This window comes from Physcomitrium patens, chromosome 5 (assembly GCF_059467195.1).
Source record: "Physcomitrium patens ecotype Gransden chromosome 5, ASM5946719v1, whole genome shotgun sequence".
NCBI classification, from domain to species: Eukaryota; Viridiplantae; Streptophyta; class Bryopsida; order Funariales; family Funariaceae; genus Physcomitrium; species Physcomitrium patens.
In genome coordinates, this window is record NC_143414.1 from 2806126 (window position 1) to 2875576 (window position 69451).

At 39.1% G+C, this 69451-nt stretch overlaps 6 protein-coding genes across 12 annotated transcripts; 1 reads left to right on the plus strand and 5 right to left on the minus strand.

Moving 5' to 3' along the window:
* Positions 1-7022: 7022 nt before the first annotated feature.
* On the plus strand, positions 7023-16328 carry LOC112282078 (exocyst complex component SEC5A). Of its 3 annotated transcripts, none has more exons than XM_024519267.3 (22): positions 7023-7122; positions 7611-8135; positions 8673-8812; positions 9044-9243; positions 9544-9738; positions 10045-10172; positions 10424-10582; positions 10708-10848; positions 10978-11052; positions 11248-11385; positions 11587-11781; positions 12131-12292; positions 12451-12577; positions 12943-13153; positions 13283-13398; positions 13550-13787; positions 13904-14018; positions 14154-14231; positions 14420-14476; positions 14862-15011; positions 15253-15459; positions 15552-16328. In XM_024519267.3, the coding sequence occupies exons 2-22, from the start codon at positions 7614-7616 to the stop codon at positions 15960-15962; spliced, it is 3765 nt and encodes a 1254-aa protein (XP_024375035.1). In that variant the 5' UTR covers positions 7023-7122; positions 7611-7613; the 3' UTR covers positions 15963-16328. The 3 variants fall into 3 exon arrangements, with proteins under 3 accessions (XP_024375035.1, XP_073390534.1, XP_024375036.1); XM_073534433.2 differs by having other exon boundaries at positions 7030-7122; positions 7598-8135; XM_024519268.3 differs by lacking the exon at positions 7023-7122 and having other exon boundaries at positions 7467-8135; positions 10708-10812.
* Positions 16329-17465: 1137 nt separating this feature from the next.
* On the minus strand, positions 17466-20882 carry LOC112282391 (uncharacterized). Of its 2 annotated transcripts, none has more exons than XM_024519922.3 (6): positions 20491-20882; positions 19869-19918; positions 19631-19720; positions 19230-19468; positions 18111-18186; positions 17466-17867 (listed from the first exon to the last, which is right to left on the minus strand). In XM_024519922.3, the coding sequence occupies exons 1-6, from the start codon at positions 20564-20566 to the stop codon at positions 17679-17681; spliced, it is 720 nt and encodes a 239-aa protein (XP_024375690.1). In that variant the 5' UTR covers positions 20567-20882; the 3' UTR covers positions 17466-17678. The 2 variants fall into 2 exon arrangements, with proteins under 2 accessions (XP_024375690.1, XP_024375689.1); XM_024519921.3 differs by having other exon boundaries at positions 18096-18186.
* A 2644-nt stretch (positions 20883-23526) lies between these two features.
* LOC112282042 (uncharacterized) lies at positions 23527-38888 on the minus strand. Of its 2 annotated transcripts, none has more exons than XR_002969743.3 (36): positions 38085-38888; positions 37606-37761; positions 37368-37451; positions 37091-37210; positions 36807-36920; positions 36622-36714; positions 36343-36503; positions 36137-36211; positions 35928-36015; positions 35700-35758; positions 35508-35571; positions 35327-35392; positions 35079-35219; positions 34640-34980; positions 34393-34528; positions 34219-34281; positions 34024-34103; positions 33756-33909; positions 33557-33658; positions 33355-33435; positions 31055-33244; positions 27194-30967; positions 26846-26932; positions 26617-26750; positions 26406-26493; positions 26199-26267; positions 25927-26082; positions 25703-25801; positions 25533-25597; positions 25364-25434; positions 25098-25209; positions 24899-25009; positions 24619-24789; positions 24387-24452; positions 24157-24276; positions 23527-24030 (listed from the first exon to the last, which is right to left on the minus strand). XR_002969743.3 is itself a non-coding variant. In XM_024519169.3 (36 exons), the coding sequence occupies exons 1-36, from the start codon at positions 38886-38888 to the stop codon at positions 23911-23913; spliced, it is 10419 nt and encodes a 3472-aa protein (XP_024374937.1). In that variant the 3' UTR covers positions 23527-23910. The 2 variants fall into 2 exon arrangements, 1 of the variants encoding a protein (XP_024374937.1); XM_024519169.3 differs by having other exon boundaries at positions 25533-25601.
* A 4537-nt stretch (positions 38889-43425) lies between these two features.
* Positions 43426-44765, minus strand: LOC112282949 (oxygen-evolving enhancer protein 3-2, chloroplastic). The gene is made up of 3 exons (XM_024521176.2): positions 44408-44765; positions 43756-44051; positions 43426-43632 (listed from the first exon to the last, which is right to left on the minus strand). Exons 1-3 carry the CDS (start codon positions 44709-44711, stop codon positions 43534-43536), a joined length of 699 nt encoding a protein of 232 aa, XP_024376944.1. The 5' UTR covers positions 44712-44765; the 3' UTR covers positions 43426-43533.
* A 2450-nt stretch (positions 44766-47215) lies between these two features.
* LOC112282536 (chitin elicitor receptor kinase 1-like) lies at positions 47216-52813 on the minus strand. The gene is made up of 12 exons (XM_024520221.3): positions 51591-52813; positions 51016-51352; positions 50769-50799; positions 50211-50431; positions 49833-50023; positions 49562-49651; positions 49315-49411; positions 48988-49142; positions 48759-48862; positions 48303-48480; positions 48083-48181; positions 47216-47972 (listed from the first exon to the last, which is right to left on the minus strand). The coding sequence occupies exons 1-12, from the start codon at positions 51924-51926 to the stop codon at positions 47865-47867; spliced, it is 1947 nt and encodes a 648-aa protein (XP_024375989.1). The 5' UTR covers positions 51927-52813; the 3' UTR covers positions 47216-47864.
* A 3558-nt stretch (positions 52814-56371) lies between these two features.
* On the minus strand, positions 56372-60211 carry LOC112282537 (chitin elicitor receptor kinase 1-like). Of its 3 annotated transcripts, XM_090250242.1 has the most exons (7): positions 59891-60205; positions 58260-59536; positions 57756-58092; positions 57567-57597; positions 57371-57387; positions 56889-57127; positions 56372-56735 (listed from the first exon to the last, which is right to left on the minus strand). In XM_090250242.1, the coding sequence occupies exons 2-7, from the start codon at positions 58602-58604 to the stop codon at positions 56697-56699; spliced, it is 1008 nt and encodes a 335-aa protein (XP_090106368.1). In that variant the 5' UTR covers positions 58605-59536; positions 59891-60205; the 3' UTR covers positions 56372-56696. The 3 variants fall into 3 exon arrangements, with proteins under 3 accessions (XP_090106368.1, XP_024375992.1, XP_024375990.1); XM_024520224.3 differs by having other exon boundaries at positions 56936-57127; positions 58260-60211; XM_024520222.3 differs by lacking the exon at positions 59891-60205 and having other exon boundaries at positions 58260-59731.
* Positions 60212-69451: the final 9240 nt, after the last annotated feature.

Genomic DNA, 69451 nt, shown 5'->3' on the forward strand with positions numbered 1-69451 from the left:
CTTTACTAGATGTTGTGCAAGGTTCCAGCCACACGGTCCTTATTATGGTTGGATAAATTCGTTTTCTGACATATTTTCTTCTTTCACAGCCATACTCCTCATTTTGTGATTGCTTCGTTTCTTTGAAGAATGTTGAGCAGTGAGCTTTGATTCTCCATAATATAAATATAATCCTTCTTGACGACGACGAGTCTTTTCTTGCTCAGTAAGAGGTTTGAAACGTACTGTATCAATTTGCATATCCTCTACTTCCGAATGTATGTATTGAAGAGGTGTTGGTATTGGCATTGAATTATAGTAACGTTGAGGTCGGTTCTGAGATCAAAATTTCAAAAGGTGATTGTCGCACTTCACAGCAAAGTCAATTGCTTGACTCAATGTTTGAGGATGAGGTAAGTTGAGCATTAATATTTTTACCGCATATTATAATCCGTAGAGAAATTGGCTAATAAGTGCAGCATCATCCCACTTGATATCAGTTACAAGTTATCAAAATTGTGAAACGTACAACGTTACTGATCGATTACCTTGTTATAAAATACAGATCTTATTGGTTGCAATATGAATTGCATCATGTTCTCCATACATGGATCGAAACTCCGCTAGAAAAACCTCTAGATTATTTAATATTGGATCTCGTCATTCAAGAAAAGATGAAAACCATGATAGTGCTAAACCTAAAAGAAGCATACCAATGAATCTAACTTACAATCTTGGAGTTGGATAGCTTTGGAGTTGAAGTTCAATTACAAATTATACTTGATTGATAAATCCTCGAAACTTGGATCTAGTGCCATCAAACTTCTCGAGTAGGGCAATTCTTGGTTCTCTAATATTTGAAGGACGTTCCACCACAGGAGAAAGGACATGATTTGGTACAGATGTTGAAGCAGCTCCAACCATTTCTATATCTTCACTTCCTGCCAATCTTGTTGCTCCTTGTGGTGGTAAATTGAGTTGATGTATCACAAGCATTAACTCCTTCAATTGCTCTTGCATTTGTACCATTGCACTCTTCATTTCAACAAGTTCTGCCATAATAATACTTAGAAAAGAGAAGATGTCTAATATCGCTCAAGACAAATAGAAGAGAGGACTTGAGAACAAAGAAAATACTAAGAATAATATCAGTTTAAAAGAGGGTAATCCGCAACTTCTAATATGCTTATATCTTATCAAGAAAAAGGGGTAATCCACTCTTAATCAAGATTAGACAAAGCTCTGATATTGTAGGTGTACTCTTGTCAATCTGTCAAGGACAAGAACTCGATGAAAAATCAATTCAGATAAGTGAGCCTTCACTCAAAGAAAGGTAAAAAAATATAAATAAATAAGTATGTATATTGAAAGAGAAACTAGAATGGCTATTGCCAAAAGACAAGAAAACTAGAGACCCTTGAAACTAGACTGGAAGCAAGAAAGGAGTTGACAAGAGTGAAGAAGGCTTCACTCTTGTCTCTATATATACTTATCTAACTAGGGGCTACATGGCAACGTTCTATAGGACCTCCAATATGTGTTGACTTTGTAGGACACATGCCTTGATTTACAAGGCAAGTTTTTCTACGTGTAGGCCACTTAGTTAGGTTGATCTTCAAGCTAACAACATGTGTGGCACATGGCCAACTTGTTGACCACGTTTCTAATCCAAAAAGTCAATTAAAGATACCTATGAAGTCAAAGCAATGTCTATGAAGCTTCTAGGAAGCTTCCATATTAAATACTATAGAATTCACTTATTTTTATCTACTTTTACTTATTTCTACATATTTGTATATGTAATTACTAGCTTACATGAGTACGTCTGTGACACTAAGATGATCAAATCATCAACATAGAAGATTACAATCAGTTAGAACTCTTGAGATTGCATCACATATAATAAATGATTAGCTTCTTTTCATACAAATTTCTTATTGGTAAAAAAATGTATCAATACATTATCATGATGTAACACAACTAATAATTAAAAGACAAAGAAAAAAAATTATATATTAAAAGATCTTATTATAAAATATTATAGCAAATATCTTAAAAAATAGATAATAGTCAAAGTAATAATAAAACTAAAGGATATTATTATTAACTTTTTTTCAAAGTAGGCTTCTATTTATTTTGTAGAGCCATAAATAAGATAAATCAAAGTAGATTAAAAAATAAAGTGATATAGGCATGTGTGGGAGAAAATTGAGAGTAGATTTTAGAAAAAATTATTTCAAGAAGCGAAGAATTAATACCCGGAGAGGGCCGGTTATTAACCTTGGACAAAATCAGACCTTGAGGAACAAAACCATATACCTATGGTGATTTTGAGATTCTTTAGAAGTTCAAAGAACAAAGTTTGAGAGCAGACTTGATAAGGTTTCTATTTACATTGGTTTTGTATGATTTGGATTTGCAATGATTTTGTAAGAACTTTACAAATTCAAGGTTGTTTTAGATGACTTAGATTTTTACAAAATAAAATAGGATCGATATTTTGAGTAATTTTGGAAGTTTTATTATAGATCCATAAGTACAATTTTGTAGACTAGTGGATATAGTTGTGCTTAATGTGTATTTTAAATTTAAAGTCAATCAAATAGTTAAATCAAAGTATATAAAAGTATTTGTAGATTGAGATCTCAAAAATTGGAGTTTGAGTATCAATGAATATTTTTAAGATCTTTAGTGATTTATTAATTGGATTAAAGTAAAAGTTTTGTATTTAAAAACTAGACTTAATTTTTAATAATTTAAATAAATTTTGGGAGAAAATAAATGGTTAAAATAATAGATATTGGCACTAGAAGTTCAACATTTAGATTGGAATAGGAAGCCGGCCAATACCCGAGTAGTTTTTAGGATTTTTCTTCCATTTGGTAAATGTGATTATTTTTAAGTTTTTTGCATTTGTTTTTAATTAAGAAGTTGAAAGATATATAAATTTTTAAGTAAAATCAAGTCTTTAAATAATAGGTATTGGGATTCTAATTTACCTTAGGATTTGTATAGGATTTGATTTAGGATTTAGGATTTGTCTAGGAATTAATTTAAGGTTTAGAATTTGTCTAGTATTTGATTTAAAATTTAAGATTTATCTAAGGTTTAATTTAAATTTTAGGATTTATTTAGAGTTTTATTTGGGATTTAGGATTTATAGAGGGTTTGATTTAGAATTAGGATTTGATCTAGGATTTAGTTGAGGACCATTAGGATTTCAATTAGGATTAGAGTAGGATTTGGTTAAAATTTATTTAAGATTTATTTAAGATTTTTCTAATATTTCTTTAAGATTTTTTTTTGAATTTGATTAAATCTTCATTAGTATTATTAAGGTTTAATTAGAATTTATTTAGAATTCTATTGAATTTTTTAGGATCTTATTGTTACAATTTTTCTTCTACCTTCCACAGCCAAGTGCTTGGTGCATTTTCAAGCAAAACTTCATGTAATACAACAATATTGGTACCATACTCTTGGTGATTGTTTTAATCCATAAAAGGATTTTTTCAACTTGCATACAAGATATTTTTTGCTTTGTTGTACAAATCCTTGAGGTTGATCCATATAAATATCTTCTTACATATAAAGAGGTAAGAGTGAGGTCTCACTACTCTGCTTAATTGTTTTCTTGCTAATAGTCTAATTTCAAGACTTTTTAGTTTCTAGTCTTTGGCAATAATTATTCAAATTTCTTCTTAAATATACATATTTTTTATTTTTTATTTTTAAAAATGTCTCACTTATTTATTATACATTATACATACAACTTAAAGTAATAAATTCAAAGGATTATTTATCATTGGAGTTGCTAATAAATATTAGCAAAAACAATACAATACACTACATAAGAACATCTATCAAATCTTTAATATTATTAATACAATCATGACATCAATGTCAATTAAATTAATTATGATAGTAAATTCACATCGAATATGCTTTGATTATAATTAAAAATAAGATAGTACATAATTTTAAATTAAATAAGAATCTAATAATAATAAGATATATTGGTACTTATTAAAGAATTCTTTATTTAAACTACACAAGGATAAAAATTTAAATATTATAAAAACAAATAATCTTTTTATTTTTATTAAATTTTAAAATCTCACTTTAAAAACTTATTAATTCAAATATATATATATATATATATATATATATGAAAGACTAACGGTCTATTATATTCTTATAGTTATTTTTTTTTTTTTTTTTGTATCAATTTTTTTATATATTATATTTATAAACCACAAAAGTAATGAAATCACAATTTCTATCATTATCTTATAATAAAATTAACTTATTGATGATCTATAAAACTTTATTGATGAATTATTATGATTTTTAATATCAAGACTTACTTATCAAGAAAACACAACATTCTATTAATCTTTACAATTTACAAAGAAAATTTTAAATCTTATGATAAATAGATTCTTTACAAAAAGAAATTTATAATTGCAAGAAAGTCTTTTGTAATAATGGCATAGATACATGTATTTAAACTTGTAAGACAACAAAAATTATTAGCACCAAGATTTAAAAAATAAATAATGATGAGATATCAAAAGTAGTATCTAATGCATTCTATTTATCTATGATAAAAGAAGGTAGACTCTAAATACAATAATATTGATAAAGTAAATAAATATATGGAAAGCATCATATTATTGCTCACAATAAAATTATAATCTAATAATATCTATTTGACATGTATAATAGAAGTAATGAATATAGTACCAAAAACATTAGATGTGTATATAATTCTAATCAAAGTATTAATATAGATGAATTTCAATGTCTTTTTTTTCTATTGCGTGAATCACTATATATGTAAATTATATTAATTATTTTAAATAATAATTACAACCATTGAATAGTTTTTCCATGATCTTGAATGATTGTTAGAATTTTAGAAATTAATGATGAAAAAAGCATATGGCATTTTTTAAAAATGAACTCACATTAATATCTTAGATTGTAATCTTTTAATTTTTTTTCAATATCATGTCAAACATCATATTCTTTAATATTGAAAAATAAAATAATAACTTTAAAATATTCAAAATATATTATTATATTTATAGCATTTAGTTTAGATATGATTTTTATTATTAGAATAGTTTAAGCATTATAATAAAAAGATTATATTTAAAAAAAAATATTAAGCAAAGCCTATATTAATTTTATTTTGGTATGTTATCTAAACTATAATCAAAAAAATTAATGCTCTTATATTATGAAAAATATGTATATTTATTATTTCCTACATAAAACATCTTGTAAATAATGTAGAGACATTTATTAATAATTTTATACTTTAAATTATTGTTAGAAATATTTTACATATTCAATTATAAGTAATTTATATTTACATATCTATTAAATATTAAGAAAGACGCCAACTATAGAGGATTGGTCATGTGTTATCACAAAGTCCAATTTAGATTTTAGCTTATAACAACAAAAAAATATAAAGATTTGTTTAAAATCTAATGATAATTTGAAGATTTTTTTAATAGATAGCAAGAATTTGAGATTTTTATAAAATAAAAAAATACATGGGATTTTGTTCTAGCTATATTATATAATTAAATGTAAATTCTTGTATTTTATTTAGAAATAATATTCTTGGATTTTAAATTTGCAAAGGTATAATATTGTCAAACCAAATTCTATTTGACAATCAATTTTTAAATTTTTTTTAATAAAATAATTCAAGCAATGCTTAAATAATGAAACATTTAGAAATAAAAGAAAATAATAAAAATTATAATTTGTTGGAAGAAACATAGAGATAGGTGCACACAAGAATTATCTATAGCAATCAACAAAGACATCTTTGATTATATATTTAATCTCTCTAAAATAATCAAAATATTTTTATTAGCAAGCAAGCCAAAAATAAAAACATCTCATAATCTTTTTATTCTTTTTTGTACAAACAAAATAATAAAATGATCACAAGATAGTTTTGATTTAGATAAACATTGTAGCAAATATATATATATAATTTTACAAGATTAACCTACTATAACTATATTAGAATTGTCATTCATCTTTTTAAGGATATTTAATACATAGTCATTGAATAATAATTGTCAATGCAAATGAACTATTTTAAAAACTTGTATATTACAAATAATTAAATAAAAAAACTAATATGACATTAAAGTAAAAAAAATTATATTACCTAAACCAAAATGCAACACCATACAATACACATTTTAAAGATATATATATGTATATCTCAACACACTTAGAACCTTATACCCTAAAATTACAACTTAGTTATTCATAAAAAATATAGAAATGCATTATAAAATGTGTGTGTTGAAAAAAAATTATATTAATATTTACTTTAAATATGTAATATATTGCACATAAATACTTTTAAGTATTCTAAAACATATGACAAATACCAACAAAGTTTTAGTATATCAAGTAGTAATCATGAGCAATTTTTTATTTTTATAGCATTCATATCAAAATCGAAAAGAAAAAATTTATTATTTTTTATTAATTTTTTTAATAAATTAACAATATTTAAAGAAGATAATAATAAGAAATTAATGTAAAAAATATTCTAAAAAATGCAATATATTTCATTCATTAAAAATAAAAATTTCTTGAATGAAAATATCAATGCCAACAAGTACTGAAACCACGTCATAATAATAATGTCATGTTGAAATAGATTGTAGTAAATGAAAGTTATGTTTGAGTGTGACTGGTTCCATAAAACTTTAAAGAGAAGTCACAGAAGCGAAACAGAATCATCATCATCAGCAGCACCATCATGCATGCATGCATGCAGAGTCAACCATCATGTTGTAGCAGTTCCATTGGAGGAGGAGAGATTCGGTATATACCCTGTTAATATCTCCCGGGTATCAGAAGGCAGTTGATGTTGGGGAAGGTGTACGCTGGGACGGCAAGAGGCATCCAGAAGGTACCAAATGGCAAGGCGAGGCTGGAAGATCTGCGAGGCTGCTGCATCAGCAGGGAAAATGTTTTTTTTTTCCTGTCCATGAAAGATCCAGCGTCGGACCAATTTACAGTTCACTGCTCTGCTCTCTCTCTCTCTCTCCGGAGCTTCATCTCCTTCCGCTTTTCAAAGGCGCAGCCTCACAACAGGTTTGTTCACTATTCTTTGCATTGACTGCGAGGGGTGGCGCTCCTCATCGTGTCGCATTGCCTCACCTGGTGGCACAAGCCGAGTTCATAGATACCATGGACCCAGGCCAAAGCATTGCCATTGTGATCCCTCTACATTGCTTTTAATTCTTTTGACGTTTTCCTGCTCTTGAGTCGTTAACGATTTGACCGATTGATTGCTCTGCTTCTCGAGGTGTCGGCAACGGGGCCGCATTGTGGTTATTAGAAGTCTAGGAGGGCGGTTACTGTGAGATTAGGTTGGTAGTAAGGGGATCCAGGCAATAGGGTCACGGGTTACCTGCATTCCCATCCCCTCTTCCTGGATTAGTATTTCGATTCCTGTGCGTGAGTGCGTAGTTTTTCTGCGGCGTTGCATTGGAGCACAGCTTCAGGGGAGGCAGTAGTTTAGAAGGGATTACGACTGAGGAATCCCTGGGAGTGACGAGGGGCTTAGTGACGGGTGGTAGAGTATGAGGGACGACGACGAGGAAGAGGAGCTTTTGCAGCGGGCATTGGCGGAGCAAGCAGCCAGGGAAGTGAGCTACCAGAGGCCACCAAATCAGCCGCCTCCAAATGTGTCGGTAGCGGCATCAGGTCCGTCTCAACACAAGCCTCGACGCGGTATAAAACACATTTCTCTCTCGCCAACTGGCAGAGGACCGCCAAGAAGGGAGGCTCCGCAGACAGAAGTGAACGGTGGCCCACCGAGGAGGAGGTCCTCTAGTGCTAATGGAGTTCAGGTTGCTGCCCCCCCAAGGAGAGTAGCACCTGCTAAGACTTCAACGATTGAGCACGATGATGAGTCGGATGTGGAGCTTCTGAGTTTATCCTCGGATGATGATGATGATGATGATGAGTCGCAGGGACGTCGCGCGATCGTGTCAAGCAATAAGCCATTGAAGTCTCAGGGCGCAGCAGTGGACGAGGATGACGATCTGTGGAATGAGAACGATGAAGATCCTTCGACTTGGAGTGGAGTTGATCAAGCAGAGGTCAATGTCGTCTACCTTCATCTTAAGTCTAATAGACTTGTTATTACGTTCCTGTCTTGCACTAGGCGCTTGAAATGTATATCGAGATCTCCGAAAATTTTATGAGAGTTTTGCGAACGAGCTCCTTCTGATTGAAAGGGAAGAGATATATTTACTTCATTGTTCCCCACATCTCGCTATAATCGGCTTCAACCTGTAGGCATTTAGTTTATTGCGCATTGAATTGAAGGATAAAGATATTCATGTCTGAATTCTGTAACTTTTCAACTCTCGTTTCACAGAATTAGGAAAAATGCTCGCACTTGAAGTTCTTTTTTAGTGATTAATTTTATAACAAAAAAAATTGAAGATTTCTAGTTAATTTGCAAAATTTGACTTCATACATGATTAACGTAGAAGTCATTGCGTTTGTTTTAAGAATATATCAAAATTTTGTGATTACCTGACATCCAGATTTTCCATCCATTTAGGAATATCGAAAATGTCCCAGCAAGTTTTAAAGAAATTGATACCATTTCTTGACGTGTAAAATTGCAGCTGGCAAGAAGGGTGCGGGAAATGCGGGAAACCCGAACAGCACCAACCTCTCATGCGCCAGGAATCCGCTTGCGCAAGTCAACCAATATCGTGGATGTTATCCCGAGAGCAGAGGACTATGTTGATCCCTTGGGGCTTGGGTATGTGCATCACACACACTTAAGTATTGGTTTTTTATATACCGATGTGAATGACGCCCTTTATTTCGACGAGCTTTGTATGGTCAAGTGATCATAATTTTTAGAGTAGCTCTTCGAGCATTAAGTCATTCTGTCGCAAGTTAGGTTGTTGCTCCATTTTCAGCTTTAAGGTAGTATCCCTCATTGCGAATGGATCCTGAAAGTCCTGTATCTAACCCCCTATTTCTGCAGTCTTATAGATATCAGAAGTTTGACACTAATTCCTAAAGACAAGCTTGGCGATCACCCTTCTTCGACAGACAAAGGGAGCGATGGAGGACGAGGTTTCCTGAAAGGCAAGAAGGCTGATATGAAGGTACCTACACGAGACACAACTGAAGTAGATCCTGATCAGCCTGAACTTCCAGTTGTGAAAGATCATGCTACAAGAGGTGCGTTGTTATTCACCATCTTTTTTTCTGGACTGTTGACTCCTGAGTTTCATTCCAACTGTCTATGATTTACAAATCATTTAGACTTCTCTTTTGCATAGCCTTCTGTGATATTTGGTTCTTAATGCAAGAATGCATCTCACTAGTTTCCGCTGGTCTCATCACAATACATCTCTGCATCTGTGAACACACCAAGATTACACCATTGTATAGGTCTGGATGAGCTCTGGATTACAGGAGTATACGCCCTGATTAGACTCTTCTTATAAGACTTCATGGTTGAGTTTTTGCCCTGTGTAGAGAAAATAATTTATCATTCGGAGAAGTTTGATCCAAGGTTCTTCCTCGCTCGTATACATCAGAATACCAGTGCGCATGATCTCGAGGATGCTGGTGATGCTTTGCGGCGTGGTTTGCAAAGTCGCAAAGAGCAACTGAAGAAGTTGGTGAAAGAGAATTTTGACTGTTTCATCTCCTGCAAGAACACCATTGACGGTAATGACTCCATCTTCTGATTTAGGTGTGTATGCTGTTGCTTGATTACGAGCATCAGCAAACACGATACTTGCTGCGGCTCCCACCCAAATGAGCCCGTCGTCATGTTCTAGCTCCTAAAAATCCTTCGCTAATCTGAGTTTGCTTTTCCACCTTTAAGATCTAGCCAGTATTTTAAAATACTTGGTTGAGGTGATCATGGCACTGAGGTTCTGAAGTTGGCATGGGGTATACGTTTCTTGTCTATCTTTTATAAGACTTTAGTGTACGCCTGGCATCTCATGCTCGTTTCCTCAATTTTTGCAGATATACATTTAAAACTTCAACAAATAGAATCTCCCAAAGAGGGCACTGGAACTGTGCATCTTAACAATGCCATTGGGGAAGTCGATGTTTTTGCCAAGCGAGCATTCGCACCTCTCCTCGAACGACAGGTCCACACATGCTTCTCATTTTATATCGAATCATCTTATTTTCCAAATTACATTTTCTTCCCCAATTTCAATCTCGTGGAAGTCCAGGATCAGTTTGTGCTTGTTAGACTAGCCTGAACTCGCCCATGGCTATCCTCTCATCCTGTTCAGTCTATTGTCATAAGATTCTCAATTGAATACTGTGAACGGTGGCGTAGTTATGATGTTAATTCAAACTCTACAGTAATCGAATTTCCTGGACATTGTTGTAGGCTCAAGTGGAGCGTATAAGATCTGTTCAAGGAATGCTCCAGCGATTCAGAACCCTCTTCAACTTGCCTAGCATGATTCGCGCAAGTATTAGCAAGGGTGAATACGACCTTGCAGTTCGGGAGTACAAAAAAGCCAAAACACTTGTGTTGTACTCACATGTACGCTATTGCAGCTCTTATTTCTATTTTCCCAGAGCTTGCTCATGTCTACAAGCGTGGTCAAGGGCATTTTCTGCACAATTGATATCAGCCACAATTATACCATGTGTCTGAGGTTTCTGCAGGTTGCCATTTTGAGCAGGGTGCTGCAAGAGGTAGATAAGATTGTTCAGGAATTCAAAGAGATGCTTTACAAGAAGATGGAGGATCCTCATCTCGAGATGTCTCAGGTGAGAGCTTGCGTGATTGTGCTGCCACTATTCCTGGTGAGTCTATCATTTACTTCACGCAGGTATTGTTGCTATTGGAGTCGCTGCCTTGCTGGAGTGCAATTCTTGAGGCCTACACGTGAGCAAACGAAGGTTTATTTGAGTGCCTATTTGTTTTGTGTGTAGTTGGAGAACACGATTCGGCTCCTGCTGGAGCTTGAGCCAGATTCAGACCCTGTTTGGCATTACCTGACTATTCAGGTGTCTTCCCTTTCTACTGTCAGACTTTCTAAGGGTTTAATCACAAGTGTCATAATAGTAGCTTTTCAAGTTTCAGCAACCTCGCCTTTTTCTTTTGAACACCCTCATGGATAATGGAGTCTGGATCAGTCTTGTTCTTCCCCAACTGCATTTCACTTATGTTTAGGTTATTTGATTCGTGACTCAATTCGACAGGATCGGAGAATCCGGGGACTCCTGGAAGGATGTACCTTAGAGCATGATTCTCGAATGGATGCTCTTCTTGGGCGCGCTCGCGAGCGTGTTCAGTCGGATGCTCGTTGGAAGCAACTTCAGCGAGAATCTAATAAGGCTGTATGTGTTTCTCAGGCTATTCCTCACTGGGCCGCACCCTAAAACACTATTTTCAATGGTAGTGAAGGCAATTTGAGGGGTATTCTGGCGAATGCATGTCTTTATTAGGATGAATTGGTAAAGTAGTTCGTAATATTCTAATCTTTTTTACTGTGTTGTTTTGCAACATTTAGTCTCAAGTTTGCGTTGGTGCACTTGCAGTCAGATGTGGACTTTAACCTGCTTCTAGGCAGCAATGATAGAGAGCAAGATCGAAGTAGTATTATAGATACTTCTGGCAACGAATCGGACGCACTTTTGGGTCGTCTAATTCGGCGACTTACGGCTGTTATCGTAACGCACTTGCCAAGTTTCTGGCGTCTAGCTATCTCCATATTCAATGGGAAATTTACTAAGGTATTTATTTGATGTAACGCATTTGAACAGCAATATAGTCTGTAGGGATTAGTTATAGTTTGAACCGTCAGTCCAGACAGGAGCAGATTTTTAAGGTGTAGCGACTACCTGGTATGTTGTTCATACACCACCTTGAAGCAAGGTTATTGTGATATAATACTTCACAATACCCTTCACGAAATCTATCAGTTCGGCAATAGAATGGTACATTAAAGTCTCCTAGACCCTTGGGGCATGATGTTGATGATAGCGGATAATTTGAAGCCGATGCGTAGTACAGCCAAGATATGATTAGTAGTGCGGTTAGAGTAGAACGTGGGTGCCTGAAAAATGAGCTCACATTTTGCAGGTTACTGGTGGAAGCATGGGATTGCGAAAGGCAGGCTCTAAATCAGATAATGAGAGCGAAAGCTATCCCTTTGAAGAAGTTGCTGAATCGAAATTCACCTCTCATTCTCTGGATGAAGTCGTTACCATGGTCCACTGCATTATTTCTCTTTATGAATCAAAGGTACTTTTTTGAGGCTGGAAATTCTTGAAAGCATTCTTGACTAGTTTAGCAGTGGATGTTCATGTTAATTGGATGATTTTAACACTGCGCACCCCTTAGGTTGTGTCTGGGTGATATTAGTTATTGACAAAAGTTTATTGTTGGTTTTTGTCTACCAGGTCCAGACCGCATATCTTTCCCTCGCAGAAGCCAATGTCCTTCGCCCATACATGCGGCAAGGAGTAGCAGAGATATCAAAAGCATGTATTGCACTTGAAGGAAACGATTGTGCTCCTGCAAGTGCATGTAAACTTCTCTTCAGAATCTCTGACGCCAGATTGCGAATGGAAATGCATTCATTTGATTGAAATTATAGCGATTTCTGTAGTCTCTTGACGATTAGGAACCTAGAGTACATTACTCACTGGAGATCATAAATAATATGTTTGATATCCGTGGTTATTATGTCTTTTCATGACATCATGCTGAACTTAGTTGGTGTACTTGATGTCGCTTTTATAGGAATATGGGTTGCTTGCAGTTTGTGTACGTTCATGTGCGGTCATCACATGAGGAAATTTCATCACTTGCAGGGAGGGCGAGTATGAAATATTATTTTTGTGTAATCTACTGTATATGGCCTTCTGATTTATTATGCTATTTCTTCACAGTTCAAATGCTGTTGGTGCTGCGTACTGAAGTGACAAGAGTATTTGTTCTACGATTATGTGCTCTCGTGCACACTGCCACCACAGATCTGGTGAACGAAGAGGATTGGATTCCTGTAGCCACGGTAGAACGGGGTGGTTCACCTTTTGCAATTTCAAGTATACCTCTCCGTTTTCGGGACATGCTTGAATCTGCAATGGAGTATCTAACTGAGTAAAGTTCATTCTATAACCGTGAGCAAATCTCTGAATTTTATATCCTTAACAGAAAATGCAAACCAGTACACACCAGACAGTAGAGAATATAAACTAACTTATTCAAGCATCGTATTTCTTGTCGCAGGATGCTAGACAGGCTAAAAGTGGGATCTCCTGGGCACGAGGATATGGTCAACCAGCTCCATCAAATGCAGGACAACGTGCACAACACGTTCTTTGAGTGTTTTCTCACACTTGCCGGTCAGTTGTCAACGTTCCAGGAAACGTTATCTTGTGATTACCTCATCGATACCATTTTCATCCATGCCGTATGATTTCTGCAAGCAAATAGTAAGTTATTCAGAAAGTGTACCTTAGCGTTTGTTTAAGTTGGTCAGTTTTCACTTTGCAGAAAATCTGGAAAAGCTAGCCTTCGAGCTTTCAAGATCACCTCTACCACTTAAAAATGATGAAACCGATTTTGAACACGAACCATCAGGGTCAGAGAGGTTTGTGGGACTCGTAGCTGGAAATGAAGTGATCAGCCACCACCAGCGCCTCCTGATGGTGCTCAGTAATGCTGGATTCTGTAATTCACACGTACTGCCAGAGCTTTCAAGAAAGTATCAACATGTTTGGTCTTATGCTGGGTGAGCGGATGGCATTACAATTCTTTTGGGACTCGCTTTTTGTATTCATGACCTCGTTTTCAAGTTTATGAATGCTCCTACTTCTCGCTGAGAGGACTTTGGGTATGCATTGGCAGCAAGGAAGACAAGAGGGGAATAGGACCTGGGGCCAGTCATGTTACTGCTGAAGAAGCAGGAGCCAGCTTGTCATCTTCGGAAGACAAGATTCTCAATCAATACAACTATGAGAAGGTTCTATAATAAACTTCATTGAACTATTTTACCTGTTCCACGGAAGTCCCAGTTCGGTGTAATGACAGTGGAGCTGCTGGGCTCATTTGACTGCAATTGAACCTTCTACATATTTGCCGGGTTCTTTGCTTGCAGGCCATGTCTGTTGGAATAGCTGCTGCTGCGTACTTGCTAGATGATGGGACACAGTGGTCTGCTTCCCCACCGGTGAAGGTGGATTTTTATTACTTTTCTGGACTCCTGCAATGCCCTTCATGACAAGCGAAATTGTGAAAGCATTCTTTCGTATGTTTTTCACTAACTCGGTTTGCTAGCTGTATCACACTCCAGTTTATTCCCTGTCAAATGGATCCATTTGACATTTAGATCATTCAGCCTGAAACCGTGATAATTCTTTCTAGGGCATACGAGGAGCAGTGGTAGAATTACTTCATCCACTGGTATCCGTCCATGCAGAGGTAGGTGGTGACTTATTCCGTCATTTGTTTGTCTGCAAATCAATGTTTTTCGCTATTGTGGCTCAATTCTCCGAAATAATGTTGTGGCTAAAAGTGATTGGTTACTTCTGTTAGTTAATTTGTCCCCTTCTATATACTAGTATTCCATAATGAAAGATAAAATTTGCCTGGAAGTCGGGAGAATCATGATTGTAGGTTTTTAGGCCTTCTCTATTAGCGGTTTTTGAATCACAAAAGAAGTGTTCATGTATGTGGATTATATAGAGGTTTAGTGATGCTTTATTCTCTAGGCATCGCATCATATCTTTTTTAGAAGATGGATTTTGAATACTAGCGAAAGTTTCAGACTATGTTAAGCAGCGTGAACTGTGTATTCTATGGGCAGGTCTATGCAGGGGCCAAACCTTTTGTAGAGAAGGTGATAAACCATCTGGCGGAAGGACTTTTGGAAGCTTTGCTCAATGTCTTCACAGAGAACAAGACTAAGGTGTTAAAATCCCTTGATGTTCAAGGATACTGTCAGCTGATGCTCGAGGTAAATATGGATTTCTTATTTTGTTCGAGAATATTAATAGGTGTCTGAATTTTCTCAAGAACGCTTAAGAATATGCGTCAAGGGTTCAATTGGTTGTGCTTTGGTAGCAAGGTTCTCCAATGTCATTGGTGTAAATGGCATATCCACCCACGTAATAAATATGAACTCTTCTAATATTGCTGTCGTCTACCCATGATGTCAATGTCTTCTTTTCAAATCTTCTTGAAACTTGTTTTTTCAGGTTAAATATATTGAAGCTGTTCTCGGAGGCTACATGAACGCAACATCCCGTGATATAGTTCTTCACTTGCGGGACTTGCTTCTTGACAGGGTTCTTGAGACTGTCGGTGATGTATCTGAACTAGGTCTACGAAGGTCTACGAGAAGCAGTGATGATGGAACTGAGGACAGAGGTTCTATTGTGAACGTTTCACAGGAGGACATACAGGTATTGGTTACCAAACCTTACTACACATTATTTTTCCTAATAATTTTGGAAGGGTAGGAGCTGAACTTCCGTGATGTTTGTGATGTGTAAAGATACTCGTTCAACAAGTTATAGCCGAGTACCTTTCAAGCGAACTGGAGAGAACACGTGTCAATGTTTTTTGTTTCACGGATGCACTTACGAACTCGGACCTACAAGGGAGGCGGACCGTAGCCACTCAACAGCGAACTCGGTCAAACTTTCCGAGTACGTTAAAGACAAGACATCGTAGGAAAAATTCTGCATCGAGCTTGACTGACTCTGAGTCAGTGAAGCCTGTCGGTGTCCTTCCTCTCCTCTCACCATATGGCAGTTACGCAAGTTCAGAATTTGGCAGTGATGGAGGCATAGTTGACTTGCGTTCCAGAGGGACTCCTAATGCAACTGACCGATATTCAAGAGGTTCCGTGGAATTAAGACGTACTGTGCAGAGGCCTGTTCCAAGACTCTTCCATGATGGTTAGAATTCAATGCACGAAACCCGTATTTTTCGTGTCAAAGCCTGGTAGGCACTTCATATCCACCTTTGTGGTTCCAGTCCTGTACATTGAACTGATTGTTGCATAAACCAATCACCTTTGTGAATCAGTAGGTTAGGTAGTCACGTTAATTTACTCAATTCAAGTGGTGGTCAAACTCGATTTATTAGAGGTTAATCTGGCCTTTCTAAGATACTTATTACTCAGCGATGCAACACCCTCTGCTTGGCAAGTGAGTTGAAAATGTGTTGTAACTGCTCTGTACGGACATTCTTTTTGCAATTATTAGTAAAGCAAATTGCACCAGTTAATATCACGACTGTGATCGTGAAGCTGATTTTAGTAGACAAAGATTTACATTGTGAACTGATGAAGCGTGGTTGGACACCAGAATTTACTGCTAAAAAAGAGAATTTGATGAGATGGATACTAACGAAATATATTGATAACAAAAGAATACTACGCATATATTCACTTTTAACATATTGAAAAATAATTAAATGAACATTTATTGTTTATAGTTTATTAAGAATTATCGAGTAATTAGAACATATTTTAATTCTACGTATTCCTGTATTTACAAATTTCAGTACCAATAAATATCTGAATTTGAAGTAAGAAAATTCTAAACCTAATCTTACATAATTGAAAGATACCCTGTTTAGTTCAAAAACAACATTTAGGTTAGGAAAGTTTTTAACTTATTTTGTTGAACGTCAAATTTCTAAACAAAATAAAAAATTTAATGCCATAACCAATTAATTAATATTTTATTTTAAAATGTATGAAATCAAAATATTCCCAGCTAGCATTGAGAAAAGAAGAAACATCAAAAACAAAAACTAGATCCTAAATAAAATTTTGTGAATTTTCATTAGTTTATTTTCACTATTCATGCAGCAAGAATTTATCCATCCCTAATTATTAGTATTCGGCATTGAATTTGAGTTTGAAAACCATCACAAAGCTTACTGGTGTAGATGATTGTTTTATGTATTAATTTGATGTGTATAAATAGATATTATAGTGATGATGCATTGCAGTGATTCAACCAGTCTTCAACAAAATAACCAAGCTATATCATAAGAAAACAATAATAAAAAGAAGCCAAAATGCAAATCTTAAAAAGATAGTTCATGTCTAATTGTTTGAAAATATTAGGATTCGTAAGAGGGACCACATGGCTTCAATAAAACAATTTATGATATGTTTTGTTGTAACCATCTGGCGAGAGTGTCCTGAACCCGTGCCCAGAACATATTACAAGTCTCGTGACGTTGAACTGTTCTTGCCGTAGAAAACAAATCCTCACATGCTGAACACAGTTCGCGCAGTGCTTAGAAGTGTACATCTCTAGATCTAGAGATTGGCATGACACAACGATGCCACATGGAAAATTTAAAAACCGCATCCTGCTTCACATGGTGGACACCTAAAATAACCAGAAAATTACATGCTCCTAAGTAGCCATTAAGGAGGGAAGGACAATTCGGAATCAAGCGACTATACTATATTGATGATCAAGTTCAGAAAAATGATCCAAAGAAATACCTATCCAGTATAAACAATATGCTTAACTAATTCTCCTGGATGTGAGAAACAGCATCACCCTTCGCTACTCCAAACCGATATCAATTCTAATTACCATAGAAAACGTGAAAGCTTGTTAAAGATGAATTTAGGAGTACTCCAAAGGTCACTCTAAAATGGCTGTGTCCGGAAAACACTTTGTTGCCCACGTCCTCTGCCACCAATGCCGCCGCCACCTTTCCTGCGGCCACCTTGCTGGACGTTAAACTTCGGTGCCGCTTGTTGCGAAGTATTGCGAATACTTGCAAACAACGAGTCCAATGTCTTGGGCCTCTGAGGCTGCGCTTGGAAGTGATTTGCCTGAACATCACAAGACAGTCATCGTACCATCATCACCAAATACTAATTTGGCAAACTTAACATCATTGAACCGAAAGCAGAGGTTTTCCTGGTACAACTCAGCAATTTGATATCCAATACATTCAATGCTATGAGCACAGAAGGCGAAGGTCATTTCCCAACTTTCTCAAGCTAAACACGCTGAAAAACGTAGTGTACGAAGGCAATGCATATTATGGTTGAGTGTACATTATCAGTTGAGACCTGTCGAAACGAGACTGATGGTGCGGCTCCTACAGTGCGTCTTCGAGAGTGAGCAGCTCCCCTGCCGGTACCGACGCTGCAACACATATGCAAACAAGATTAGTACGTAGTTCATATTTCCCTTCTTGGCTACGAGCCAAGAAGCGCCTCCAACGAACCAACCCAGATGGACAGAGGTAGAGGGACATACCACAAAGGCCATCATGACCCTAATACCTCTGATGATCGAAGAGTAAGTGAGAGGAAAAGACGAAGGTAGAGGATCTGTCCAACTTGAATTAGGGCTCTGAAATCATTCGCGACACGTAGTAGCCGGAGAAGCACTTCCTTATGATAGTACCATAAAGCTAGAGTTTCCTTCGATATAGATTTCAAGTGCCACGCATCAAAAATAACCTCTGAGTATGATTGCACCCAGTTGCCAAACCAAATCATCTCCAGTTCTTTAAGTTTGTGGTTGAAAGCAATGTCTCCGAGCGATGCTCATCTATTCGATCAACGTTGTCAGAAAACCCCAGACTGCTCATTCAAGAGAATCAACTGCGACTGAAAGTCCAACCAAATCAAGTCCGGGACCCCCTACCCAAAACTACGCCATATTGGTTCCCAACTTCATTGGGAGCCAACACATTGCAACTTCCATCATTGAAGGGCTTCTCATAGGCTGCAGCACTTGTTGCTTCCCCCTATGGTGCTCTCTGCGAGTAGCCTTGGCATGTACCTCCACTAGTGAAGGAGGTCCAAGGGCGGCGAAATGACATGCAATAGAACTCCGTAAAAGGAGGCCGATTCTTCTCTTAAAGAACTCGTAAGGTCATGGACCCTGTCCGAGATCCTTGCCCGTCTCATTTGATATATCTATACTCTCCACTCCAGTTTAAGTGTGTTGACTAAGTTTTAAATATCTTCAATCCTTCATTTACAAGTCAATCCGTTCACTTGCGATCCTACGCGGAAGTTCAATTCTACAGCCATAAAATAAGGAGCACCTTGCAGGGGGTCTTCACTGAAGAACCTCTTGTCACAAAAACCAGTTCTGATATTGCAAAGGCCAGTACATACACCAAAACAATCCCCAAGATGTAGCAGCAATTGGAATCGGGCACACCAGCCACTCACTTGCTCGCATTATTGACGACCGACACTGTCATGTTCGGAGCAGCAACAGGGAAGGTATTGGGACCCCTCTGAAAATTACGCTTCCTTCCAAATGCAGTTCTTCCAGACATTTCAGTGCTGCTTTTCATGATTTGCCTGCTTCGAGTACTAATGGGGGCAGAGAAAGCTCTCTTACTAGAAGCTGCAGTAGCAGGAAAACTAGCAGCGCCATTACGGGCTCTAGCCTCCGCAAATTTCCCCTGTAAGACACAAGGATGACATATCAGGATAGACAATAGAGAACTACATCATCTGCACCACCAGCATTACAGTGTAACATTCCACCAAACTAAAATATAATTATCCTCGCAGAGCAAGAGATCTTCCATGCAGAACTCCTAAAGATGAACAGAATACAACACCTGTCGCATGCCTGATGATCGAGCAGCAACAGATTTTTGAAGTGCAGCCTTAGCAGCAAGAGCGTTTGGCGTCTTATTTCTTCCTTTGATCTGCAAGAGAAATCATGCAAAGTCATTAAAACAGCTTGAAGTACCTTAGGGAGCTGATTTAAGAAAAAACGAAAAGAGGTCAAAATAAATATAAAAAAAAAAAAAAAAAAAAAACATCGGGATTATATCTATCTGAGACAACACTTACCGGAATTCGAGTTTTGGCGTTAGCCTTCTTCGACTGCTTGATAATATCGTCTGCATAATAACAAAGATAAGTAAAACTCACGCAGACAACATACATGTGATATACGGCGAAGAAGTGAATCTCCAAGAATCTACGATAGAGTATGCCGACTATTAACATTGATAAATGAAGCACCAAGTTATCCCGGGGATCGGAACAACACAATCCGTACGGATTGATATCTGAATACATCAATACAACACAGGAAACAGCAACCGTACAACAAAGATAAGGACGTCAAGTGCCGGACTCTGAGTTTATCACATACGTTCCAATCCACTAAAACTCGCTGCCAGAAATCTAAAATGAAAACGGTATTTGAACACGAAACACAACCTTGCTCAAGCCAATAAAAAAAAAAACAAGAGCAAGATCAACAAATAAAACGGTGAAAAGAGTAGACGTCAGAGTTGGCAACTGCTGAAAACAGTTAATATCGTAAAAACCTTCATACGCAACTTTTCCTTATATCGCAAACAGAGCTCAGAGAAAGATAGCATTCAAAGTTAATCCTAACAGCTGCAGAACATTTAAAGAAACACGCACCACAAAAAAATTGCAGGGGCAAACGAGGCAGACGTACCAAGACTCATATCCATCTTCTGTTCTGTCGTGCCGACAGAAAAGTCCATCGCCGCAGGCACATCGAACTCCGCCATGATGAGCCCAGTCACACAAGGCACCGCACGCGACGAATCTGCGAGGATATACCAAGATAATGGGTCTAGCTCAGAAGAAAAAAACTCGAGACAGGCGGCAAGTTTGTTCCAACAAAACTATCACCGCTCGCACAACCCTCGCGCCCTCGCACGACCTTCAAATCTCTCCCGATCTAGATCTTCCTCGCTACTGAAGCAACGCACAATCCACCGTAAACTTTCCTCCGGAGTAAAGTGGACAGCGCTAACGCGATCACCACTAGAAAGGAACGATGGCGTGGCCGTGACGCGGAGGCAAAGGTAGAAGCGGCGACGAGGGGGAGCACTGGCATCTGGTCTAGGTCTGGCCTCCCCTTCCGTCTCCCCCACCTCCCACCACTCGATACCCGGACATCTTGCCGAGTTCCTGACATCATACATTGTTCCCACGTTCCCACTTCGACTTAAAGTAGTTCCCGCCTACCGATAAGTTCAGATTCGAGGTGCCGATATAGGTTTATTTTGATGTCCCAGGTCTCAGGTCCCATCTGAAGTGGTTCTTTCTCCACTACAGCCCACAATCCAACAGGGTTTACATAAAAAAGAGATGAATGTGAAGTAGTATTATTAGTGCTGGCTTTTATATCTTTGGATAGATATGAATTATATAGGTTGATGAGTCAAGGTAGACGACCCATTTTTGATAACTTAAGCATTTCAGCATATTTGCAATAAGTATAAAAATAGAAATAAAATAATCCCATTTTGGAAAATAGAAATCACAAGGATTCCAATTGTCTTCACACAATTTGGTTCAAAAACAGAATTTACATAAATTTTTAGCTGAAAATTCTCTTCAATCCATTTTTGACATTTAGGCCAACCTAATTCTGACCAATGATGGGTTACAAAATTGAGAAGTGTGGCACCTAATTATGTTTTTATTCCACCCCAACCAATCAACAACTGCCACTTATATCAATAGTTTATGCATCCCCATTCCAAATACAATGAATTTTATTTTGTACTCATAGCTTCATATCTTTTTAACCAACCCCTGATCTATTTCCAACCAAAGGATGTCAGACCTAGTCAACAATAGGTTACTGCACTCACAAAAATATCCCACCCAATATGTCAAAAATGAAGGGATGGTTGACAATGGATCAACTACCTTAGATAACAAAAGTTTAAACTCCTTACAATCTATGTATCTGCATGTAAATATTATATATATATGTATACTTGCAAATGAGTGTGAGTATGTGTGTGTGGTGGGATACAATCCATTATAGTTAGTCAATCTATAATCACAAAGATTCTTCTTATCATTGTTGTATAAGATTGTTCCACAACTATCTATATATATATATATATATATATTTTAATTTTATAGATTACATCATGATTTTAAAATAACCATGATTTGAGAAGCTATATTACCTTCATGAAATGTGTATGGATGTTTGGCCTACTATTATGTATAATAATTCTTCAAAGAAGTTCAAAACAAAATTACATAAAATTAGACTTAGCATGCAAAAAATAATAATTGTATGAATCATATGAATCATGAATTTGATGAATAAAGCTCTTACTTGAAATAGACTTTTAATAAATACAATTACTAGTGTAAAATAGAATGGTCATAATTTTTGTATGGACACACTTTATTTTGACTTTGGACAAGATGTACTAGTGAGAAAATTCTCACATATTTCAAGTAGTTCTGTGAAATGCATAAATGGTGTGAAACATTAAAATGTATGAGATATAAAATAAAGAATTGTATCATTTTGATCTACAACTTATTCTAATGTGTATTACTTGTATGTTTATATATTTTTAAAATCATTCTTTTATACCATATTATATAAAGAGAGTATTGCTAATCTCACCACAATTTTTGTTATTGCCACCTCAATCCATCATCCACCCACTCAACATCTTTCTCTAGTTTATATTCCAATCAAAACATTTGTTCAATCACCCAAACAAAAGTGGGAGTTGTGGTGGTAGTAGGATAAAATGTGAAGAAACTAGCAATGCTAACTATGTATATATATATATATATATATATATTTACTCAACTACCTATACATCTAAATATGAACCAACAACAATCTTTGATGTATGGACATGCATATGGATAACATTGAAAAGGTACAAATACTGTGAGATTGTGAGGTAGAATTAATAAACTTACCATCAATGAAAAACATAACATTTGAATCAACAGCATTCTTTAAATTCAGGTAAATACTGACTAAATGTAGTGCTTTACTATCAGCAAGATAGTGGGTCCAATGGTAAAACTTGTAGACCTTTGCCAGTTCTTTGAAGCACTTTTATTTTCTTTCTTTATTTATTTATTTATTTTTCATGAATCTGAAAGCCAATTTCACTTATGAAGTGATACGCAAGCGTTTAAAGAATGAAAGCTATATCTATTTTCCATGCTACCGTTCTACAAAACAGAACAATGCAAACGCATGTGAAATGCAAACTCCAGTGAAAACGAACCCCGGTATACATGATTTCGAAAATGCTGCGAAGGATCTGCAATTTGGAGGGAAGACCAACGAAAACTACGAGACTTTTGCAAGATGTGAATACAGTAGCATGGTATAAGGTCTTGGACCTGCATGTAATAATTTGTTGTCGTCATAAACAGTTTCAGTTTTGAAGCAATAGTCCATTTCGGATAAGGGAATGGAACAATTCCCTCTACTTCGAAAGTATCATATTGTTTGTCTCTTCAAAATTGGTATTTTTGCAGATATGATTCTATTTTCCAAACTTCGGAACAAGACGTACGTAAAAGATTAGAGAGACTGTTTGAGGTTTATGTACTTATCACGTGGTGCAATATTGTGATAGTACCATGCTTGAAGTTCAGGTACCCAATTCCCTAGTAAGCAACGTCCTAAGTTTATTGATGAATATCTAACAGGTATCTTCGAATGTGCAAACAAAACACATTGATTTATAAATGCCATATAGCAACCATTGGTTACATTCTGCTACAACATTTATTATCAAAGAATAAAGTACAAGTTATGATTGAAGGGGCCAGGCCTTAAGTCCATCGTGTGTGCACTATGAGCTCTTCCAACAGTAGTTAAGTAAATAAGTCCCTTCCGATAGCGGGGTTGAGACGTACTGGAGATATACTCAAGAAATAGCCACGGCTTACAAGAGCAGCAAGAAATTCACTGAGGGAATATCGATGTTCTATGCCTTCCAAGGTAGCGGGCACAGGAATGAATCAAAAAGAGTAATGTACAAACAAATAATGTGCGGAAACCCACTATCATCTAATAATGAGGGCAGACGTTCCTGTACTAAGTAAGATATTCACTGTGTCACCGACGTGTTAGAGGGCTATTGAAAAACTGCTGAGAGAATGAACCGGGGTTCGTTTTCACTGGAGTTTGCAAGGTCCGCAACTCACTAAGCCGTCGCTTCTCGCCAGATATTCTCGTCTGCGTTATCGATTTAACATTTCATCAGTGGATGAAATCAGAAGATGCTATAACAAGACTAAGTCTTGAAACTAAGTTCACAGGACTCAAATCAAAAGCGAAGAGCCAGGAAACTCTGGCACATACCTTGAATTTGAATTCGGATACTTCCTCTTCTGCAGTTCGTAGACGTGATTCCAATTCTCGGAGTGCTTCCATGGCGGCAGACTGATCGGCTTGACGCACAGAATTAGCATTACCTGCAGCCTGTTCGTGTCCGGCATACAAAAAACTCAAGAATTAGAACTTGCCAACTGCGACAGATTGCCAGATATTTAGAATAATGGTGGACAGGCAACAGAGAAATGATCTTGTACCTGCTGAATCGCATTGCATAGGGTGATGAATTGCTGGGCAAGCTGGATCTTGCTCTCCTCTGCTTCCTGTTGGGAGTATCGTCAAGGTTACCGTCAGTTGATTTACTAGAATCAGGAGGATCAGTTACAATCTTGAATATGGAAGAGCTTATATTTTGTTTGGACTTTGTAGCTTGCATGGAAACTAATTAACAGATACAACAGCGATGGTAACTTTTGGACGGCGCAATACCTGTAATTTGCTACGGAGACGCTGCTCTTCATCAATGTTTGGAAAGGGAGTTTTCCCTGCAGCTATCCTGTATCGCTCAAGCTCATCCTTAACTCTAGCAAACATCAGTTCGGAGCGTCTCATCTTGGTGCTTAGATCCTCAACTTGTAACCTGAGAGAGTTGTTCTCGTCCTGTAAAAACGGGCACTGTCAGTTTACATCAAGTTGATAAAACCCACTTATGGGATGGTAGCACCCTCAGCGCAGCATATAACCACTTCAAGTTCAGCACAAGCCGCACCTTGATCTTAGCATGGTGATGAATCCGTTGCTGGAGATTCTGTTGCCCTGACAGCTTTTTAACTTCCTGCTCCAATTCTCCTATCCTTTTCTGGAGTCCGGCAGTTTGTGTCTGCGTCGACGAGAGATTTAGCAAAACATTGGTCGGCACATACAAGAGAGTATTGACGAGTAGTAGAAACAACAAGATAAGTTGATACCTTGAGCTTATCGTTCTCTGCTGTGAGCGTCTCATCACGGAAACGCATTTTTTCGGCAGTGACGCGGGCAGCTACCATTTCAGCCTGCTTTCTTTGAATTTCCTCTAGCCAACTGTAAATGCAGCGAAATTGAAAATCAGTCTCATATGTATGAAGAACGAAGTTACGGGAGAATATACGTACTGAATTTGACAACAGACTAGCGCCAAGGTTATTGTCGGTGTACAAAAAGAGCAGAAAGAACATAAAAAGTTAATGGACGGCACCTGTCTCTCTCCTCAATGAGCTCATTCAGATTATTCCGCAATTTTTCCAGCTCGGCGTCTTGGACAATATTCTGTGCATGCGAGGTATGCGGAAGGTCAGAATTCGGTTACGGAACTGTACTACTAGACACATGAGATATTCAATTGCATGGACTGGAATGTAACGTACAGGTCCCTGGTTTTCGATGCTTTGCCGTCTCACAGTGGCTACGATCTCCTTAACTTGTGGATGATCTAACTGCCGACACAGTACAAAGAAAATTAGAAAATTAGAAAATTCACGATGCGTAATCGACATCAGCGCCAGCTACAGCGATGTACACGTTTCTGGGAGATTACCTTGATATTCTGGACATCCAAGTTGGTTCGGACCAATTCACGAACCACGTCGTGCATTTCGCTTTCCAACTCGGCAATTTTAGCATTCAGAGCGTACACCTGCATCAAGATATCCCAGGTTGAGGAAAGGAAAAAAAAAAAAAAAAAAAAAAAAAACTATTTTGTTGGTCTTCCAAGAAACTCCTAACTGATTCCGACAATAGATCGGAAATGATGTTACATACTTCCTTCAGACGCCCAGCAGCGAGAGATTCAAGCTCCTCAATTCGGCATCTGGCGGCATTGTCTGCATTCCTGTAGTCCATGGATGTGGCCATGCTGGGTGTTCTAGTAAGAGACTTGATTGCACCGTTTTCCATCGGTGCCTCGGGTCCTTTCGCCTGTTTGAGAAAAATAGAACTGTTGTTAGAGCTAGATCACATCACAAATTCTTGGCATGGTACTCGATACGAATGCAACAGAAGAAGATCTTCTAAAACAAAGTTAGATAAGACACCTTCAGCTGACTTCCAGTGGTCAGCTTAGCCAGTGTAAGTTGGTTAATGTGGACATTAAGTGCCTTGATCTGCGAACAGGTTGCCACCATTCTCGAGTGGTCAGGACACGTGAAGGGAACACAAATTGTTACCAACTGTAAATCCTGAGGACTGGGAAAGATCCTGTGGTGAGCATTAAAAGAAAATTGAAGACGTCAGAGACATACCTGCTTGTCCTTTTCGTTACACTGCGATTGCAAAACTTCTCGTCTTTGATGCGCCATCGCAAGCTCCGCTTCCATGAGTTTCAGTTTCCTTCACAATCGGGGGACACAAAATAATATTTTTCAGGATGGCGGAATAAAAGAACATGTGCAGTCACGTAGTTAAAACGAACGAGCAATGAGACAAACCCAAATGTCTGAAGCCAAGCCACACCTTTCCAGAGACTGCTTGGCATGTTCTGCTTGTGCAGGTAGCGAGGAACCTTGCAGCCTCGACGACCTGAGTTCTTTCTCGACCTTCTCTCGCAGTTGGCTCTGGTCCTCTACTCTTTTCTCAAGAACTTTGACCTGTAGAAAAATCAATGACAGCCACCAGTTAGCAAGCGTTATGAAGACTAGTAAATAAACAAAAAACCTTAAAAAAGAAGAGATCAGAATCTAACTTGTTGTTGGAGTGAAGAAATTCTGCTTTTCAACTGTTCCTCTGAGGCCATCGTCTCCTCAGACCTGGTCTTGTTCATCTGTGCGAACTGCACTCAGCGGCAGGAGGAAGTCATATGGTACATAAGTCACTAGTACATATGGTATATTTTCCGTGGATATCAAAGCAAACTCAGAGAATATTTGCTAAACACAGACTGATCACGGCATACTGTGACATGAATGATTATGTCTTAACACTTGTCTGAAACGACGTGAAGGCAAGTCGGGCAACTATACAATGAGAAAGAAAGAGAAAGAAAGGCAGCTATAAAGGAGGAGAGGGAAGAAGCAGAAGCAGCAGTAGTTACCTGGCGAGCATCAGAAAGGACTGCCTCCTTCTCAGCTATGATTGATTTGGCACTTTCCAGCTCGGACTTCAAAGACAATATTACGGATTCTTCTTCCTTTACTAGTGCATCACGTGCCGCGAGCTCAGATTCCAACTCTTGGAGTTTAATAATCATATTGGCGTTCTCTACAGCAGCCTCTGATGCAATTGCGTACGTAGCAATATTATCCTTCTCAATGCTTGCCACTGTTTGAAGCTTTGCAGCAAGTTGCGCCTCCAGTGAGGCAGTCTGAACTCTTAGCATTTCAAGTTCACCACTCTTCGAATCCAACTCCTTCTGCAGTTGAGATATAATCTTCGCCGCAGCCTCTGCCTCGGCAGTTCCTGACTCTTCCAAGAGGTTGATATCGAATTCAAGCCCTTTAATTAGTTCCTCTTTCTGTGTAACCTGCCTTTGAAGAATGTCCACATGTGATCGCAACTGATCTACATTGGAGAGGGCTAATTTCGCAGCCTGGGCTTCCCGTTGGTTAACGTCGAGCTCCATGTCGAGCTGTACCAGACGGTCTTGCGTTTCTTTGAGTTTTGACTCTAATGTGGACAAGGAAGCATCCCTCTCACTAACCGCTGCTAGAAGTTGGGACACAGCAGCCTCAGACATCTCAAGCTCAGTCCTAGTGTTCTCAAGATCTGTTTCATATGTATTTTGTGCTAGAAGACCTTCCAATTCTTCGACCTTCCGATTCAGACACGCTATTTCAGCTCTACAAGATTCGATGACAGACTTGACCTCTTCCTGAGTTTGAACGACTGGAAACTCAAAGAAGCTGTTGCTTATATCAGCTCTAAGTGATTCCATGTCCAAGGCCAGTGATCCCATCTCGTTTTCGCAGTGATTCTTAGTAAAATCAACTTCCTCTTTCACTAAGGCAAAGGCAGCGATACTTTCTATCGAGAGGTTCATGGACTGAACTTCTTCTTGAGGCTCGGGTTCAGAAGATTTGACCGGAGAGGAACAGTTGGTTTGATTGGATATCTTTCCGATGCAGGTATTCGCCTCGGACTCGGCTAGGGCGACATCACTGACACAATTGAGTTGGTCAGTGAACTCACCCTCTACCTCGTAGGCCACAGCCTGATCATGGTCCCTCTCGCGCTCTAGCTGATCTCTCTCTGCTCTCCATTGAGACTCAGAGTCGGTTACCCTCGCCACTAACGTCTCCAGCTCGAGCTCGAAAGCCTCTACTTGATTCCTGCGCATCACAACCTCCTCCTGAGCATCATGGATCTCCTCTTCCAACTCAGATATTCTTGTTATTGCGTCTTCTTTTTCTCTGATCGTCTTCTCCATTTCAATCTCGGTCTCCTTGTAATGGACCATAGCCTCCTCCAGTTGCAGTTTAACGGACAAAATCGTGTTGTCCCTGTCTCGGAGTTTAGACCGTAGTTTTTCACAGTCGGCGCTGGTTCTATTTAGCAACTGCTTGAGCTCGTCCACGTAGTGGTCTTTCCCAGCTTCTGGGTTCCCAATTATAGAGCTGTCCTGGTCCAAGGCGGTTTGAGCAGGGTTCTCCAGTCGGGAAATCTCTAATTGCAGCAATTCCTTGTCAGCATTCAACCTGGATCTTTCTCCTTCCCACTCATTAGTTATTGTTGCATTAGCGTCCACCAACAATTTGATCTTCTCCTCTGCGCCAGCCAATGCGGCCCGAGCTTTCGCTAATTCGACTTCGTCTGCGTCGGAAGAAACATCCTTCACTGCCCTAGTGATTGAGTCGACCTTCTCAGAGCGAGTTTTTGATGGGACGGTTAGAGCGTCATCTCTTTCACCTACAACAACTAGGAGGCTGGCATGAAGAGCTTCTTTCTCTTCTAGTACAGCCAAACACCGAGCTTGTTCCTGCTCCAAGTTCGCTTTAATTATCTCTAAGTCAGTTGCAAGCCTATCTCTCTCATTCCTCAAGCTCTGTTCTGAGACTGAGAATTCATGCATCACTACTGTCAGGGCATCCAACTTCTCTTGAACCTGCAAACGGTTAGCTCCTGCTTCCTCCAATCGAATCTGAAGGAGACGAAATTCTGCCTCCATATCAGCTTTGGACTTGTTCAAATGATCAATTGTCTCGGTCATTTTAGCAATGTTCTCCTCATCCGTCTGAATTCTAGAATTCGCAGCAGCCAGTTCTTCGCAAAAGGTTCGGGACTCTATCGTTAGTGCAGAGTTGACTTGAGATGCATTCATCAAGTCAAACTGCACTCGTTCGAGGTCCTTCCGAGCAATTTCCAGGTTCTCTTCCCTGTCGGTCAGTTGCAAGAGCAGATCTGCGACCTTAACTTCGATAGATTGAACTTCAGCCTCCAAATCCTGCTTGGCTGAACTCAAACCATCTATTTCCGCCTGCATGGAAGTGATTCTGTCGTCTGTCTCAATACACGTCGCCTGGACAAGCTGTAGTCTCTCGCTGATGGCTGATTGCATGTTTTTGGTGGAGACGTTCAAATTCAGACTATCTCGTTCTCTCTTGAGTTCCAGGACCTCAGATTGAAGCTGGAGCACGTCTTCATCACTCATACTCCTGGAGGTATACAACTCTTCAATTTCCATGATCAAAGATTGCTCTTTGACTTCGTATTCGACGATTCTCTCCTCGATAACCGCGATCTTCTCCTTCATGGCGGATTGTGCCTCCTCTGCTTCACACAACCTAGAGGCTGCCACATGTGCATCCTGCGTCATAGTATCAATACGGGATTGAAGAACATCCTTCTCTTCAGCAAGTTTCTGCAAGGCCGCATCTGCCAGCTCAACACGAGCCTGGGATTCTTGAAGAAGTGACTCCATTGTAACCAAATCAGTTTGAAGGGTTTGCTTCTCTGCTGAAAGTTGTTCTAGAGCCGCGTCTAACTGAATAATACGAGTATGGGCCTCCTGAAGAACTAATGCTTGAGATTCTAATTCGATTCGCATAGCCTCTTTCTCCTCTGCAAGTTTCTCTGATGCTTTGTCTGATTGCGTGACGCTAATGCGGGATTCTTCGAGAGAAGATTCTGTAGTCTTCAACTGTGTTTGAAGCGTGTCCAATTCTTGACGAAGGCGGGCCAGCTCTGCATTGTTTTCATCAGACGTAGTGGACAATTTATTCACTCTTTCGTTAAGCTCAACGATTTCCTTTTCTTTCTCCTCGCTGAGTGATTTGGATGTTTTAACTGACTCGGAGAGCTGTTTCTCGACTCCTGCCAGAGATCTCTCCTTAGCTTCGTTCTCGTCTTGCAAAGTTTTAAGCTTTCTTTCCAGCTCGACAACCTCATCATCCTTTTTCTGGATGCTCATGCAAGACATGCGCTCGGTCTCCTGTTTCAGCGAGGCAATATTCTCGTCCTTCTCCTTGATTAGAGTATCTGAGGCTTCAACTGTGTGTAGAAGCTTGGACTCAATTTCTTGCAGAAGCACTTGCTTCGTATGCAGTTCTGCTTGGAGATTCAGAATTTCCTTTTTGCTCTCACATAGCTCTTCCTCCTTCTTGACGCTCAAACTAGAGAGTGCTTCTCTTTGTTCAGCAAGGTCAGCGATTTGTAGAACTCTCTCCTGATTAGTTGCCTCTAAAGCCCTCAATGACTCGAGATGTTCACTTTCTGCCTGCTTCATCAAGGCCTCCTTCTGTTGTAATTCAGATTTTAGCTGCTCTAGCTCCACTTCGTGGGAGCCAAGCTTTTCTTCATTTGAAATACTCATGCACGATATCTTCTCGTAGTCCTCACGAAGAGCCGCTATTTCAGCGATCCTCTCGACAAGCTGCTAAGACGAACAACAGCACACAGATTAAACTCCTAACCGGCAGTTATGGAATTATCATACCCACTCCAGAGGAAGTTAACCTACCTCGCTGCTCAGCTTATCCGACCGGTCCTGCGACTCAACCAACTTCAATCTGATAGAACTAATATCAGCTTCAAGATTCAGTTTCTCTTTCTCCAAGCTGGTGAAGGCGCTTTGAAGGATCATCTTCTCTGTTTCCCACTCTTCTTTAATGACTGCAAGGCTCGCTTGCGCTGTAGTGGCTTCACCTAGTTTGTCCTCAGCCTCCTTTAACTTAGCCAATGTCACTTTTAGCTCTTCCTCAAGGATATTCATAGCTGAGGAGGAATCAGACGCTTCGTTCTCAGCCTTCGTTGCCAGTAGCATGAGCTGTTCCTTCTCACTAGCAACTGCTTCTAAAGCCGACTGAAGCCTGGACATCTCGCCTTCTAGAGATGATACAGTTTTGTCCCTCACATCAACAAGTTTCTCGGATTGCTCTAGAGTATTGGACAGTTGAGCGACTTTTCCTTCGGATTCTCTCAGTAAAGACTGATCCAGCTCCTGAGCTTGACGTAATTGCAAGAGCAACATCTCTTTATCTTTAATAACAAGTTCCATTTCCTTGAGTTCTGTTCGGGCAATTCTTCCTGACAAATCCTTGGCTTCCATTGATTTCACAAGCCAGAGAATAAGAACAGACATCACCATGGCGTTCTTCTCAAACTGGAGTAACTTTGACCTGGAAGAATCCAGCTCACCCTGCAGAACCTCCATAGCTTCAACAGCTTGCATACTAAGCCGATGAACCTTCTGAGGGGTTTCTTGAGCCTGAGCTGTAGCCATAGCAAAGGCCGTTTCACTCAGCACTCTTACTCTGCCCTCGGCGTCCTTGGCTAGTTCTTGAGCATGCTGCAACTGTAATTTAAGTTGATCAACAGCTTTCTTTTTTTCAATATTCCTGGAGTGCGTCATGCTATCCCGGCTGGACCTAGCTGAGGGAGGTAAGTAGTCGTTAAAAATCTGCTCCATTTCAAAGGAAGCTTCATTTAGAGCTTGATCTCCTTCAGCAAGATAATCTATGAGCTTCACAGTGGCACCCTGCCATTCCTTACGCAGGGCTTCAATCTCAATGTCTTTGACTTTCAGCATAGACTCGTAGTTCTCCATTACCAGTTGCTTCTCACCTTTGACGTCACTCAGCATCATCCTCATACTGTCGAGCTGAGCTGTGAGCCCTGTCACCGACTTTCTTGCAGAAGCGAGCTCCATATTTGTTTGCTCAGCTTCAGCTCTTAAGACCCAAAGTTCTTCTTGCATGGATGTGATGGTTTGGGCAGTCTCAGATTCTGCCTGACACCGGGTCAAGTCTCTGTCACACTCTTCTACCTTGAGCTTGAGATTTTCTGCATGGGCAATTCCTAGCTCTTTCTTCGCATTCTCGAGTTTCTGCTCTAGAATCAACCTCTTTTCTTCAGCAGCCTCGCTTCTCTCCTCCAGTTCAGCATACTCATGTTCAAGTTCACGAATCTCCTGGACTTTCGTCAATTCATTTTCTAAGCGATCTATTTTCTTCCTTAGAATACGTTCTCTCTCCTCCCTCCTCTTCAACCTCGACACAACTTTGGTGTATTCGGATTGCAGTACATCGAACTCCTGGATAGTGTAGATATGCTGGGTCTCCAGGGCTTCCACCAGGGACCTCTCCTGATCAGGGAGCTCCCTCGGACGAGAAACGGTGTCGAAGGAAGTTATCTCTCTCACCGCAGCTGCGGCCTTCAAACTGGAGACCATCTCTTCAGACTCTTGCAACTGCTGCGTGAGCTTGGCGATCTTCTCCTCCAGTTCCGGGCGATGGGAGCTCTCCTCGTCTAAGGTAGCAAGCCTCTCCTCCAGATCCTTTTTATGGGTCCGTTCTTCGTCAAGGACTGCCTCGAGGGACTCAAGCTCCAACTGTAATTGCATCACTTCTTCGGCATGTCGCATCTCGATTTCCTGGGCTTTCTGGAGTCGTTCTGCTGAGCCATCTTCAGTTCGAACACTGTTTAAAGCATTGCTAGAGTCATTCTGGACAGAGACCCCGCAAGATTTCCGCTGTTCTTCATTAACCGAAAGCTTCTGAATCATCATCATCGCGTCGTCGAGTTGAGATCTAAGTTCGATCTCCTTCATGCGAAACATGACAGCCATTTCTTGAATATTTGTCAATGATTGGCTTTGTTGCACTGCCATTTCCTCCGTCTCCAGCCTTATTTGCTTTACAGCTGCTGCATACTGGTGCACCAAACAACGTCATCAGTAAATATTTGAACCCATTTGACACGCTTCGCTGTCGGATGTGTTTACTTTCTCAAAGGATTTGGATCACGTTATCCTAGAAGTACCTGGGCACCCACAAGAGCCGCTTCTTTACTTTGAAGTTTCTTGGTAAGGACCCGGGCAGCTTCAAACGCCTCCTTCATAGCCTGTAAAACAAAATGGTATTTCAACCCGCAACTTGAGGCTCATCAAGAGATTAGAGAGTATAAGAAATACGTGAGACATATCAACCCAGGAATTATCAAGATTGGAAAGAAGGTTTAGCACCTCAAGCTCTGACTTTAGATTTCTGGACTCTTGCATCGAGTCCTGCAACTGATGCTCAAGCCGCTCAAGCGTACTCTCCTGCATTTTGGTCTTCTCTTCAGTCTGAATATGCATTAAAACATCGCAAAAGGTTAATATCGAAGGCTTAGACAGTTGATGCGAAATGAATAAATATGTAAGACGGTGAGTGAATGCGTACTTGTTCCAATTGAAGCTTCATGTCAGCAATCAACTCAAGGTGTTTAAGATTCTCCAACTCAAGAGCTTTCATGTTGGGCACTTCTGCACTATCAGTCTTGGAAGCAAGTTCTGACTTCAGCTTCTCAACAAGCTCTTGTAGTTCATCCACTTGCCTGGAACACATGAGGACACAGCGTGCATATCAGCATCAGGTACACCAAGTGACACACATACAATTCAAGTAGGCTAAAGGATTTGGACAACAAAGTCTCCGGAAGATGCTTTACCTTCCCATCTTGGAGTAACTCTCCAGAGAAGAACTTAAGTTGCTCCGGAGTTCCTCCACTTCAGATCGATAATTGTCAGCCTGCAGAAAGAACAAAGACGTGCGTAAGAACAAAAGAGCGTAGTGTACAAACCGATACCTGACAGCGAAGGCGAGGGAAATTCCCATGGATTCATGAAAGATGACAGATTTATACCTCAATTCGTAGAAGCTCGTTCTCACGAACGGTTGCAGCAAGCTCTGGTGCAAGAGCTTTTTTCTGGGAAGCGAAAGAGAGATATGAGTTAGTTCGCCGCTTGTTTAACAGGTCAAGATATCGCAAGGACTTGGACAAAATTGTTAGTTCAAAAAAGTTAGGGAAAAAACAGACCTGAGGAGTGGTGAGAGGGACCAGTCCTTGGTCCACAGCAATCTTCCCATCGAGCACCTCTAGAAGTTGGTCTCGGAGGTTAGAAATTTCCTCCAACATAATCTCTTTCTCTCCACCTTCGTGGAACTCCTGTAAGCTGCATACACAAGGGTAGAAGAATTATGAGTTTCGATGAATTCCAAGTCGGGCCACAGGCTCAAGCTGAGAATGGAACATTCTCTTGTATAGTCAAAAAACACAAGATTACCTGTGAAATTGGTCTAGAAGACGGATGTTCTCCATGGCGAATCTAGTCAGCTCAGGATTGCGATCCACCTTCTCCCGCATCAGTTGAAGCTCTTCCATCAACATTTTTCCCTCCTCCGCAAGGTATGAGTCCACGGAGAGTAACCCCTGTGACAGAGTCTCAAGTCTGCGAATTTTGTCCTCCCTAAATCGTAAAATCATTTTGCTACTCTGCGTATCGGCCTCTCTCTGATGCACCAGCCGGTTGAGTTGTTCAATTTCCGCTGCCAAGCGTTTCGTGGTAACATCAGCTGCTTGCTCACGCCGCAAGGCCCCGGCAACAACAGCTTCCATCTGTCTTAACTGGATGGAAGAATCCGAATGTATTTAGTATGTAAAACATACAGATTCGAAAGTGTTAAAACATCAATTAAGACCTTAAAAACTGTGATCCTTTGTACCTTTCTGCTGGATACTTGCGGGCTGCCAAAAAATCGGTGAGCATCTCCCCAGGAGTCAAATGAGCTTCGAACAGGGTTGAAGTCATCTTGTGAAAGAGGAACCCTTGAAATACTTTGACGACGGAGACGATCCAATTCTTCCTGAAGTACAAGTCGTCAAAGATCAGTCACAGATGACACAGTCAGAATTGGGCATATCTGGGCAACATATGGCACAGCACTGAGGGAGAAGACTATATCCAGAGCACCTTCATCTGTTGAATCTGAGCACGCAGTGCTTTCACATCCCCCGAGGCATCTTCATTGATCACAGCCTGTAGTCAAGGCAGGGGTCATTTCGGGCACAGAAAACGCATGTTTAAACGATCAACACATTTGCCAGAAACAGCGAGGAGTTCAACGGGAGGGAGTTTAAGTTGAGGTGAAAACCGTATTGCGGATGAGCTTGGCGCGCTGGGCGAATTTAAGAGTACTCAAGGTTTCAAGAGCGTTGCTGCAAGTCCAAACAGCATGTCAGATGGAAATCATGGATATTCACTGCGTAGGACATAGGAGGTGTATCTTACATCAAAGGAATACAGAATCATCGACACGTCGCAATCTGAAACTTGGGAGACTAACCAGCTGGAAGGACTGATGGTAGCAATGATGGTAGTTTTCGAGTTTCCTCCGAGAGAATCCTGCACAGTGATACACATCCAATTCCCTCAATAAAATGCTGGCAATTCGGCAGACAGCTCGCGAAGACCTATTCTCATTGACTCGACTCCACCGGGGCATGTTGAGGACAATTAAGGTGACCTTACATCTGACGATATACCAGCGTAAGATCATCTAGGAATATCTTACCTGGAGAAGGAAAGTGAGCTTCGAATCTCGATAAGGAACATGGCGTTGTTTGCCGTTGGCGACATCGACTAGAATCATGATGACCAATCTGCGTAGGAGATGTGGAGGTGAATATTAGCATCGAGTACCAAGAGATCAAACAAGGATGTCGAGCAGTTACAAACGTTCTCAAGTCAGTTCTCCCCTGGCGACACAATCATGAAACCTACCCAAGAGTAGAAAGAGATTTGTTGATGTTCGCAGCTTCTTTCAGACGTTCACCTTCGGCTCCGGAGGTTTTCTGCCTGGGAACATGCATTCCCTACGTGTGAGTGATTGACGGAACGACTTCAAGCGTGAAGGTAACGCGAATCAAACTAATTATACACCATCGCAACGTTGACGAGACTTGAATTGATTATAAAAACATGCTCACCTTTCAGATCCTGCAAGATCAACGAGATTCAGTCTCCCAAATCGGATGTTGGTCATTGAATCGCGTTCCCATCTGCTTTCGATGATGCATGTGAATACGCTGTGAGAGCGGCTGGACTCTCTGTTCATGTTCGTAGCTGCCACTTTCCTATTGGCCGATCCCTGTAAACCGCCAACGATGGTCATCATAGTCACCACTTGCATTGTGCCCAAGAAGGCATTCATCACACTGTCAACAGATCAAGACAGCAAGATTTCCGAGGGAGGTAGCAGGACTCACCTGACAAAGCAATTGAATGACGTCTTGAACACAGTGGACTTCGACTTCTGTCAAATTCTCCACATAGACTCCTTTCCGTACATCCTCTCGCATCTGCATGAGAGCACCGAAATGTTGTATTCAGAGCAATTCCACGCCACCAATTACAATGACATCACGGATCAGACAGGTTGCGGAATCTGTACCTGCAAGTTTGTGGACGTAGGTTCCAGCAAATCAGTAATTTGCTCATTGTATATTTCAAGGAAGGAGCATTTGGTCATAAATTTCAGGTTCTCGTCCTTGCGCTGTTCCTCTTCCTGCGGAGCCAATCGATTACAAATTCAAATCTAAGTACCTCACACGATCCACACGCGAATTGCAATTTTAACTTTTCCAGTTATTCCACACCCCACATTCAGGAGTTCGCCCATGGGAAAACAGAATTGACGGTGCAGTGAAAATTCAATGTATCCACAAGGATGTATACCAATTTAATCCTTGAGAAGAGGTACTCGAAAACACGCGGAGTCATGCCCCTATTATCACTTGGTCTATCGCTGATATGGTCAATGTCTCCAAGCATAGTATGCGTCTTACCACTTCCAGTCTGACAAAATCATAACAGCTACCAATCAGCTCATAGCCATACGACAAGACGTTATGATACCAGCGCACAACAGCAGGAAACGAGCAATCATTGCCATGTGAAGCGATACAAGTCCTTGAGAAATCTGTGCGAAGTTTCAGAAGGTTGCAGGGTCGACCTGGCCATATGCGAACATGCAGCTATTGTAACCTGCCATGCAATTCTCCACCATTGGTAATCCCGCAACATTGAACAGTTTCTCCTGTAAATATTTCAACATGTATGTCAGAGCAATCCGATGGCAAGTCTTTCCGTAGTTGACACCACTCACCAAAATGAAATCATTCAAATACAACAATGGGAATAGGTTGACGACGTTTGCTTGTTTAGCACAGAAGGGTTGTGAGCATGCGGACCTGAGTGATAATTTCACCAGCCACGTGGTCAAATGTGAAACGAGTTTCAGGTTGCCCCAACCAGGTGATTTGGTGAGGACCCTCTTGCCTTAGGCATTTACTGAAGCCTTGAGAGGCCATTTCAGAGGCACTGATGGGGCGAGTTCTGATTAAGACCTGTGGAAACCAACTTCAACGTGAGGATTGCGAGAAAGAAAGGTGTAAAGAAAGAGGATCTCCAGCGCAATTAAGGAGTTGCAATGATTCTCGAAAACAAAGGCTCCCCATGAAACTGAAAATACAGTGGCCAAGACTCGCAAGACCGCCTCTATAAGGCTTGGAGTAAAAGCAGAATCAAAGTGGGCAACAAAACTACCAGTGACCACCAAACATTTCAAATCATTCACGGCACGCGAATTGATAGAAGGGCTTCACACAGTACAATCATGTAACAGCTGGGAGGTTTCGTGAAAAAGTGTGAAAAGGAACTGCGTGATCACCTGCACATTGTGATCGTGCCAGAACGTAGGGTCCTCTTCAAGATCGAAATGTTGCTCAGCTGTTGTTTGACTGACACTTCTGCCGCCGGAAGGAAGAGGTACGAGCGCACGGGAGGTCGAAGTACCTGCCACTGCAGATCCTTGGGCACCTCCGTATTTCAAAGTCCGGGTCACACTCTTGGCAGGAGTGGCGGAAGTGTTCTGACTCGGCACCGGACGAGAGGATATTGGCTCACAATCAGAGCCATGTTTGTTTCCGCGGTCAGTCACATTCCTGTACGCACGAGGAGTGTGAGAATTACCGTTCTCCGCACAATGTTTAGTGACCCCGTGTAGCTCTGCTTGTCCCTTGCTACATAGAGGCACTGCAGCGTGAGATGTCTCACTCAAGGGCATCTCGATCCCTGGCTCGGTCGAGCTGCTATCTAAAGCCCTGGTGACAGATTGACTTTTTGCAGGAGATGGATGACGGATATGCGATTTCTTGAATTTTCCATGACCTTGCTTCTCCGGAGTCCCATTTCCCCCATCAACGTTCTCCATCAAGGGGAATAAGCACTGGCCACTTCTCTTCTTCGCTTTCGGCGTTGTAGCATCCATCTTCCCTGAGGGCGTCAGGACATCGACAATATTCTCATCAGACGACATGAGAGGGACACGACCACCCTCCGCTATGGAGCTCAAAGGTTTCCGCGTAGGCGTGAGATCCCCCGAACTAACAACATTGGCGTCAATATTCTCCTGGGAGGGCTTTCTCGGAGAACCACGCACCAAACTGCGCAAGGGGGACGTTCCCCTTCCCATCACCACCTTCCTACCGTCCTCCCACTACGCACTACGCAAGCAACACCCTCTCCTTCACGCACCCTCACCTCCAAACCATCTACAACAATCCCCGTCTTCATCTGCCAGTACACCAAGTTACGTCTCTCCAAAATCTGTCGGAAAACTCTTCCCGCTCTCGACCTCTCTCAACTTCTAAAACTCTACTCCAGCATGCGGACACTCCCCGTCGACCGTCGCCCGCAGCAGATCGACTTGGTTTCTGTTTCCGCCTCGTCCTCCACGGCAGCACACTCAGCCCTCACCCGCTACCTACTACGCTACGATCCCGCTACACAAAAACTCTCCGAGAAACAGAAGCAGCACCCGTTCTTGAACGAGCGGCAAGAACAAAGTCCGAAAGGTGAGCCCAGGCTGTGGCAAAGGCGGGCTGGCGTCATCTCCGACCGTTGCAAATTTGAACTATCATCTTTTTCGCGGCAGTCTCACGACTGGTCCTCCCCAAATTTCAAATTTCGACCGAAATGTTGTCAGAACATGCACATCTCATCTGGCATTCAAGACAAAGTCTTTACAGAAAAGCCCTTTACAGTATAATCTAGGCTCATCAGAGACTGAGATTATCCTCACTTTCTGATCATTTAACACCGCATATCTACGTATTTTCTTAACTGTGGTAACCAGTGATCGGATCTATATCAATCTTACTGAAAACGAAGATATCATTGTTATCTGAGGTAAATCGTAGTCCCTATTACTTACAGGTGCACGGTATTAGTACCTCGACGCGTGTAGTATATTGTTATTGTAGTTGTATTGCTGGTGGGTCCGGTTAGGTTCTCTGCTTTCTGGAGTCGCTCGACATTCATGGGCACGTATGGGCACGTTTGGGAACGATTGGGCACGTCATGGGATCCTTTTGGTTGAATGAAGTTTCGTGGAATCTGCGGCGGGGGCCTTCTTATCATCAGAGCAGCATATCGGAACCGTCAAAAAATTGGCATCGTTCGGTGCTTAAATCGACTGGAACATGTCCATTTCAAACTTCTTCGTATTAACCCCGTAAACTGATTAATATTGAGATAAGAACAAAATAAATAAGAAATAAAAATAAAAAATAAAAATCACGAATTATTATTCTTATTCTGTATTTGAATAAGTACATTGATTATATTGTGAGGTCGGAGACATCTTTGCACTTAATTGCCTCCTTAATGTATGTGTGTATGTATGTATGTATACTTGTATATGTGTATATGTATAAAAGCCTTTTCTATATGAAAATTAAAGCAAGGGACTTGGTATTGAAAGCTTGAGAAAAACTATAGATTTGTGATTCATTTTTAGTTAAAGAGACAGTTTAACATAATTCATTTTTTTTGTGCTGTCAAAAGCCATGAATTATCAGGACATGTTATATATTTGTTCTATTAAAATTGATAATCTAAAAATGAAGGAAAATAAATTGATAAAAATTGAAGGGCATAATATAAACATTCTTATGTAGTACTGAAGCAAAAGATGCCACTCAAATTACGATTTTTTTCAAAATACAAATTGAGCTTCCAATTAATCATTTCTACAAATGTATTATTGTCTTATATATCTATTAAAGTAAGAAAATTTGTAGTTTTGTAATTTAAAATAGGAATCCTTTCATTTGTTTTTTTAACATTGAACATCAATTAATAAACTGTTGGCGGCATTAAATGTTTGTTTCAAGTTGTTTTATGTTACAATAGATGAAATCTATGTGTACATTCATGTATGCACATATATATATATATATATATATATATGTTTGTTTGTTCATCATCGAATAGAATTTTTCAGTACATAAATTTTTTACATGCAACAAATCTCTTGAATGTAGTATTTTTTACTTTCAGTGGATTCAAATGTAAAATATGAACTAAAATTGCATACATTGAAGAAAAAAAAGAAAATGCAAGAGTCTTTGTTATTGGCTAAACTAGGTTTTGAATTATTTGGTACATCCCGAATCATGTAATTGCTGAAGATTTTGTAACCCATCTATCAACACAAAAACAATGTTACTGTAATTTGAATGGGTAGTTTTTCAACATAATTGAAAAGTAACAAATTTGATGTAGTTTTTTTTTAAAAAAAAAACTGTAACTAAATGTATAATATACATAGCATCACCTTTTTCCTTTTCATTTTTCAAAGATTATAAGATTTTTTAAAAAGGATATCGAGTAAGAAATTTTCTTCCAAACTATCATTTAATGCAACACTTTTGTACCGATATAACACCCCCATATCATACAAAGGCAAATAATATAATCCTTGCCAAATACTACGACAGGTAATGGAACCGAGAATTAACTTCTACATTCCATACAAAAGAAACAAGAAATAAGATAAAACCATGTTCTTCAAAAGAATTTATGGTGAGTGCTTGTGCAGGTTTCACTGCTCCATTCACCTCCTTTAATGTCTCGTAGTGGGAGTAAGTATCTTTCAAAACCATCCAGGTTGAGATTTTCGTTGACGCAATTAGAGTTTTTTTAACTAATCAAGGGAGTCATACAGTAGTAGGCTTGCTCTACTACTCTTCCTCTCCTTTGCATTGTCTTCGTATGGAATTTAGTCCATGGCGTTGTGGCAAGCATCGTCATCCTCTCGAATCCTCGACCAGTGTTGGATCTAGACCTACACGTTGTATCGTCCCTGTCTCGTGGGATTTGCTGTTCTGCACGTAGTGTGTCGGGGAGATTCTCCTTCGAAGTCTCACAATCATCCGCTGCCTGCAGGCTGTCTTGTACCTCCTCCCCGAAACCGTCGTCAACAACGTCCATGTCCATGAATCCTGGTTGATAACCCTTGTTGCTGTGTTGCTCATCGAAGCAATCTCCTGGTAGTTTTATAATATTTTCAGAAGTATAACCTGTTCGAACACTATGTGTGCTGCCTAATAGATGAATAGCGCAAAATCGAGGAACAGCTAGGTTTTGTAAGTCACTGGGCAGACGAGCTGCCAAGGGGATGGGGTTTAGGAAGAAGTCAATTACGATGATCGATCGTCATTGTTAGAAGGTGTGATTATCTTGACCGAGTGTATAAGTCAGGGTTCAGAGTCTTGAGTCAACAAGCATCCATCGTTTAATTACCTTCATCACAGCTGCGGATAGCCATTGTGAGGATTTGAGCTGCTAATGCCCAGAGGTGAGTTGTGCAGACTTAGACACTCAGAAACTCTACCTCCGCTAATACCTTCAAATTTCGAAACATTTGTCAATTTACGCTGCTAATCGGGTCTGGAGGGTAGTAGCCATGGCCAGCTCCTCGGCATGCATCCATGGAGTGACTTGTGGGAAAAGAATATCGAGATGCGTTGGAAATTGCTTCACATGGCGGGTTTCATGTGAGGTAGCCGCTGCTATGTCAGCTAGCACAATTACGAAAATACAATTCCCTCAAACCAATTCTGCTGTCAACTACAAATTCAAGTTAAGAAGCACTGTTTCTCAAAGTAGCGACACTGTTAAACAGTACATTAGGTTCCTTATAAAATTGTAGAGATCAAGAACAAATGTTGCAAGTGTAGCAGTGTTCAGGACACACCAAGTGCTACCGATGCAGCGACAAGATTCGTTCATGTCACGTGTAATTGGCTAGTAGGTTGCTAACCTAAAGTAGACATGCATGTGCGCTGGTTGTCTGAGCACATGGTTCTAAGGGAGCGTTTCGGTTGTAGAAGGTTTGGTTACATTGTAAGAACGCTTCTAGAGATGACAGAGTAGAGCATTTTTTTAGCGGGTGAGAATACACTTGAAAATGTAGGTCGTGGTTGCTGACAGGGAGATTGATGAATGTTTTAGGCTAAAAAGTTCGCAGGGGTTCCGGACTTAAGTACAGTTATTCACTCATCTTTGCCGGTTTACTGTTTCTAGTAAGCGCCGGTTTTTTGAGTGGTGAGGTGTGTTCTCTCTTCTAACGTAACGTTTACAAAAACGGATACGACTGAATTTTCTTCCGGTGAGGGAGTAGTTCTAAGGACGGTTGATGACACAGAATACTGACATCGGTTGAATGTGACACATGCAATTCGGGGACTGGCTAATTTCATCTGCTTGCTCCATTGGATGACACAGTCTACACGATCCTCACAGTCAGTATTAATGCTGCTTACGCAAGAGTAGTGTGCCTACGTCAGCGTCGAACCTGACAGCGCGCTTTTAAGATTTCCGTCCTGAGTTAATTCGCTTCCAGAAAAGAGAGAGCATTGGATATAGGCCCAATTCACATTTAGATTGTGATGAATGGAATTATTAGATATAGCTAGTTTAGCTAATTTTTATCCCCTCACGAAGGTATCGTTCAAATCCTCTTCGATGCAGACAAACCACATATGCAACGAATGTGAGGTCAAATCGTACATTTACATAACTCGATTCAATTACGACAAGATCGAAGTCTGGTAAATTTGTTCTTAAATCCACGCAATGGCAGCTATGGGAGAAGTGACACGAAATAATCGATAGACAATCATAAGGACATTGCCCTGAACAGATTTTGATCGAGAGAGACGCAATGAGTGCATAATTGGATCAAATGTTTAAGTGGAAGTTTCAGAGGATTACACGGTCAAGCTGTTGATCCGATGGGGCAGGGACTAGGTGTACACGTATATTATACAATCTTACGCAATCTTCGACAGAACGTCGTTCAACAAGGTGACTGTCTGCGAGTAGTACTTCTCTGCGTCCTTCGTACTCTTCGATCTTGCTGCGTAGTCAAGCTGTAAGACAACGTAGTGTGAGAAAAGATGCCTCCACAAAAAACTTAGTAAAATGATAGTTTAGACTCCTGCTTGAAATTGACAAAAAGTAGCCACGTATTCTGAGAGGATGGGGAAGCTTACAGCATTGAGGGACTCAAAGAGCTTGAGAGACAATGCCTTGAGAGATTTCCTATCTTCCTTTGACTTCGAGGTGATAACTGTGTTCAAGTCGTATCGTAGGTAACCAGCTGATGAGCGCAGACCGTTCTGGACGTATGGCCATGCCTTCTTGTCGATCAGCGACTTCACGTTGATGATGTCCTGGGCAGAGAATTTCGCTCTTTGAGCAGCATCTGCGGGGGACAAAGGCTGAATGAAGAACCTTTCCCTCAAAGGCAAGTCGGTGTCCCTCGCCTGATCAGCGTTCTCAGTACCGGCTGCAATAATAGAGGATATCCGAAGGTCAATGGTGGAGAACATACTGACAAATCATAGATTACATAATTGCTTCCCTGAGGATCATTGGTTAACCACCATCGGTGGTCGCGTCCGGTCGAGAGTGCGGACTAGGTGCAGTAAATGAAAGCGGGTGACTGATTACCACTAGAGAGTTGCATAAACGAAAGACTAATGGTAGGTTCCAGCATGTTACAGAGATATGTGACGCTCGCGGCCACTACTCGATGGCAGAGAGAAACGAACATTGCTCGACACTGACAGAATCCGCTACTGATCATTCGTAGTTACACAAATCCAAACACAGTAACACAATTTCTGACGTAATGGCACTTACGGAGTCCGCCCGATAGAGGGGGAGGAGGCTCGAGCTTGACAGAGCGAGCATCGGCGCGCGCTTCGTTCACGACGGCAGTTCCAACAATGGTGGCAGCCAAGAGGCTAAGGACGGACCTACGGCTCTGTACCGAGGCAGCAGCATCACTCTGCTCCGCCCGGGCGACCACCACAGCGGGCTTGGACACGCACACGGAGTTCACTCTGCTGCTCCCGTTTATCACATTGTTACAGCTCACGAGACCGCCTTGAGTTAGTGCCTGCGATGTACCGCAGAGTCCTGCCATTGCAACCGTGTTGGCCATGTCTGTAAGCGGAAAGGGTTCGACAAAACTCAGTCAGGGCAGCGATAAACTCACGACGTGGAATGCGATCTCAGAAGGGGGGGTGAGGGAGCAGATATGCAGAAGAGGAGGGGGTGGTGTTGTTCCGAGGTGGACAATCCAGGCGCTTCATTCCCTTCTCATTCACTGGCTATGGGGATTTTATGTTTTCAAGTGGACCTCCACGTGTGCAATCCTCTCCACTGAAATGAAGCCCGGCGTTATGCGCATAGCAAAATCTTGCAATATCCTAAAATCCACAAAAGTCCATTTTTCGAAGATGAATGGACCTCCGACGACCTCTCATCCTCACCCCCCCCCTTCCACTCACTGCCCCTTTCACACTCTCGCATTGCTAATGCTGCTCTCACACCATTGCATTGTATCTCACTTCTTAGTTCTCATAAGCAAGTCGGATGTTATTTTATGAATATTTTATATATATATATATATATAAGAATGTTAAATAGACCTAGGTTATTACTAAATTTACCCACCCATTCTAACCATTGTGAAAAGAAAAAAAATTACCTCTAGATTTATTTCTCCAATATTGGGTCCAAAACCAATGAAAACCAACGACATTCATCATGATTACCATATTCTTCATTATAGGTAAGTTGATTTAGTAAAAACTTGGGTCTATTTAACATTCCCTTATATATATATATATATATATATATATATATATAATTTAATATAAAATAGAAAATGCAACATTTTTTTTTAATATGCATATGATATAAAAGATGCAAATGTATATAAGATAAAGAATTCTTACGGGGATAAAAAGGAAAGCTTCTTGTTTAAAAGAAGACCAGAAGTCTAAAAATGTGCATGGATTGATTAGAGGCTTTATTACATGCAAAGCAACAGTAGTACTTACATCAAAAAATGGAAGGGCACATGTATTTTATTTTATTTGTTTTATTTTATTTTTTCCATCATTGTTGGAAGGAGTCAAAATTTGTAAGTTGGAATTGTTAAAACATCTTATTTTAAGAAAAAATGCAAAGTTAGTTCTAATATTGAAACAGACAGAAGTAAAGAATTTGTAGATTACATGTATTTAACTTTTTAAATACCACCTTATATAATTTTTAAGGCAGGCAAAATGTATTCTATAATTTTACAGGGGATTTATTTAGTGAAATGGAAATGTATATATCGAAAAATTGAAAGTATCTTCTTTTTACAAGAATTAAAAGCTATCTTAGAAAAAAAAACAAGTTAAAAGAAAGTAAAGTTTCTAAGATAACATACAAAATGTTGCATAGTAAAAGATCGTAACAGAGTTTTGGGAACAAAGTTATTAATATCCTATGCTTTTTTGACAAGTATATAACATTCCGTAACAATAGAATATACAAATTTTCAGAAAACCTGGAGTAAAAAACATGTATATGTATCAGAACTCAATTACACTTAGTGAGTAATTTATTCAATACATAATTTAAATTATGAATATATAAATGTACATACAAAAACTTGCATTCACCTGTGTTATATATTATGACTTTAAAAAATTTCAAATTTATAAGTACTTTTTATGTTGATTGTATTTCAGATTCATTTTTACATGTCTTTAAGTTAACTCATTATTTCACAATTCTCAAAAATATATAACAGGAGTATTATTTTTCTTTATTTGAAAAATAAAAGAATAGATTTAATTTTTTTTTTTTTGTTAATTTATGATCTGATTGGAATTGGATCAATTTTTTTATTACATTTTCCTTTATTTAACAAATAGGGTTCAAGTACAAAATATTTTTTACAATGTACATATATTATATTTATTTAGAGGTAACATAAATGCTCAAGTTTTATTTGAATGAATTATATGTTCAATGCAATAGTGAAGTCTAGAAGATGTATTTAATAAATTGAAATCTATACATTTAGGGTAATTTGCAGTAGTGAAACTCATCCTCAAGTAAATGTGCAACAATCATTTCAATCCATTTAGAGTTTATCACAATAATATTTTTTTATGCTTGTACTTATAAAACTAAATACATGTATTTGAAATATAGAATGGGTTTTACCACAATTGTCTTAATTGTCATATTTTTAACAGAGTAGCATTTGAAAATCACCATCAATTAATAATAATACAAAAAATTCCTCATAAGTTTGGAAAAGACAATATCTATAATAAAAACAGACCTTTCCCAAAATCCACACTTTGATGTGTATTAGAAATCAAACAATAAAAAAATATGATCAATCAATTAAGAATATATATGAAAATCATATCATTTGGGTTCATAAGAATAATTCTTTCAAAAACAAATTCTAATAATATTCCTCTCTTAACACTTTTTATCTTCTTACACAAGGATTGTGAACCGTATTTTGGGTTCCTTAAAATATCATGAGACATGTGATACATTCATACAACTTAATTTATGAAACACACAAGGTATTAAATGATGTTGACAAAATTTCCCTGGGACAGACAGTGACATACATAGATAATTAGATTGATTAATAGGTTTATTTATTTATTTATTTATTTATTTACGTCTATGCAAATTTGATTAATGAATACAGGTGCTTGAATTCGATGAAGCACTGAACATTTGACCAACATTTACATACACAGAAATAGCATTCTCCTGCTCCTCGAAGCTAACGGCAGCTTTGCCCTACGTGAGAATCCAAAATGTGGCTCGGTGCAGCTTATGCACACTGTGTCGATCGTCAGCAAATGATCTCTCATTTTAAACTTCAGGCAAATCCTTCTGTTCAAGACTGAGTGTAACTCGCAAGAGTTTCTTCATGAATAATGAGAAAATCATGGGTTTTGTTTACATATGACAAGCAAAACCACGCCGAACTCTAGGTGAACTATGCTTGAAATGGACGCCCTGGCTGAGAGTGTTGCTCTTGCGGTGCATCCCATTGCGACACCGACGTCGTAAATGTTTGCAAGGACTAGTGAAAGCTGCTTACAAGAGTTGAGAGATTACGTATCGAAACTTCTCGTCATGTTTGTCTTGACATTGATGATTTCACAAACAGATTTACTGCACATGAGTATCTTTGTAACTCAAAGTTTATCTGCTGTTATGTTCATCATGGTGGTTCCGGTATGTTGATGAGTGCCGCTGCCGAAGCTCCTCCGACTTCCTACTCCTGTGTTGCCGATGACAAAGTCATAAGGGCCACCACTGCAGTCCGCATGGTTGGCCGGTGCTCGGGGAGGTCTTGTGTGCACGATCCTGCAAGTTGCGCCATCTGGAAACAAACCCGCTTCAGTGACATGGGTTCAGCTCGGAAGAAGGAAACTGTTGTACCGAAAGACATGGACAGTAGCTTCAATAATTGGGCAGTCGGAAAAGAATTACCTTCCATGCCGCCTCTAAAGGATACTTATCTCGCAGATTAGGATCCATGAACTTCGGCAGCTTCTCTTTTCCGTTTGGGGATGTAAGTACAGGGTCGAACTGGCACGAACAGCACACTGGTCATAATGACGAGCAACCTATGCTTGTAAGAAGTGGTTATTTCAATGTATCGGCGGCGTAAATTGAAGGTCCAATCTCAGTGGGATATGATAGCACATACAAAATTGACCAGAGCTCCTGGCTCCTTTTCTCGCCATGTAACGCTAGAAGGCGTTGCTTCCCCAGTCATGGTCGACGCTCCTCTCATAATAGCTTCTCTGCCGGACAGAATCTCGAATAGAACGACTCCGAAAGCGTAGACGTCGACCAAGGGTGACACATCTCCAAATCGTGCATACCTGAACTCAGTATTAGGAGTAATTTTACTGTGGATCTTTGGTTTTCATGTATGGGCAATCTTATGCCTCTATGATCAATTGGCTCCCACATCCTACCTTCCACTGAACTAGAATGCGCCACAATAACAGGTCGATGGGAAAATAGTGGATATTGAACTGGAGCTATGGAACAAACAAGAGGGACGACAAAAACGGTGTGCTGCAGGCGGACACAATACAGCACGCTTCGGCGAAGACGCATTATGATTGGTAAATGGCAATCGATTATGTAAGCTTACTCCGGAGACATGTAACCCCAGGTTCCAATCACTCTTGTGGGTATTGTCGCTGAATTATCATCGACTTTTGAATGAGTGAGTTTCGTGAGACCAAAGTCGGCCACCTGCACACATCAGCGCCGCATTGAGTGTTTCGAATCCATCGACTCCTAGAATGTGTCAATTCAGACAATCACGGGAGATAAAGCAGCAGGGATGCAACGTTTTGAGGGAATCGAGAGCCCTAAACCTTCGCATGATAGTGCTTGTCAAGGAGTATGTTGGCGGATTTGATATCTCGGTGAATGTATTTCGGTTTCGTGTGCTCGTGAATGTACTCCAATCCTCGTGCCGCATCTAGTGCTATTTGCACCCTAGACAACCAAGATAATGGTGCAATGCCAGCTGGACACACATATTACACATTAAAATTACTAGCTATATGTAAACCATGTTTATTATGCAGACTGTAGGCAATCAAGTTGAAGTTACTAACGTACAGTTTGGCAACTGATTTTGATGTAAGGTTTAAATCTCTATAACTGTCATCGCTTGGCAATCTACAACGGAGTCTTACCTTTTGTCTTATGTAGATGCTGATCAAGAGTTCCATTCTCCACAAATTCGTATATTAAAAACAGGAATTCTTGGGTACAGTATCCAATCAGTTGGACCTGGCATAATCCGTCACTGAGAGAGTTATGAGATATCTTTAAAGCAAGAACTAGCGATGCTAGCATGACATGGAGCCATAGCACGTTGACGTCGCAACTAGCTGCAACATCAACATAAAATTTCAAGTATTAAAGGAAGAATTCTTTTACCAAATTCGTGTGGTGAACATGTGTGAGAACTTGGAGCTCAGCCATGAACTCCTTGGTTGCTTGTAGGTTCATCTTCTTAATAGCCAACCTCTGCGCGTTACATACACGGAAGTGAGAGCTCTGAGGGTTCTCTATGCTTAGTGAACACCGGAAAAATAATGAAATATTACAGAAATTTCTCTGGAGCTGAATGTGAGAGGGAGAGAATGGTTTCAGCTTGAAAATGAAGGGAAAGCCACACAATCAGTTCTGCACAGAGTGAGTGGAAGACCTGTCCTCGTATCTCCCCATAGTAGACTACTGCAAATCCACCTGCTCCGATCTCGTTTGCCACGCTGAAACCGTTAGTGGCGTTTCTTAGCTCCTCATGTGTGTATTCCACAGAATTATTTGTGCTGTAATCTTTAGGTGATGTGGCCGCGAAAGAATTACTTCCTGGGTTTGAGCTCGCCTTCGAGGATGCTGGTGAATTTCTCACAAAACGCTAAAATCAAAAACTCTAGTGATATGAAGTGAGCAAACTATGACAGTTGTAAGCCATAACATGTTGGGAATGAACTTGAATGGACGACGTAGAATGAGCACACATATCAGAAAAAAACGTAATGCATGTGGATTAGCTCATTCCTTCAAAATTGATGATACCTACATGGAGTTGTGTATCCGAAGTGGCTGTCACCACTATTGGTGAAAAGTGGACGTGAAAGCGTTCGCCTATTCTTATTTTGTTTCCTTCTTTTGTAGACGCAGAAATAGTAGAGAACAAGCGCGAGAACGATGAACAGCACAGCTGCTCCTCCGACTACAGCCCCTACTACAACACCTGTATTGCTAGATTTAGCTCCCCCAGCTCCTGAATTACTTATCCCACTGCAGCCCATCCAATACACACGGTAAGTTTGGATAAGCCGGTCACGAACTGGTAACAGGAACAAAAAATAGCTTGCCACTGGAAATGATCTCCATTCAGAAATCGCAAGCAGGGTTCACATATCTATAGAAAGTTGGGGTTTTGCTTCGCTTGCAACCCTATCTTAGGTTCCATTCCATTTCTTTTTATCAAAGTATTGGTATTGAAAAAACACTTTTTTGATTTAAGGTGCAGAGTGACGAGTTCGCAAGATTTTGGATGCATTTTGTGCTCGATGGCACTGGCAGTACTCGTAAATATTAGAAATAAAACCGTCGGAGAAGATCTTGAACTTACCTTCCATATGGGGTGTAATTCCCGTTCCTATCTGTGGTCACCAAACAACCACCCACGTGTTACAGAATCGTCACATTAGCCAGTGCGCAAAACTTTTGTCAAGTCGCATTGAAGCATGGCTACTTAACATTCTGCATAATCACGTAAAATAATGGATGAGAATCAGCTCAACACAAAGAGAATTGCATACCCAACTTTTCAACTATTAAGAATGAGGATTCATAGTCTGTCACTGAGAAACTGATACCTGGGATGGGGATGAAGGCATACTGCGTGGGCTGTGCATTGTCCCAGACGATGCCTGGATTGAATCGCTTCACAAGATCTACACTAGTATTGAAATCCGATGCAATGCCACTTAGGTTGCTACCCGTACCAGTCACTACCGGATACGTTAGGAAAAGGCCATAATCAGAACTCACGCTAGGGTTCCCACACGAGCAATTCACAGGGATATCCAAGTAAGTTCCTGCTTTCACAGTATTTTTATCTGCAAGAGTGTTCCAGCTTGCTACCCAATCAGGTTGCGTCAGGTTTTGGAAGGCGTTGCTGGTAATATTGACAACAGAACCGTCATCAGTGACCTGGATTCACGAAACCAATTGTGAGCAAACATCATGCAGCCCAATTGTCCCTGCCACCCCCAAAATCTCACCACGTCAACGAAACAGGCTCACAGCCATTTAGAAAAACCTGCACGTGAATTACACTAAGCTTGCGGAGATTCCGTGAAGCTTAACCTGGCCCACCCACATAAACATGCCAATGATATGGAACCACAAATTAACTGAGAATAATCGTATCGGAGTTGAACAACGATACCTGATACGGGAACTTGTGTAACATTTGGTCGTTAACACAGTCGCATCTGAAAGGAACGTATAAGGGATTACCAGTGACTATGTAATTTGTTTCAACAATACTGGGATTCACTGCTAGAATCTGCGTCTCGGATGTTCGAAACTTGTGGCCAATGGAGTCCATTGTCTCAGTATACTGAATGATATAGAATGCGCATGCTGTGTCGCACCCTGTTTCTGGAAGACAGACAGCTCCACATCTCCGGGGATCAAACAACGCACAGTGAAGCAGAAGAGCCCTCAGCAATATACCACTCCCAGCTGCCCGTGATTTCGCCAGCGAATCCTGCCGCCCCATTCCGGTAAACCCAACTCGGAGTGAAACAGTTACACCCACATGTGTGTATTCATGCACATGGATGGGCTACAACCGCTTTCTGATCCGTCGTAGTCACGGCGTATTGTTCCTTTTTTTTGTGGAGGGCGGCAGAAAACTCTTGCTGCTCTTCAACTGAAGAGGTATTACTGCTCTCGATCGTTCAGGGAAGTTTTATGGTCTAAATTGGAACAGTGAGCTTAGCGGAAGTGACCACCGCTACCCACAACCCAGAAAATGCTTCACCAATGGCAGTAATCCCAATAGAATGAATCGTAACGCGATCACTCTCAATCTAGAACTCCAGAATCCTCACCGCTGCAGACCAAAGACGTCAGAAATTATTCAATGGCTTTCTAATGGACATGAACAGCTTTCGCTACAACTTCAAGCCGACAAGATTCTGCTTTCACAGGAACGAGATGAATGAGATCTCTTGAACCTGAGTGGACCTTCAGTCTTCCAAACAAACCTCCACAGCGTATCAATCGCTCAAAACACTTCCAAACACTCTACAACTATCTACCTACCAGTGTCTCTCTCACACAGTGACCATAATCCGCGTGTACAGCACACCCACGTCCAATCGTCACACCTCTCTCAAACCGCGTTAGGCAATGATCCCAAGTCTAAGCAAAATTCCACCCGCAGAAGCACCGGTCACTGCGACGCTGCAGGCGAAGAGAAGGAGAAAAGGAGGAGCTGGGGGAGTGTGATGAAGCCGTGCAAGTTGCTGATTGCAAGGAGACAAAAGCAAAAACACGGCACCGTTACGCAACGCTGAACTCACGCTGCAGTATAAAAACGTTTATGCCGCGACCCAGTTCCGTTACGGTGTCGGCGGCTTAGCTTCGTGTTCCCCCTAATCTAGACACTAATCCCCGGCTGCTCACCCATTGTAGGTGGCGATGGCGATGGCGGCTCCAACATCTCGCATCAGCTGCTCGGCAAAACTATGGCTGCAAAACAATGTAAAAACACGAGGTTTAGCACAATTGCATCAAGAAAAGTTGTCACTTTTGATGAGTTAAAATATTTGAGCAAATTGAATCCAACTAGAGCTTAGAATTAGTTGACAATAGAATAGATCGGAACTGTTGCATATTGCTTGTATTATGATTCTACATGATGCAATCAGTTTACAGTTGAACAGAATAGAATTCATTTGTAAATCGCGTCATTCTCTGAATGCAGGGATGTCGTTTTGTGATACTGTAATTATTCGAAATAGAAGGCTAAACTTTTCTTTTAGTTTCAAACTTTTCTTTTAGTACTGCAATACAGGATATGTGGGACTTTAGACATGTAGCTTATTTTTATTTATTATTTTATTTACTTATATATTGACAACATAAGAAAAGATTCTAATGCATGTGTATATGTATGTGTATATATGCATCTGTATGTTGCAGATAAATAAAAGTGTAATGCGTAATTTCAAAACCACCAGAGTGATGTAACCTTACTGATTTTAAGTATTTGATTGTCCAATTGTGTTTGAATTTAAAACATTTTTTTTCCAAACTCTTATTTTTGATAATTTGTATGTTGATAAACATCTTTATTAAAATTGTATATAATTTTGGTCTTTCATAATGTGATCTAGTATTTGAAAGAAATTTTTATCAAATCAGGTCAAGATAAATTAAAACTTGTATATAAATACAATCTTTTTTTATTTATAAGTTATTTATTATATGAATTATCTATTTCTCTTTTGATATGCATGCATAGTATTAAAAGAATATTATGTAGGATATTTTTGATTGGTTACCATACATCTTATCTAAACCACTAAGTTATGATTTTTTATTTAATATTATATAATGATTATGATTAGTCTTAATATAAAAAATAAACAAAATTTTAGTATAATTTCTTTTAGGCTCATGGTACAAGTACACCCTAAGTTGTTATATGCACACCCATTATGTCTACACACACACCCAAAGCTTCTGATTAACTCATCCAAATCCCTTTTTTCTTGCCTTGATGTAGGTTATGGCCCCCCTCCCTCTCTTCCTTGCTCTAGTGCAGGTTTTAGTCCCTCTCAAAGGGAGGTTAGGGTTGATAGGAGATTTATGGCTCATGTTGCAAGAAAAGAAGTGAAGGAGTTTATGAAAGAAGAAGAGTATTTTTTGCACCCCATGAATATTAAGCTTGAGAAGTTTAATAGAGTTTTTATAGGGAAAAAAGAAGACTACATTATTTGTATACAAGAGCTAAAGCATTTAAGAAATGCATAAGGAATATTCAACTATCAATGCTTAATCTTTGCCTTCTTGCAATCTAAGCGAACAAGAAAGGAAGAGAGGCGGTGGGACTTGTGCCAAGGCAAGAAAGAGAGGGAGGAGGCCACAACCCCCATTGGGGCAAGGGAGAGAAGGAGGACAACAAAGACTCTCACCAAGACAAGAAAAAAAAGAATTTGGGTGAACCAATCAGAAACCTTGGGTATGTATATAAACATAATGGGTGTGCATATAACAACTTGAGGTGTGCTTGTAGCTTGAGCCTATCTCTTATATAAGCCTCATACAATTTTAAAAAACTTACACTATTAAGTTATATTACACATATGGCATTGTATTTCTCTTAATTTTTTTTGTATATCACAATTATAGAATCTAATTTTCTTAATTAATAGATTAAATTAAATGCAAAAATTAAAGATTAAAATTATGTTTATATTATTTTTGATACAAAATATCATTTAAAACATTGCATAATTTATATTTATATATATATATTTTAACTGTTATATTTAATTATATATATATATATATTATAAATTATTAACATTATAAATTATAATATCATTTAAAACATTACATAATTTAAAATATATATATATATATATATAAATATAAATATAAATTATAATTATAATTATATAAATATAAATATAAATTATATATATATATTAACATTATAAATTATTTCACAAATGCTTTTTATATACATATATATATATATATTATAAATGAAATATTTATAAATGTAATTTAACATGAATACACATAATGATTATGTGAACTTATTGCATAAAAAAATTAGTAAAAAATCAATCAATCAATCAACAAAGTTGCAAATGTTCGTCAAATATCCTGCCAAATGTTTCCGAATGATAGTAAAAAATATATAATATGATAGTCCAAAACACGACATAAATTCATATCTCAATTTTCTTGAGCTACGAACAGAAAATCCAATGACGAAAACGAATGAATGAAAATAATCCAAAACGATAACGAACGGGAAGTGAACGAGAAAGAACGTGGATGAATGAGAACGCGGGTCAGGAAGAGGAAAGGCACCCACGAGCCCCCCGCCGCTGCGTTACTGGTTGCAAGAATAATCCCATGCCTGTGAATGAATCCCCAACACCAGCTTCTTCTTCTTCTTCGATTTTCTCGGCACCACCAGGAGGAGGGCCCAGTTCCTCATAGAGATGAAAAAAAAAAAAAAACAAAACAAAACAAAACAAAAAACAAAACACAAAACAGCTTCTTTTGATCAGATGCTACCGCCACAATTTCATTGAACTCACGATAACTAGAGCATGGACTCCCTGGTGTTGGCTGGTTGGTGTGGAATAAATAGCTTTTGGAATCATGGCGAGATAGCCAAAGCCCATCCTGGAGTCAGAGCTGTCGAAGAAAACTTTGCTTCGAACATAATACTTTATAGAGAATCGTCGAAAGCCTCGGCGACTTGGGAGACTGAAACTGAAGTGGTAATTTGTCGGAAGAGTTGGGATGGTACGGGCCTATCTTTGTAGGGGTATCGTCTTTGCTGACTGAATACTACCCAGGCGATGATTTCGTAGCTCGTGGTTAAATTTTTTGCTTACTTCCGTGCAGGTCTTTGTTTTTCCAACACACAGTGACCGAAATTATGGGTTCTTTTGCACTTTGGACTGATGTGTTGCAGGATTCTCCTGGGTTGGATGAAGAAATTGGGCTGCTGCTAGTGTTTTTTTTTTTTTTTTTTTTTTTTTTTTTGGAACAGTTCGTGATGCTTCAAGTATGACGCTAATAAAATGTTTTTCTGAGGGTGAACATGCGGCAGCTCTCTTCTTCTGCATGCGTTGTGACTTTTGTTCGGCGCAACAAAACCTGTGGGTGTGTTGCTGGACAATATCCTTGCAACATGTCTCCAGAACATTTGCATCGAAATCTTCATGGTTGTGATGCAGTTTAGGAACTGCAATGCCTTTTAGGATAGACTGTGACTCAGTGATCAGGTTGGCCAAAGCCTCACTCATCTGGATTTCACAACATCTTGGTCGCCACCATATCACTTGATTGTTTCATATGGCTGACAGAAAGTTAAGTTTTTTTTGCTGTACTGGTCTTTTGGAAGTGTTTTCCCCGGCTGATACGTTTTCATGAACATGTGATTTGATAGTGATCACAAGAACCCAGTTGTCACAAGGATCAAAAGTCCTTAAATATTTTACACAATATAAACATGCTAGCTACAAATTCGGCATGACTAAATATCCACTTGTTTACCCCAACCCAATTCTACACCGCTTCAATAGTAATCCAAGAATATAGTTGGTTGCAAATCTTGATTAAGTCCGGTGCGTCCAGTGCCTCTTGGAATGGCGACTCAGAAGGACAATACAACTGCTACTCAGGGTAGTTGCGTTAATTTCATCACAATTCACGAGATCATCAGGTGAAGTCACAATTCCCTTATGTCCAACCCGAATGCACGAGTGCTAAGCCACAAGCTCGCTTTACTTCATGCAACAATGCTCGTCGTGGTTTGACAATCCTCATTCTGCAGGAAAATTGAGATAATCAGCTGGAATGCAAGCTGTTTAGACACCAGAATAAGATGTAGAAAATAAACAATTGTTTTCCTCGTACCCAAACAGAAAAGAAAAGAAAAGAAAAGCGTAGTACAGACAACAAAGAGAATATGTAAAGTAACCATTTCTGGCAAACATGGAGGCCATTGTTGATATAGATAATTTCCACCATTGTGTTTGAAAGGTCGGTCGTCCTCATCCTTCAGTTTGCTTGCCAGATATTCTCTTTGTTGCCTCCTTCGCTGTCTCAAAGTAAAGCAGTGGTGTAAAATTGCAAGAACACTAAGAAGTGCCAGAGCTCCTGCGACTCCATATGCAATCCCCAACAACACTCCAGCTATGGTTATGTCATCCGCATCGCCTGGCCAATTTTCAAACACATATACAATTATTAGATGATAATTTCTCTGCGGTCAAATATTCTACAATTGTCCAAGATGGTTGTGATCTTAAGCTAGAGCAGGAATGGAATGAAGGCACTCTTCTGGTTCCTTGATTGTGTGGCCTGTCTGTAGTCGAGTGTCTCTGTGTCATCTATCTCATGTGCATGCACAAAGTAGACACATATCTTGAACTTCAAAGGCGTATAGGTATTTGAAGTTGCCTCGCTTACTTGAGCCACTGTTGAACAAACGAGATGGTCAGGAGTTTAAATACACACTTTCGTTTGCACAAATAGCATATGTAAGGTATCAGGCTCAATGAACTAGAGGATTCAGATTCTCCTGAAAGATTTGTGAAAACCATTATGCATGACATGGTCTACGTGATAAACATGAGAGGAGATCACGGAAACTTACAAGTCGAACTGAGGATAACTTCCAGTCTCATCTGAAATCAACAATCGAGCACCCATGACAGACAAATGAGTCACGTAGAGAAGCCATAAGCAAGCATGACATCTATACTAAAGACAATCTCAAGGTGATGGGAGTTAGGGTTGCAGATGATCGATGGACTCTGGCAACGAATCGAGAGAAATCTTGTACCTGCCACCGGGATAAAAGCATATTGCTCGGGCTGTGAGTTATTCCAGACCACAAGAGGGTTGTACACCCTCAGAAGCGCTTCACTTGTGTTGAAATTCGAAGCAAGGCCGCTCACATTTCCAGCAGTACAAGCCGCCACCACATAAGTTAGGAAAAGGCCGTAACCAAGGCTCACTCTCGGGTCTCCACAGAAGCACTGAACAGGAATTTTCATGCTAGTTCCGGTTTCAATGAAATTGAGGTTAGGTATTCCATTCCAGTACCCTATCCAAGTTTCCTTGGTGAGATCCTCGTAGATTTTCTTAGAGATGAAACCTATAGTATTGGTTCTTTGAACCTAAAATTTCAAAAAAACGAACTCTAAGCACCGAAAACATTTTAAATCAGTGCAGAATACTTCACAAGTGCACAGATCATCAAATGAAACCCAGAAGCGAAGGGAAGGAATGTCCATGACTGCTCAATGTATGAATGAAAATTTTGTGAGCGACTTTACAAGCACACCTGATGCTTGAACATATGCAATAGTTGGTCTTGTATGCACCCGCAATTGAAAGGAATGTACAGTGGCTGATGGGTAACGATACTCTGCTTGTCAACAATGCTGGGGTTGACCGCTAGAATTTCGTCAGATGTCACTTGAAATTTCTCTCCGACTGAATCCAGCGTCTCATTCGCTTGGACTTTGTAGTAGGCATACGCAGTGTTGCACCCGCTCTGTGGTATACAGCCGGCCTCTGCTATCCAGAGATCAATGAAAGACCACTGGATCAGAAAAAGCCACACCAACCCTTTCCTCGGCCGCCATGGTCTTTCCAGTGCATTATTCTGCTCCCTCATGTAGCGCATCTTCGTGAACTTGCAGGTAGAAGATGAAAGTCGTATTCTCAGTGTTCAAGTTAAAGCTCACATAGATAGCTAAACATTCTCTGGCCGTGACGATGGCCGAAGATGCAGATACTCCTCACACCCAACATCGGTCATTGAGCTGCGAGAACGGCATCTCTATGCAAAGCTTTCGAGGTCCTGGAGCTGAGAATGACTTAGGAAACCAAATTTGCGGGTATAAGGTTGACTGCCAATCTTAACTACAGTGTTCCATCAACAGATAGCGGACTGTTGATTTACCGACTGCATATGACTAAGTCGAGTCCGTGCCGACGGCCCAATTCAAGAAACTGCCGCGACTAATTCCTCGCGCGAAGGAGAGAAAACTTGGCTTTCCACGATATCATCTACCACAACTTGATTGCATGCAGAGGGAGGTTACGAAGCGCGCCCTTGCTTCTCATAAAGCTGTGGCAGATGTCGCTGAAGTCGGTGTGACAAGTGAGCCCACCTCCATCATTCCACAAAAAGATGCAGATACCAATAGATCGACCGAGATTTTATTTGAGACAAATCTCTTGAGTGAACATAATCTTGGATGAGCACGACTGCCTCTAAACGTAATTTGTTGCGTCCAATTCAATGAGCATCAACAGTGTAATGACGAATCAAGCAACTTGACCGAAACTAAATCCCCGAGAATGAGGCCCAGACCTTCTTCCCATATGAGCCTACTTATAAATATGAGATGGAGCTCGTAGGTAAGCAAGACCAGTGATCTGGTGAAGAAATATATTAGGATAAGAAGTCCAATAACAGAGAAGACTCAGATAACTTGGCATTAGCCCGACTGACAACAGAAATGATTTCTAGTCTTTTGACTATACCTGCAATTCTTTCCAGATGGCGACTATCTCGCCACCCACATCACCCTTAACACTTTCCTGCCAATCCTGTTAAAAAAAGAAAAAGGGATAGAGTTCAGAAGTGCGACACAAGGTCATGAGACTTACGACTATACCATTTGTGGGGAAACATCAATTCTCTCGAATTAGGGAAACAAAAGAGGATTTGCTCAATCCCTGTGTGTAATCTTCACAATACGCTCTACTCGTGTTTGAAGACAGTTGAGATAAAAAAAAAAAAAAAAAAAAAAAAAAAAACCTAATACAATGCACGAGGGAGCTCTCAGTCTGTGGCGGAATATTCAACTTGGGTAGTAGGAAACTAACATGACTATTCTCCGTTGAAACAAGATGCAGTCATACATTATTTATCACACATCTACTTGTTGAATAGTGACATGCCTCGGTTTGAAGACTTGTGCGACTACATCGGCGAGCTGTGGCCATGCTTCTACTCGTTGAAAGTGAGAGGAAGAAGAAGAAGAAGGAAGTTGCTACTGTTGTATCACATGTGGGTTAGAACACAAGCACTTTATTGACTAAATCTGAGAAATACACTTCGAGGATCATCGAGAGTAAAAAAAGAAAAAATGAAAACCAATAGAGACCTATTCTAGGTGGCGGCTGCAGCCTATGCTGTGAGCTTTGATACAAACTCTGCTTTTTCTTCATGGGCATTGACAGCTTTGTCTCCGAGCTCGTTGAGCTGAAACTGGACGCAACTCAACAACACACCAGCTTCGGTATTCCCAAGGTCTCTCCTTTTTGTTTTCTTCTGCATGATTGTCGGTTCCTGCAGCATCCCAAATTGCGAGATTTTATAGTACTCTTCTGCCATTCATTGATTCATTCTAGTACTGTAAACGTGACATACTGAATTTTTAATTTATAGTTTGAAACTGAAGGGAAGTTGATCCCTTTGCTATTGATGTGAGGAAATCACAATTGGGTGTAATGTTTGAGTCTCAGGTGATCACTTACTGTTGTTTGGGGGCTGGAGATCTGAATCAGAACATGGTGAAGAGATGCTCCAATTGAATGAATATGGGGTTGTGTTCCGTGAGATTTGATTCTGGTACAGAAAATCTTGCTTAGCATGTACAAAGTATTAAATTTCTGTGGCAGACAGTTGGGATTTTTGAGAAGTCATGAAGGATTTCTTTTAACTTTCAATTTTGTACATTTTATGGTATATTAAAAAGATGTACTGCATCGTAGTTATCATGTTGCAGCGGATTTAAATGATACCCTAGAAAATCACATCACTAATATGGATAAAAAAAAAAAGGTCTAAATACATACTTTGTTGAGTGGATGGTACATGTATAGGACTACATCAAAGATGGTTTGTTAAAAGGTGAGCACTCTTCAGGTGATGTAGAATTCATCCAAAATATATTCTCACAATATTTAAGTAGATGGAAAGATTACAAAAGTTGTAATTATATGCATGTGTAAAATTACTTTATTTATTTTGAAGGGTTAAATTTGTATCAAAGATCTCATCTAATCTTGTATTATCTTACATTACCTAACTCAAATTCACTTATACTACTACTTTTTAAAAATTAAAATAAATTGAGCTTCATAAATATTTGATTATAAATATTTTATTATACTCTATTGATGCAAAATTAAGTATTTTAGTGTGTATATATATATATATATATATATATGTGTGTATGTGTATATATGTGATAGCTTTATTGTAACATATTGAATTAGTCTATACTATTCAAATTTTTCATTGGCAACAAATTCAAGGTTTATATTGATGAATGTGATAGATAGTGATTAATTTATAGAAAATTTAAATTTCAAGTCTATAATCAAAAAAATTCAAAATATTTACCTCTACTCCACTTATTAAAAAGCATTCAATCAAATAAATTCCACTAACAAATATTGTTCATTGTTAGTATTAATTAACAACCACTTATATTTTTACAAATTTTATCTATCTTATATTTATTTATTTATTTCATAAAAAATTTATTCAATTAATTACGAAAATCTTATTTTATTATAAAAATAAATAAATAAATAAAGAATAAAAATATATAAGATTATCTAAAAAAATAGACTTGTGACAAATCTTTAATAAGAAAAAATTTATAACCTATTTATTCTAATTTGTAGTTATTATATAAACTATGATGCTTTAAAAAACTCAACTAAATATTCTTTTGATCCTTGAGTTATAAATATTGTAATAAAATCTTTTCACAATCTTCTATATGATCAGCAACATACTTGTGATACCTTCTCTCATCAAAGTCTCAATTTTTTTTTTTTTTTTTTTTTTTTTTTTCTTCTTTACGTTCTTTGATAGGAACATCATTTAGAAAAGACATAGTTTTTTTAAAAATGAAGTTTTTCAATATCTTATTCATTTCATTCATCATATGTGCAACTGAGTTTGTAGCTGTTAAGGATATGAATCTCAAACAACTAAAATATCAATATACTCTTATGTCACTTGAAAAGACTAGAAAATCACTCAAAGATGATATAATATTAAATTAGAATGGCTATTATCAAAGATAAGAAGACTAAAAAGTCTTGGAATAAGACTAAAGATTAGAAAAGAATTAACAAGAGTGAAGAAGACTTTGCTCTTGCTTCCATATATACTCTTAACTAGAAGCTATATGGCAATATCTTACAAGACCTCTAAAATGTATTGACTTTGCAAGACACATTTCTTAACTTACAAGGCAAGTTTTCTATGTATATGCTATATAGTTAGCTTGTTCTACAAGCTATCAATACATGGTTACCTTGTTGACCAAGTTTTTAACCTACTAATCAACTACAAATACATCTAAAATCAAAGTAACATCTATGAAGCTTCTAGGATGTTTTTTTAGAAAATATTATAAAATAAATTTATTTTTACCTTCTCTGTTATATACTCTGATCTTTGTTCTTTTTTGAAGATGGTTGATAGGTCCTCTCAACTACCAATAGAGTTTCATACTAGGATAAAAAGACCACCCTATTATTTCATTGTTCTTGAAGCTATTACAACTTTCTTCAAATAAAATATTTAGAATATTATTAGGAATCATTCCTATCTTTAATATAATCATCAAACATTGAGAGTCTCTTTCACAATTGTGATATTAAACATATTGTATCTCACCATGTATTTGAGGAAAAATATGTTGTTCTTGAGGATTTTTATTTTCATTATGTTGTTTTGAAGGTTGTAATAATTGCAATGTCTTGTTGTCACGGCTATAATCATGTAAGCTAATAATTACATATAGAAATAGGTAGAAGTAAGTAAAAGTAGATAAAAGTAAGTTAATTCTATAATATTTAATATGGAAGCTTCTTAGAAGCTTCCTAAACACTGCTTTGTCTTCATAGGTGTCTTTAATTGACTTTTTGGATTAGAAACGTGGACAACAAGTTGGCCAAGTGCTACACATGTTGTTAGCTTGAAGATCAAGCTAACTATGTGGCCCACACGTAGAAAAACTTGCCTTATAAGTCAAGGCATGTGTCCTACAAAGTCAACACATATTGGAGGTCCTATAGAACGTCGCCACGTAGCCTCAAGTTAGATAGTATATATAGAGACAAGAGTGAAGGCTTCTTCACTCTTGTCAACTCCTTTCTTGGTTCTAGTCTAGTTTCAAGGGTCTTTAGTTTTCTTGTCTTTTGGCAATAGCCATTCTAGTTTCTCTTTCAATATATATACTTGTTTATATATATTTTGTTACCTCTCTTTGAGTGAAGGCTCACTTGTCTGAATTGTTTTTTCATCGAGTTCTTGTCCTTGACAAATTGACAAGAGTACACCTACAATATCAGAGCTTTGTCTAATCTTGATTAAGAGTGGATTATCCCTTTTTCTTGATAAGATATAAGCGTATTAGAAGTTACGGATTACCCTCTTTTAAACTGATATTGTCATTAGTATTTTCTTTGTCCGCAAGTCCTTTCTTCTATTTGTCTTGAGCGATATTAGACATCTTCTCTCTTCTAAGTGTTATCATGGCAGAACTTCTTGAAATGAAGAGTGCAATGGCACAAATGCAAGAGCAATTGAGGGAGTTAATGCTTGTAATACATCAACTCAATTTACCACCACAAGGAGCAACAAGATTGGTAGGAAGTGAAGATATAGAAATGGTTGGAGCTGCTTCAACATCTGCACCAAACCATGTGTTTTTTCCTATGGTGGAACGCCCTTCAAATGTTAGAGAATCAAGAATTGCCCTACCCGAGAAGTTTGATGGCACCGGATCCAAGTTTCGAGGATTTATCAATCAAGTGCAACTTGTGATTGAACTTCAATCCCAAAGCTATCCAACTCCAGGATCACAAGTTAGATTCATTAGTACGCTTCTTTCAGGTTTGGCACTATCGTGGTTTTCATCTTTTCTTGAACGATGAGATCCAATATTGGATAATCTAGAGGCTTTTCTAGCGGAGTTTCGATCCATATATGGAAAACATGATGCAATTTGTGTTGCAACCAATAAGATCTGTATTTTACGACAAGGCAATCGATCAGTAACGTTATATGCTTCATAATTTCGATAACTTGCAACTGATATCAAGTGGGATGATGCTGCACTTATTAGCCAATTTCTCTACGGATTATAATATTAGGTAAAAAAAGTAATGCTCAACTTACCTGATCCTCAAACATTGAGTCAAGCAATTGATTTTGCTGTGAAGTGCGACAATCGCCTTTTTGAATTCCGATCTGAGAACCGTACAAGTGGACCTCAACATTACTATAATTCAATGGCAACACCAACACCTTTTCAACACATACATTTGGAAGTAGAGGATATGCAAATTGATGCAGTACGTTTCAAACCTCTTACTGAGCAAGAAAAGACTCGTCGTTGTCAAGAAGGATTATGTTTATATTGTGGAGAACCAAAGCACACTGCTCAACATTGTCCAAAGAAACGACGCAATCACAAAATGAGGAGTATGGCTGTGAAAGAAGATAATATGTTGGAAAACGACTTTGTCCAGCTACAATAGGGACCGTGCGGCTGGAACCTTGCACAACTTCTAGTAAAGGTCCTATTCTCTCCTCAAAGCCTTCTCCTTATTTTATATTAAATATTATTTTAGGACCTAAATATTACAAAGTCTCTGCTTTGTTAGATTCAGGAGCCTCAGCGTGTTTTTTAGATGAAGAATTTACTAAAAGACATAGCATATCTTTAGTAAAGAAAACTAAACCTGTTCATGTAGAAGTCATAGATGGTCGTCCATTGTCTTCTGGAGATATTACTCACGAAATCCTTCCTATAGAAGTAATAATCAATGGTCATAATAGTTTTGTAGTATTTAATATCATTAGATCTCCCTCTAATCCAGTCATTTTAGGTTTATCATGGTTAGAAAAATACAACCCTCAAATAGACTGGATTTTCCAAACTCTTACTTTCTCTAAAAGTATAACTAACATTGTAATTAAGCAAGTAGAGAGTCATAAGTCCAATTCAATTAAATCCGTGTTTATAGGTGTAAAAGCTTTCTTGCATGCTGCTATGAAAGAATCACCATACATTATTTATGCTACACCCGTTTCTACTAGTGAAAAGACTTCAAGTGGCATTCCAAGCCAATATCAAGAATTTCAAGATGTATTTGAAAAAAAGAATGCGGATACACTCTCTGAATATCATCCCTATGATTGCTCAATTGACCTTCAAGAAGGAGCACAACCGCCATTCGGACCAATCTATAGTTTTTCACAAAATGAGTTGGCTGAACTCAAGGAGTATATTGAAGAAAATCTAGCCAAGAATTTCATACGCCATTCTAAATCTCTGGCAGGAGCTCCAATTCTATTTGTGAAGAAAAAAGATGGATCATAGCAGATGTGTGTTGATTATCGAGGACTCAATAAGATTACCATCAAAAACAGGTATCCACTATCTTTAATATCTGGACTTCTTGATCACCTCAATCAAGCTAAGATCTATACAAAAATAGATCTTCGGAGAGCATACAATCTAGTATGCATCAAAGAAGGAGATGAATGGAAGACTGCGTTTCGAACTAAGTATGGACATTTTGAATACAACGTCATGCCTTTTGGACTTACAAATGCACCAGTAGCTTTTCAACATCTAATGAATGATGTTTTTCGAGAGTTTTTGGACGATTTTGTGGTATGTTATCTAGACGACATCTTGATCTATTCTAAGAAGCCAAAAGAACATGAACTTCATGTTCGTCATGTGTTACAAAAATTAAGAGATGCAAGACTCTATGCCAAGATAGAAAAGTTTGTATTCCACACTACTCAAGTCAATTTCTTAGGTTACATCATTTCAAATGATGGACTTATGATGGATCCTAAGAAAGTTCAAACTATTATAGACTGGAAGATCTCAAAAACAATAAGAGATGTCCAATGTTTTTTGAGATTTGCCAACTACTATCGGATCTTCATCAAAGACTTCTCTCGAGTTGTAGCTCCACTTACACGTTTGACTTGTAAAGACAAACTCTAATGGAATCAAGAAGCGGAAGTTGCTTTTGAATCTTTGAAGACAGCGTTTGTTTCTGCACCAATCTTGTATTGTGTTGATTTTTTCAAAGCATTCTTTATGGAAACGGATGCATCGGACTTTGCTCTGGGTGCGGTTTTATCACAAATGGGAACAGATGACAAACTTCATCCAGTAGCCTTTCATCTAAGAAAATTCTCAGCAGCAGAAATCAATTATGAGATCCATGACAAAGAACTTCTTGCAATTGTGGATTCTTTTCAAGAATGGCATCATTATCTAAAAGGCACTTCTAGTCCAGTCACCGTGTATACGGATCACAAGAACCTCAAATATTTTATGTCAGCACGCGTATTAAATCGTCGCCAAGCTCGTTGGAGCATGTCTTTATCAAGATTTGAATTCATCATTACTTATCGGCTAGGAAAACAACAAGGTTTATCCGATGCCTTGTCTACACATTCTTATCTTGCACCAAAAGAAGGAGATGTAGCTTTTGAGCAACAAAGAATGGTTCTCTTGAAGCCGAAACAATTTCATCTTCGAGCAATAAAATCAACATTGACTGTTGATTTAACTTTCCTTAAGCAAGTCCAGTTAAGTATGTCTTCAGACCCTCTTGTTCATGATATCAAGAACAATTCTTCTAAATCTCATGATCCATCTAAATTTGAATTCAAGAACAACCTACTCTATTTTGAAGGACGCCTATATGTTCCAGAAGGAGAAGCACGTTTATGTGTTCTTCAAGCTCGTCACGACTTCCCAACAGCAGGACATTTCGGATATAATAAGACTTTGGAGCTGATATCTAGGGATTTTTGGTGGCCTCAAATGTGGAAGGCAGTTAAAGATTTTGTACAATCATGTGATATTTGCTCAAGATCGAAAACTCCTCGTCATCGACCTTTTGGACTTCTTCAGCCATTACCCATTCCAGAACAACCATGGTCTCCTGTTTCTATGGACTTCATCACGGATCTTCCAATCTCAGGTTCTTATGACTCTATATTCGTGATAGTAGATCGTTTTACCAAGATGGCATATTTTGTACCATGTATAAAATCTATCACAGGTGAAGAAACAACTAAGCTCTTTCTTGACAATATTTATCGCTATCATGGATTACCCAAGGATATTATATCAGATAGGGGAACTCAATTTGTATCAAGATTTTGGCGGACTCTTTTCAAGATTCTTAAAGTGGATATAAAACTATCTTCGGCATTTCATCCTCAAACTGATGGACAAATGGAGTGTGTTAATCAAGTTTTGGAGCAATATTTAAGATGTATCATTAATTACCAACAAGATGATTGGACAACTCTTTTGCCATTGGTAGAGTTTACTTACAATAATACGGTACACTCTTCTACAAAACAAACACCTTTTTTTGCTAATTATGGTTATCATCCACGACTTGATACTTTTGACTTTTCAAAAGTTGATAATCCTGCTGAGAAAGATTTGGCAATTCATTTATCAGAGCTACATGCAACGATGAAGGCGCAGTTAAAAGAGGCTCAAGAACAACAAAAGGCCAATGCGGATGTCTATCGAAAGGAACAACCATCATTCGTCTTAGGTGATAAGGTATGGCTACTTTGTCGCAATATCAAGACCACTCGTCCTTGTGACAAGTTGGACTATCGAAGGTTGGGACCATTTTCTATTTCTGTACAAATCAATCCAGTTGCATATCGTTTAGATCTACCAGAGTCAATGAAAATCCATCCAATATTCCACGTGTCTCTTCTTAAACCATATAAGACAGTGGACATACCAAGAAGACGACAAGCTCTACCTCATCCTATGGAAGTGGACAATAATGAACAGTTTGAAGTAGAAGAAGTCTTAGATTTAAGGCGGCGCCAAAATAAATTAGAATATCTTGTCCATTGGCGCGGATATGGTATTAATGAATGCACATGGGAGCCAATAAAGAATCTTACAAATGCAGCAAAGGTGGTGGAGGCTTTTCATCGACGACATCCATCAAAATCAAGATAAAAACTTTTTTTATAAAAGAAACAACATCTAGGCAAGATAACATTCTACTTTCAATTCTTGTTCGTAGCTTCGTTGTAGTAGTCCCGCTCAAGAGATGGAGAACCAACAACCAGTGGATTCAACTCAAGAGCCTTCATTTGCTGACCTGTCGGATGAGACATTACGATTGTCACAACCTTCAAGACGATGTAATCGAGATGAAGATCTTCAAGAACGACATGTTCTTCGTCGAATAGATGGTGAGATACAATGCGTTTGGTATCACGATTTGGGAAGGGACTCCCGATGTTTGGTGATTGTGCTAGAGGTAGGAACAACTCCTGATGGTGTTCCAAATATTCTATTCGAAGGAAGTTACGAAGGCCTCAACAATGATCAAATAACTGGGTGGTCTTCCCGCCTTGGTATGAGACACTACTGATGGTTGAGAGGCCCTATCAATCATCTTCGAAGAGAACAGAGATCAGAGTATGTGGCAAATACAATTCATCGCATCATAGATTTCCTCAACATATGATGATCGCTCCTCGTGGAACTCGTCCCTAGAAGGGGGGTAATGTCACGGCTATAATCATGTAAGCTAATAATTACATATAGAAATAGGTAGAAGTAAGTAAAAGTAGATAAAAATAAGTTAATTTTATAATATTTAATATGGAAGCTTCTTAGAAGCTTCATAGATGCTGTTTTGACTTCATAGGTGTCTTTAATTGACTTTTTGGATTAGAAATATGGTCAACAAGTTGGCCATGTGCCACACATGTTGTTAGCTTGAAGATCAAGCTAACTATGTGGCCCACACGTAGAAAAACTTGCCTTGATAGTCAAGGCATGTGTCCTACAAAGTCAACACATATTGGAGGTCCTATAGAACGTCGCCACGTAGCTCCTAGTTAGATAGTATATATAGAGACAAGAGTAAAGGCTTCTTCACTCTTGTCAACTCCTTTCTTGGTTCTAGTCTAGTTTCAAGGGTCTTTAGTTTTCTTGTCTTTTGGCAATAGCCATTCCAGTTTCTCTTTCAATATATATACTTGTTTATATATATTTTGTTACCTCTCTTTGAATGAAGGCTCACTTGTCTGAATTGTTTTTTCATCAAATTCTTGTCCTTGACACTTGTCCAATAAGTCAGCAAGTAATACCTCTTGAATTGAATTTACTACTTCTTGCTTTTCCTTTTCCTTAGTATTACAAATATACAAAAGTTACAAATAAGAATAGAAGGTAGAATGTTATTTTCTTTAGATCTTTTTTCTTTTATAGTAATGATTTACTATTTTTTATCTTAGTTTTGATAGATGTCGTTGATGAAAAGCCTCAACCTTCTTTGTTGCATTAGCAAGATTTTTTTCTAGCTTACGTATGTATTGACTAATATCATATTCGTACTAATGAACAAGATATTCTAATCTATTTTGGCATTGCATTGAATCTAAGGCTCTTATCATATCAA

Coding starts and splice junctions, on each gene's coding strand:
- LOC112282078 (XM_024519267.3), top strand. CDS start 7,614: ATGAGGGACGACGACGAGGAAGAGGAGCTTTTGCAGCGGGCATTGGCG. Junction 10,583..10,707: donor CACTTGTGTTGTACTCACAT/GTACGCTATTGC, acceptor AGGTTTCTGCAG/GTTGCCATTTTGAGCAGGGT. Junction 11,053..11,247: donor GGCATTACCTGACTATTCAG/GTGTCTTCCCTT, acceptor TCAATTCGACAG/GATCGGAGAATCCGGGGACT.
- LOC112282391 (XM_024519921.3), bottom strand. CDS start 20,566: ATGGCGGAGTTCGATGTGCCTGCGGCGATGGACTTTTCTGTCGGCACG. Junction 19,469..19,630: donor GATCATCAGGCATGCGACAG/GTGTTGTATTCT, acceptor TGTGTCTTACAG/GGGAAATTTGCGGAGGCTAG. Junction 17,868..18,095: donor GACAGGTCTCAACTGATAAT/GTACACTCAACC, acceptor TGTGATGTTCAG/GCAAATCACTTCCAAGCGCA.
- LOC112282042 (XM_024519169.3), bottom strand. CDS start 38,888: ATGGGAAGGGGAACGTCCCCCTTGCGCAGTTTGGTGCGTGGTTCTCCG. Junction 26,083..26,198: donor CCACTGGAAGTCAGCTGAAG/GTGTCTTATCTA, acceptor TTTCTCAAACAG/GCGAAAGGACCCGAGGCACC. Junction 25,210..25,363: donor CTCATTGAGGAGAGAGACAG/GTGCCGTCCATT, acceptor CTGCATTTACAG/TTGGCTAGAGGAAATTCAAA.
- LOC112282949 (XM_024521176.2), bottom strand. CDS start 44,711: ATGGCCAACACGGTTGCAATGGCAGGACTCTGCGGTACATCGCAGGCA. Junction 44,052..44,407: donor CCCTCTATCGGGCGGACTCC/GTAAGTGCCATT, acceptor CTATTATTGCAG/CCGGTACTGAGAACGCTGAT. Junction 43,633..43,755: donor TCTTTGAGTCCCTCAATGCT/GTAAGCTTCCCC, acceptor GTTGTCTTACAG/CTTGACTACGCAGCAAGATC.
- LOC112282536 (XM_024520221.3), bottom strand. CDS start 51,926: ATGGGGCGGCAGGATTCGCTGGCGAAATCACGGGCAGCTGGGAGTGGT. Junction 50,432..50,768: donor AATTACACCCCATATGGAAG/GTAAGTTCAAGA, acceptor GATGGGCTGCAG/TGGGATAAGTAATTCAGGAG. Junction 49,652..49,832: donor ATGGGGAGATACGAGGACAG/GTCTTCCACTCA, acceptor TGTAACGCGCAG/AGGTTGGCTATTAAGAAGAT.
- LOC112282537 (XM_090250242.1), bottom strand. CDS start 58,604: ATGCGCTACATGAGGGAGCAGAATAATGCACTGGAAAGACCATGGCGG. Junction 58,093..58,259: donor TGCATATGTTCAAGCATCAG/GTGTGCTTGTAA, acceptor TTGAAATTTTAG/GTTCAAAGAACCAATACTAT. Junction 57,598..57,755: donor TGCTTTTATCCCGGTGGCAG/GTACAAGATTTC, acceptor TGTTGATTTCAG/ATGAGACTGGAAGTTATCCT.